Source organism: Lactuca serriola, chromosome 8 (genome assembly GCF_051521515.1).
Source record: "Lactuca serriola cultivar US96UC23 chromosome 8, Lser_US96UC23_V15, whole genome shotgun sequence".
NCBI classification, from domain to species: domain Eukaryota; kingdom Viridiplantae; phylum Streptophyta; class Magnoliopsida; order Asterales; family Asteraceae; genus Lactuca; species Lactuca serriola.
The window spans coordinates 92,303,792-92,375,880 of NC_136415.1; positions in this window are offsets into that span (position 1 = coordinate 92,303,792).

The following is a 72,089-nucleotide window of genomic DNA, read 5'->3' on the forward strand; positions in this document are numbered from 1 at the left end:
CGAAGCAGCAGCAGCAGTAGTAGACAGACAGTTCCCGCGCAGATCAGCAGCTACTTCGAGGTGAGTTACCTTCCAGTAGCGGTGGGTCTACGGCCACAATGTCGGCCCACCAGTAGGAGTTGTATGTTAGATGAGTGTCTTAGTGATATCATCTAGGTTTGCTACTACCTGATATGTTGTATGCTAGCATGATATATGATAGTAGTAGAGATCGGTTGTCAGGACCGAAGGGTAGGTCAGGCACCCCAGATTTGTCTGACAGTACGTGATTATATGTTTATATGTTGGCTTGATGTGATATATGAGATAGCAGTATCAGGAGGGGAATAGTCCCCAAGTTCGGTTGTTAGGACCGATGGGTAGGTCAGCACCCAAGAATGGATTGACATGGGTAGGTCAGCACCCCATAATGGCTTGACACGGGTAGGACGACACCCCAGAATGGCCGCACGGGTATGTCGGCACCCAAGAATGGTCGTACCGGGTGAGTCGGGCACCCCAGAATTACCTGGCAGTATGTATGTCATGTGATTGTTTGGTATGTGGTACGTTGGGGGAACTCACTAAGCTTTGTGCTTACGGTTTATAGTTTTGATTTCAGGTACCTCTTCGGCGAAGGGGAAGGAGTTGACGCGGTAGCGGCACATCATACACACATCTTGTTTTCCGCACTATGATATTGTTCTGGGATTTGTACTCTGTCACTATGGTTGATTTCATATTTTGGCTTTCAGACACATAACATGTTTTAAGAAATGATAGGATCGAATGTTATTTATTTTCAAATGTTTTGTAAAGTGTGTAATTTAAAATGAAATTTTTGGCCCGTATTTTGGGCTGTTACAAGTTGGTATCAGAGCCCTGGTTTGAGGGATTCAGTAACAACGTAAAATCCCAATTAAAATTTTTATTTTTAAAACCACAAAATGTATATCACATCATAATTTCAAATCCGAAACAATAGTGTTTTCAAAACAAATTCCCAAGATCTCTCAAAAGTGAACTCCATCGGTGTGAGTGTGTACGAGTCAAGCCGTCGCCTTCCCACGGTCCTCGCTGGTACCTGAGACATCAAACACAACAACTGTAAGCATCATGCTTAGTGAGTTCCCCAATATACCACATACCACAAATACGCCTCTCGAGGCTAACCCGACCCTCCTGTCAAGATGTCTCAACGGGACCCTCCAGCCCCGCAGCTAGTTGGACCCTCCGGTCCGGTCATAGCTCATTGGGCCCTCTGGCCCGGTCTGAATCGTTGGACCCTCCGGTCCGGTCTATATAGTCATATAGCATACAAATAACACATAATATAAAATCTCAACTATAACACATAATCTCATACATAGCACATAAGACCCTCTGGTCAACTCAGAATACCAGTCAAGGTACGTATAGTGAGAAGACTCACCTCGTGAAAAGTCTAAGATCTCGCGTACTCGCTATCTCCCAAAATCCAATAACGACTCTACCTCGCCTAATCATAAAAATATCATATTAATACTCAAAGACTTTCATAACAACACTTTTACCCCTTAACACCAATCCTCAGAGGGTAAAAGACCATTTTACCCCTCTTTGACCCAAAGTCCTCATGTTGACCAAAACCCTAAGAAGTCAACAAAAGTCAATCCTACGAGTATGCGGGGCGTACATCACCAACCCATGGATCAAGGTCTCCACCCAGTACGCTGCGCGTACTGGAAGTTACGCCCAGCGTAACCATCAGACTTTAGCATTCCTCATTTCTGGTCTTAATCGGTTAATCCATTACTCTAACTTCTAGATCCGGCTCTGTTTATGCGTCTATACCCATAAAGTCGAGACCTTTAAGCCTTGGCATGGCTGTAAAGGCTCCAACACTTCATAACATCACTCTATTCCAACTCAAGGGCCTAGATCTCATGCATGGTGTAATGTTCACGACCAAGATTGCATTTTTATGAGTCTACAACTCAAAATAGACAAGAAATACGAAGGATCTAAGCTTATGGAGACAATTTGCTCAAAAGTCTCCACCTTTGGGACTGAAACCCTAGAAAATGGTACATGAAGCATATTACAAGAACTATAGGAAAAAATCCGAGCTTTTTACCTTGAAATGAAGCCTCAACCTTTGCTAAGCTCAGATCTACACTTGAATACCACTTCTAGCCTTCCCCAATGAGCTCCTCTTCTCCTTTGCTACCTTGAAATGGCACCACCAAGCTTAGAATACTCACAAATGGCCTAAGAACGGTTGCACACTCTCTTTAGGGTTTCTCTATGAGGGATGGTGGCTGAGAAGTCGAGCCACACATTCCTTTTATAGCCCTCCAAAAGAATTAGGGTTTTAGGTCTGGACCGGTTACGCCCCGCGTAACCTTGGGTACGCCCAGCGTACCTGAGGGTGAACTGAAACAACCCAAAAATACGACCCAAAAATTTCATTTTTAATATAACCAAAATCATAAAACGGAGTATTATCATATTAAAACCATGCGTAGCAAATCTCAAAACCATACTAAAATACAAATGAGAAGGCGGTGTCATGACTGTCTCAAAACATATCTAAGATAACTGATCAACTCCCAGGATAAAAACTGTAGCTGTGGTGTGTGCGATGCCATCATCCCGAGCTCTTCCCTTTGCTTGCGGAAGTACCTGAAACCAAAACTGAAACTGTAAGCACGAAGCTTAGTGAGCTCCCCCAAACTACCACATACCACACAAACATATAAAGCACATACTGGGCCTTGCCCACTGCATCGGACCGAAGTTCGGCTAACCGGGGCCTTGCCCCCTACATCGGACCGAAGTCAGAAGCTGACTGGAACATCGGACCGAAGTCCGAAGCTGACTGGGACCTTCGTCCCCTACATCGAACCGAGTCCGAAGCTGACTAGGACATCGGACCGAAGTCCGAAGCTGACTGAGACATCGGACCGAAGTCCGAAGCTGACTGGGACCTACGTCCCCTACATCGGACCGGAGTCCGAAGCTGACTGGACCTCTGTCCCCTACATCAGACCGAAGTCCGAAGCTGACTGAACATAGCATAAACATATCAACTGGCATAAATACATATCCTGTCTGAACCACGAAGGCATCAAACATACTAACTACTACATCGGATCGAGGTCCGAAGCTGACTGCTAGCTAAACGGGCCGGCATTATGGCCTTAGACCCGTTACTACTGGAAGGAAACTCACCTCGTGAACTGGCTGCTGTGTGAATGGCTCTGGAAGCTAACTGCTGTTGCTCCGGTATCTCCCCGGCTACAAGTCCATAAACACACTCAATCAAATACTAAACACTGCGCTGGGGTAAAATGACTCTTTTACCCTTGGTCAAAGTCAACTCTCCCGGTCAAAGCCAACCCACAGTTGACCTGACTCGCCGAGTTGGGCCGCCAACTCGCCGAGTCTCTAGTCTCATTTCACAACCCCACTCGTGGCTACTCGTCGAGTATGGCATCTACTCGACGAGTACTCTCTCGATCCAAGAACTCAGACAATCTGCATCCGACTCACCGAGTCATATGAACAACTCGACGAGCTGTTCCTGAGCTTAAGAAGATTGCCTTGGACTCGCCGAGTTGTATGAACAACTCGTCGAGTCCCTCCATTACTGAGTCTGCTCTCCAACTCACTGAGTCCACTCTACTACTCACAGCTTCCACTCGACAACACTCAAAAAGGGGAAAAACGGGACTCGCGACCTAACTCGCCGAGTCGTTCTTCCGACTCGCCGAGTCACCTCCATGCAACTACTCTAAACTCGATTCTGCTTGAATCCAACGCATACAAATGATAGATCTGAGTCCAATAAGCTGATCCACCATGTAAAGTTTCCAAATTTACGTGTACATACACATGAAAAAGGAGATAAAGGCTAAAAAGGCACTTAGAAGAGTAGATCTAGGGTTCTTATGGAAGGTATCTCCAAAAAGGCAACAGATCCGGGCTCTACAACTCCTAAATGAACAGATCTAGGGATATCTCGTCCCATAAAGGCATCCATACAACTATAGGGCTTAGAAAATGCATCAAACTAGCCTTAGAAGAGTTCTAATGAAGATTTAAAGCATAAAACAGAAGGAATCTGAGAAATACCTCAATGAATTCTGATTTTGCCCTTAGATCTTTGCTCCACACCTCTTCTCCTTGCTCCTTTCTTCTTCTTCTTCTTCAAGCCTTCAAAATCCACACAAAAGCACTTAAAACCAACAAGGGATGGATTAGGGTTTTCTCATAGCTCTCTGAGGGTAAAGGAGGCGAGTTTGGGGTCACAAAGCATTTCTTAAATAGTGAGCAACCCGGGGATTTAGGGTTTCTTCCAGACAGGCAGACTCGCCGAGTCCCGAATATGGACTCGCCGAGTCGCCAACTAACACGTGCATGAAAACTCGACCCTACTCGCCGAGTCCCTCAATAAAACTTCTAAATAAAAACCACGAAAGCATCATACCAAAGACGGGGCGTTACATGAACGCGTCCAAATGAAGCGCACGAGTACGCGCAGCGTACACCTTGTACGCCCAGCGTACTCGCTAATCATGCAACCCTAAAAGAGAACATAATAAGGATGAAGGGATAAATAGAAGGGTACCTGGTTTCCGGGCTGTTACAATTCTCCCCCACTAGAACCAGACTTCGTCCCCGAAGTCTCATACCGAAAACAACTCCGGATACTGATCCCGCATCTCAGCCTCGGGCTCCCATGTCAGCTCGGACCCCTTCTGATGTTGCCACTGCACTTGTACCAAGGGTACTTCCTTGTTCCTCAGAACCTTAACCCTTCGATCCCTGATTGCCACTGGCCTCTCCACATAATTCAGGCCTGCATCCACCTGAATATCATCCAAAGGCACCACGGCCGACTCGTCGGCGATGCATTTCCTCAACTGAGAAACATGAAAGGTGTCGTGGATCTGTCCCAATTCAGCAGGTAGATCCAACCGGTAGGCTACCCTGCCTACCCTAGCAATTACCCTGAAGGGTCCAATGTATCGGGGTCCCAACTTGCCCCTCTTCCTGAATCGTATCACTCCTTTCCAAGGAGAGACCTTTAGGAGTACAAGGTCACCAACCTGAAACTCGAGTTCGGACCGACGCCTGTCCGCATAACTTTTCTGGCGACTCTGAGCAGTCAACAACCTCTGCCTGACCTGCTGGATCTGCTCAGTCGTCTGAAGCACTATCTCCGTACTACCCATCACGCGTTGCCCTACCTCACCCCAGAAAATAGGGGTACGACATCTCCTCCCATACAACAGCTCAAAAGGTGGCATACCGATGCTCGAATGATGGCTGTTGTTGTACGAAAACTCTGCCAAGGGTAGATAGGTGTCCAAACTCCCTCCAAAATCCAAAACACATGCTCGGAGCATGTCCTCAAGCGTCTGAATCGTCCGCTCGCTCTGTCCGTCCGTCTGCGGGTGGTATGCGGTACTGAAATGTAGCCTCGTACCTAACTCCTCGTGGAACTTCTTCCAAAATCTGGAAGTAAATCGCACATCTCGAGCTGAAACAATCGACAACGGAACCCCATGCCGCGATACCACCTCCCTCACATACAACTCTGCCAACCTCTCAGCAGAAGAGCTCTCACTGATAGCAAGAAAATGAGCGCTCTTTGTCAACCTGTCCACAATCACCCAAATTGCATCGACTCCTCTCACAGTCCTTGGCAATTTGGTGATAAAATCCATGGTAACCTGTTCCCACTTCCATTCGGGAATCTCCAACGGTTGCAGCTTACCATGCGGACGCTGGTGCTCGGCCTTAACTTGCGACAAGTTAGGCACCTCTCGACGAACCAAACAACATCTCTCTTCATACAGGGCCACCAATACTCCTTCTTTAGGTCCAAATACATCTTGGTAGCCCCGGGATGGATCGAGAACTTCGATCGATGAGCCTCCTCCATCAAAATGGTACGCGTCCCGCCCACAAACGGTACCCAAATCCGACCCTGAAATGTCATAAGCCCCCGACTATCGGTAACGAACTCCGACACCTGCCCAACAACCCGCTCCCGCTTTCGGTTCTCTGGTCTCGCAGCCTCAGCCTGGGCCCCTTGGATGGAGTCCAATACCGGAGTCATCACCGTCAACCTCATACAAATGTCTCGGATCGGGGCGCTCTCCGTCCTGCGACTCAAAGCGTCGGCTACGACATTAGCCTTGCCTGGGTGGTACAGGATCTCATAATCATAATCCTTCACCACATCCAACCATCTCCTCTGGCGCATATTCAGGTTTGGCTGATCCATCAAGTACTTTAAGCTCTTGTGGTCAGTGTATATCGTACACCGAACCCCATACAAATAGTAACACCAGATCTTGAGGGCAAACACTACAACCCCCAACTCCAAATCGTGGGTGGGATATCTCGTCTCATGAGGCTTCAACTGCCTCGATGCATACGCGATCACATGCCCTCTCTGCATCAACACCGCTCCCAACCCCGATATCGATGCGTCACAGTACATCACAAAATCCTCCATCCCTTCCGGTAGTGCGAGCACAGGGGCTTCGCACAACCTCTGGCGAAGGGTCTCAAATGAGGTCTGCTGCTCTGGACCCCATGAGAAAGTAACACCCTTCCGGGTCAACTTGGTAAGTGGCACGACGATCTTGGAGAAATCTTTGATAAATCTCCGATAGTAGCCTGCCAACCCTAAGAAGCTCCTAATCTCCGTAGGTGACCTCGACACCTCCCAACTCATCACAACCTCGATCTTGGTCGGGTCAACCAAAATCCCATCCTGGTTAACGAGATACCCTAAGAACTGGACCTCCCATAACCAAAAATCGCACTTGGAGAATTTGGTGAAAAGCCTCTCCGCTCTCAGAACTCCGAGGAGCTCCCTCAAGTGCTCCTCATGCTGCTCTCTGGTCCTGGAATACACCAGAATGTCATCAATGAATACAATGACTGATCGATCCAACATCGGCCTACACACCCTGTTCATGAGATCCATGAATGCCGCTGGTGCATTGGTGAGCCCGAATGGCATCACCACGAACTCGTAATGCCCGTAACGAGTCCTAAACGCCGTCTTCGGGATATCCTCATCCCGAACTCTCATCTGGTGATATCCCGATCTCAAGTCAATCTTGGAGAACCAAGATGCCCCCTGCAGCTGATCGAATAGATCGTCGATCCTCGGTAACGGATAAAGGTTCTTGACCGTCAACTTGTTCAAATCCCGGTAATCAATGCACATCCGGTGTGAACCATCCTTTTTCTTGACAAAAAGGATCGGCGCTCCCCAGGGAGAGCTACTGGGACGGATGAACCCTTTCCCCAACAGCTCTTGCAGCTGTGAGGATAATTCCTGCATCTCTGGTGGTGCTAGCCGATACGGCGCCATAGCGATAGGCGCAGCCCCGGGAACCAAATCGATACGAAACTCCACCTGCCTCTTGGGAGGAACACCCGGCAACTCCTCGGGAAACACGTCCGGGAACTCACACACTACCGGCACCTCATCCACTGAACTTGGCCTCCCAGCGGCCTCTCGCACATCTGTCACGTAGGCTACGAACCCCTTGCAGCCATGCTGCAAACTCCGCCTCACTCTAGCGGCCGAACAGAAAACCGAACCACCACGAGTCCCTTCGCCATAAACCGTCAGCGCTCCCCCACTAGGATCTCGGATCGTCACCAACTGACGCTCGCAATCTATGACAGCCCCAAAACGACTCAACCAATCCATTCCCACTATGACATAAACATCCCCCATAGCGATCGGAATCAAATCAATCGGGAACTCCACCCCGAATATCTCCAGCATGCATCCACGTATCACCTTGGTAGCACATACCTCACGCTCATCTGCTATGGAAACCCGCAGAGGTCGACTCAACGCCTCCCTCGGAATGCTAATGTGTCGACTAAAAGCCAAAGATATAAAAGACCGACTCGCACCCGAGTCGAATAAAACCAACGCAGGTACAGAACTCACAAGAAAAGTACCTACGCATAACATATAGCAATTACAATAGCATAAACTCAACATAAAATAGATAAAGATTACATACCCGCCACGACGTCAGGTGCTGCGCGGACCTCCTCTGTAGTTAGCTGGAAGGCCCTCCCCTAGCCTTCAGTGCTTCAACCTTCACTGGCCGGGTCTCAGTAGCTCAAACCACAGGTGCAGATCCCTGCGCTGATCTCTTAAGCTGGGGGCACTCAGCCTTCCGATGGCCGGTCTGGTTGCAATGGAAGCAAACCAAGAACCCCTTCGGACAGTCCCTCGCAAAATGTCCTTCCTTCCCGTATTTGTAGCATACCCCCGTCTTGCACGGCCCGTCATGGCTCTTGCCGCACTTCCCACAAGTGCGGCCCCTCGAACTGCCTGTCCTCAATCAGCGGGCTTTGCCCGCTTGGCGGCCAGCTGCGACTGTGCCGGTCGCCGATCACCCCTCTGCAACTCAGTCTCCTCCCTCGCCTGTGTCTCAAGCTCGATCTCCCTCTTCCTGGAATTTGCCTGGAGCTCGGCAAATGTCTGGTAAGTCGAGTTCGCCACGAACTCGCGGATGTCCCTCCTCAAAATACTCAGATAACGGCTCATGCGAGCCTGCTCAGTGGATACCAACTCCGGGCAAAACAGCGTCCGCTCATGAAACATCCTCGTAATCATTGTCACCGACTCTGTCCCCTGCTTAAGGGTCAGAAACTCCTGAGCTAAACGTTCCCTCTCCACCTGGGGAACGTACTCATCACGACACATCACAATAAACCTCTCCCAGGTCACTGCAGTCAGCTCAGCTGTAGAATAGCTCGCGGTCACGAATTTCCACCAGTCCTTCGCCCCCAAGCGAAGTTGGTTGAGTGCGAATCGCACCCTCAAGTGCTCCGGACACGAGAACGTATAAAAACATCCCTCCATGTCTGAGATCCACCTCATAGCGACGATCAGATCCTGCGTACCATCGAACTCCGGTGGTTTCGTGTTGCTGAACTCTCGGTACATCAACGAATCACCACCCTGGGGTATCGCAGCAGCAACAGCTACGGTGACTGCGGAAACAGCAACATCAGTCAAAGCAGCGTAACGCTCGTCAAATGTCTCGATCAGTGTGGTCTTAATAGACCCAAACATCTCCGGAATCTCGGTTCTGATGGCAGCGGCCACCTCCTCATGGATGATCCGATGGATCTCCTCATCGCTCGCCCCACTACTCTCGGGGTTATGGCGTGTCCCGACCATGATCAACCTCTGAAATACAACATAAGAAATATCAGGGATACTCTCGAGTATACTCACACTCGATAACTCAAACATCCTCTCTCCTGGTATCCCCAAGGATTCTTACTTGGACTGCGCACCAATCCGGTGTTTTCAATAGTACGGGCCCAATACTATTGTCCACATCGAATGAATATACCATCCAAGTCCTCCTCCTAGGATCCCAAGTCATAAATACTCTACTCTCGCTATGCATTAGCTACCCTCAGTAGACCTATCATGAGCTCCTCACTGCTACCTACTCACTCTCAAAGTATCTCATAGCAGCAGTAATCTCCTAGGCTAAGGTATCACAAATCAGTCCACTCTAGTCCTTACAGGAATACCTAGCCTCTCTATCATGCATAAAATAATATCTCATAACTCATAACATATAATGTAAGGGTATTTTAGGGATTCACCATTCGGGCGCTGGCTGACCGTACACACCATCCACTTTTCTCGTTTCCAAAACTTCTTTTTTTTCTTTTTAGAAAATTTGCAGTTTTTGTTGTAAAATTTCTCAAATCCTCGGTTTGAGTTCAAATATGCCTGAAGGTGCATCCGAATCCCTCAAACCAAGGCTCTGATACCAACTTGTAACAACGTAAAATCCCAATTAAATTTTTTATTTTTAAAACCACAAAATGTATATCACATCATAATTTCAAATCCGAAACAACAGTGTTTTCAAAACAAATTCCCAAGATCTCTCAAAAGTGAACTCCATCGGTGTGAGTGTGTACGAGTCAAGCCGTCGCCTTCCCACGGTCCTCGCTGGTACCTGAGACATCAAACACAACAACTGTAAGCATCATGCTTAGTGAGTTCCCCAATATACCACATACCACAAATACGCCTCTCGAGGCTAACCCGACCCTCCTGTCAAGATGTCTCAACGGGACCCTCCAGCCCCGCAGCTAGTTGGACCCTCCGGTCCGGTCATAACTCATTGGGCCCTCTGGCCTGGTCTGAATCGTTGGACCCTCCGGTCCGGTCTATATAGTCATACAGCATACAAATAACACATAATATAAAATCTCAACTATAACACATAATCTCATACATAGCACATAAGACCCTCTGGTCAACTCAGAATACCACTCAAGGTACGTATAGTGAGAAGACTCACCTTGTGAAAAGTCTAAGATCTCGCGTACTCGCTATCTCCCAAAATCCAATAACGACTCTACCTCGCCTAATCATAAAAATATCATATTAATACTCAAAGACTTTCATAACAACACTTTTACCCCTTAACACCAATCCTCAGAGGGTAAAAGACCATTTTACCCCTCCTTGACCCAAAGTCCTCATGTTGACCAAAACCCTAAGAAGTCAACAAAAGTCAATCCTACGAGTACGCGGGGCGTACATCGCCAACCCATGGATCGGGGTCTCCACCCAGTACGCTGCGCGTACTGGAAGTTACGCCCAGCGTAACCATCAGAATTTAGCATTCCTCATTTCTGGTCTTAATCGGTTAAGCCATTACTCTAACTTCTAGATCCGGCTCTATTTATGCGTCTATACCCATAAAGTCGAGACCTTTAAGCCTTGGCATGGCTGTAAAGGCTCCAACACTTCATAACATCACTCTATTCCAACTCAAGGGCCTAGATCTCATGCATGGTGTAATGTTCACGACCAAGATTGCATTTTTATGAGTCTACAACTCAAAATAGACAAGAAATACGAAGGATCTAAGCTTATGGAGACAATTTGCTCAAAAGTCTCCACCTTTGGGACTAAAACCCTAGAAAATGGTACATGAAGCATATTACAAGAACTATAGGACAAGATCCGAGCTTTTTACCTTGAAATGAAGCCTCAACCTTTGCTAAGCTCAGATCTACACTTGAATACCACTTCTAGCCTTCCCCAATGAGCTCCTCTTCTCCTTTGCTACCTTGAAATGGCACCACCAAGCTTAGAATACTTACAAATGGCCTAAGAACGGTTGCACACTCTCTTTAGGGTTTCTCTCTGAGGGATGGTGGCTGAGAAGTCGAGCCACACATTCCTTTTATAGCCCTCCAAAAGAATTAGGGTTTTTAGGTCTGGACCGGTTACGCCCCGCGTAACCTTGGGTACGCCCAGCGTACCTGAGGGTGAACGCGTCCAAATGAAGCGCACGAGTACGCGCAGCGTACACCTTGTACGCCCAGTGTACTCGCTAATCATGCAACCCTAAAAGAGAACATAATAAGGATGAAGGGATAAATAGAAGGGTACCTGGTTTCCGGGCTGTTACAGATTCGGACACACCTTCGGGGGTGTCTGAACTCAAATCGAGGGATTAAAAGGTTTTTAAAAAGGGAAAATGTTTTCTACAAGTTAAGTTAAGAGTTTTGAAGGAGAACGAAGTGTGTGATGTGCGCGACCGGCCGAGCTCAAGTAAGTATTCCCCAAAGTAACCATACAATGTTATATTATGGTTATTAGATTCAGTAGCACAACATGCTAGAATAGGACTAAGGACCTAGGAATGATGCCTTATGTGCCTGCTTTATGTGCTTCATCTTATGAGAATTGCATGCTAGTATTGAGTAGACAGTAGTAGGATAGCCTAATTAGGTTATGCCTGGTAGTATGAGCTTAACATTATATGCTAGTTCAGCTTCTCATTTTGAGGACATATTTGCTTGAGTAGTTTTTCCCCTGTTCGAATGTTGCTTGCTTTGCGCTACGTGGGACTCTGCGTGATGGAAGTTAGCCATTAGGTGAATACGTCACATTACATGTGATCAGGGTTGAATAATCTCAGAGTACCGGATTTGGCCCTATTGCGCAACTCTTGTTTGAGTCTAACCATTATAGGGATGGGAATGTTACTCGAAGGATTATCCGAGCCTCATCACATGTGGTAGTATTCAGGTGATGGCTAACTGGCATTACAAGGAGGCCTTAAGCGGCTGAGGACCAGTTTGGGTGGAGTCGGAGATTTTCCCCACGGCAAGCCTAGAATGGGAATAACAGAGGGTCAGTAGTGGAAAAGGGACCTGGTGGAGTCAAGGTTGTCCTTGAGGAAAGTACGGATAGATGTGGAAAGTAGTATGGGCCCGTACTACTGAAAGCAGAGGATCCGTACCCGAATTAAGGAAGGCTGAGGCAAGACCAGGGAACTTGTAATAGATGTGATCCCTTAGAGATATCAGTATCACTAATGGTTGCCTGTGTGTATTGCAGAATGATGGTACTACGTCAGAGGCCAGCAGGTGGCAGTTCTGGAGAGGGATCGGGTTCGGGATCAGGTTCCGAACCAGTAGATGAGAGGCTACGCGAGTTCATTGCATCAGAGATCACCATAGGCATCCTTGAGTTGACCCCCATCATTTTCGGGTCGATCAAGGAATGGATAGTCGAGCTGATGGAGGACCGCCTTAGAGCGTTCAGGAGCGACATGGCATCTAGCCAGTCAGGGTCTCGCACACTGTCCTTTAAGGACTTCAGGGGCAGTGATGCGCCGGATTTTTACGGGGCGAAGGACCCCATAGCTTCCAGGCGATGGATTGTAGACATTGAGTCTGCACAGTTGACTAGCTTCTGCCTTGAAGGGTCGAAGGTGAGGTATGAAGCAGGGTGTTTACGAGACCGAGCTAGAGATTGGTGGGAGTCCGTCGTGACTCGTTAGGAGCCTCGACTGTTGAGGCTATGACCTGGTCGGACTTTGTGACCAGGTTCAAGGCAGAGTTTGCACCGACTGTTGAGCTTCAACAGCTGGCTAGGGAGTTCCTAGATATGAGGCAGACGACGGAGACTGTGGCGGAAATCACCGCCAAGTTCCCGGAGAGGGCGTTGTTGGTGCCCCAGTACGCGGGTGATGAGGATATGAGGAGGACCCGCTATCATGACATGCTACGAGCTGATATTCAGGAGCATGTTAGTTTTTTAGCTTGCCCTACCCTGGACTCTATGATTTCCAGGGCAAGGGAGAGGGAGATAGATCTGGAGCACATCCCGAAGAGGAAGGTAGAGGAGGGGCAGGTTACGGGAGGGGCTTTGCGGAAGAAGCTCAAGAGATCAGATCGTAGGCCGAAAGGCCAGTCGGGACCGGGCTGCTGTAGGAAATGCGGCAGGCTACATGAGGGGGCATGCAGATTGGGATCTTCTGGTTGCTATAAGTGCGGTAAGGCGGGGCACTTTACCAGGGATTGTACTGCCCCTACCTCGGTTATTCAGACGTCTGAGTTGCTATGTTTCCACTGCAACCAGAGGGGCCACAAGAAGGCCAACTGCCCCCAGTTAACAACAACATCAGCGCTAGTGAAGGCGCCAGCTCCAGCGACCTTGCAGATCACTGATGGCCGGCAGGGCAAGGCAGAGGCTCCAGTAGTGAAGAGTGGGGCATTTCAGCTGACTACCGAGGAGGCACGCGCCGCACCCGATGTGGTGACGGTTATGATTCTTTCCTTCTATTTTATTTTTATGATGTTATGATATTGATATGTTCTCTGTGTATATGTGTTAGGCTCGTTCCATGTGAATGGTATCCCAGTTCAGTTGTTGTTTGACTCGGGTGCCACCCGATCGTTTGTTTCTCTTGCGTTTAGCAAGAGGTTTACCGAGTCTTCGGGCATGTTGGATTGCCCTTTGGAGGTAGAGATTGCCGACGATCGATCGGTGCGAGCATCATCAGTGTTCAGAGATTGTGTCCTAAGGTTGTTTGAGGAGCGCTACATGGTGGATTTGGTTCCCATTCCGTTGCGTGGGAACAAGGTGATTATACACTTTTAACCCCGCCTTCAATAACACTTACAAATTAAGTCCGGATTTTACACTTTTAACCCCCAATATTTAAAATTACGACAATTAGCTCCTCGAACACAAAACCTTGCTATATAATTATGGATTTGAGGGCCACAATTCACATTAATTTTATCTATTTACTTATTTCCTAAATGGGGTGTTACAATTTTTGTGCCACGACGTGGCATAAGGATGCCCATGACATGGCAATTATTTAATGTATCACGTGTTTAATTGGATCGCCATGGTGTGGCCATGGAGGACCACGATGTGGTAGCTGTTCTGGCCTAATCCCATGATTCTTTTAAGGTTCCCTTCATATTTAAACCCCTCTAAGTCATTTTTAGGGTTCCTTATCAGCCTCCATCACCCTTAAGTTTTAGAAACACTAACCCTAATTCCTTATTGTGAGTTGTGAGTCCATTTTGGTGATTTTGGTTGTTTGTGAAGAAAGAAGAGGCATTGGAAAGGATTGTGGTGCTTCTTGGCTGAAGTGAAGATCTGTTTTGTGCATCTCTAGACCTTTGTAAGTGTCCAAGTTCCTTGCTTTATTGCTTAAAGTGGTTAGATCTTAAATATTGTCCCATGTTCTTCATGTTTGAGCAAGTTTAGTAGGAAGGAACTCATAAAGTTGACAACTTTATGACTCTCCTGAGTCCTAAGAGCATAATATGTTGTAGATATAGTCTTTGCTTGTCATTTTCTTGATTTTTGGTTTTTAGAGCTTATTTTGAACTAAAATGGATTCTAGACATGTATTGGATTTACATGTCTATAAAGCTTCCACCTTTATGATAGATTTGGTATTATAAACCCTTTTGGAGTGCTTGGGTTAAGGAAAATTTCAGATTAAGAGTTTAATGGTTAAGACATTATGGATTTTGGCTTTATTTAGACCTAGGGTTTGATATCTTGATCTCCTTGGGTGTCTTAATGGATAAAGTTGGAAACTTTATCCATTTAGACCATAAATTGGACCAGACATGAGCTTTGGAGCTCTTGGAATCGAAGGAAACAACTTAACCCATTAAGTTATTGGATTCTCAGTGCCCACGACATGGCCATAGGTCGCCATAGTGTGGCGACTAGGAATTCCCATCTGGTTGATCGTATGAGGTCCACGACTTGGCTAAGGAAGGCCACGAGATGGCGGTTGACTAAAGTCAACATTAGCCGTTGACTTTAACCGTTAACTTTTGGGATGGGTTGAATTTTGGTCAAATTTCTAATTTTAAAATGTATACTTAGGGTTTGATTGGTGTGGATTGATAAGAGGTGATTAACACCCATCTTGTGGCGGTGAGAGCTGTTAGTTATGGTTGACGCGACATTGATTTGGGTTTTAGTTGGCTTTATGATTCAGGTGAGTCTCTTCACTATACTTGGGGGTCGAAGGCACCAATGCCGACCCCCTGAATGATGTTATGTAGAAAGACTAGGTAGTGGCACCTGACAATTGAATGAAAGACCTGGATATGCTTCCCGACAATTTGTATGCAAGACCATGGTATGGACCATGGCAGTTACATTTAGTATGCTATTTGTAATTGTGATACTTGCATGGAAGACTAGTAAGTGGCTCTTGACATTGTTGGATTAGGTGTCTAAGCCCATAACTGTAATTGTTATATACTTGAATTGATAGAAGCACAATCCTTTTGGGTTGCCTTCACTCTTGCAACTTGATAGGATGACTTTTGGAGAGATTTATTATTTGTAATAATAAATTGATATAAATGATTTATTAATATATATTATGAGAATGATATATTAATTAGAAATCATGTTATTTAATTAATATTTAATAATGAATTAATTTGAAATTAATTTTGGGATTAAAGGAATTAATTAAAAAGTACATGGGCTGTTTTGCAATTAATTGATAGTCGTGAAAATATGGCTCTTGGACTCCTTAGATAGGAACGGACGAAAATTATAGGGAGACCCTATAAGTTTTCATCCAAGGCTTCTAGATGAGGAGTCCATGGGCTGCTTAGGCCTTAAGCCGGAAATTAGGATTTCCACCTGTAAACCCTAGCTTTGGGACTAAGCAACTTCGAGTATAAAAGGAGCCTAACCGTTTGGATTTTCGGCCACTTTCTTCTAACCATAGCATAGCCGAAACTTTGGTGTTATCTCCTCCTCTCTTCTCTCATTCTATAGCAAAGAGTGTTTTTAAGCCATTAGAGGTGTCACATTTGAGGCACTTGTTATCAAGAGTCCAAGATCTACAAGGATTAACTGTTATTACTATATAATAATAGAGGTATGTATCTAAACCCTAGTATTAGGTTAATTTTGAATATTATAGATGCATATTAGGGTTTCTCTTTTGTATTCAAGTTTGCATGTTCAACTAGTGAAAACCTATATCTAAAGCATTAGGGTTGCATAGACACATATGATTTGTAGTTATGCTCAAAACCCATCAGGCACTTGTCTGCAAGACCAGGGTTTTGGCCCCGACTTAGAAAGGAAAGACCATGATACGACTCATGGCATAAAGGCAATTATAAGACTATGGATGACATATATCAATCTTTATTATATGTATGATATATGGTATTTTGGGGAACTCACTAAGCTTTGTGCTTATGGTTTTATGGTAATGGTTTCAGGTACTTCTGGTTCTAAAGGGAAAGGTCCGACGTGACTACATTGTGTCACACTCCCAAACCAAGGATGGCGGAAACGTCCGGGGGTGGCGGACTTCATGTATAGTATCATAACAACGAGTATAATAGTGATCAAAGCAATACAACCAATCATAAATATAATCGGAAAAGAATTACATGGTTTCAAGTGTTACATATTTCAATGATTGATTTCAACATGATATGAAAATAGTTGTTCAACGTCGTAGCGTACCATCCTCAAAAGCTTGTGATTTCCTAGTTTCGTTGATTCCCTGAGAATACAAGTAGTTTTGAAAAAGTGTCAACAATTAAGTTGGTGTGTTCATAAGCTTTTTGAATAAAGAGTTTGGAAACCGATCTTTATAATGAGTTGTGTGTTACCAAGAAAAATCCAATATTTTCCTTACAAGAGTGATGTGTAGTCTTAAATACCAAGACCGAAATGTACAAGTAATATCCATACTTATTGATGTAAAAAGTGATTTTAAATCGACATAAAACCCTTTTTGATTTGAGAAAATCCCCGTAAACTTTATGTGTTGTTAACTCCCTATGTGAGTCGCTATAACCATACTATAACTAATGAACCTGCCACGACGTTTCTCAGGTGTCGAAAAAGATAATGACACTTGTCACCCAGACTTGCCAGTCTAGCTGTTGCATGTAGCTCAAGTGTGGGTTTGTCAGACCAAATATAGATCTATACACAACTATTATGTTCTCCCTACAAGAGACTCTGGTTATAACTACCAGGAATTTTAACCCGTACTCTAGGAGTACTGAGAAGAATGTCTCACAATTTAAGTTAACAAGTTTACGTGTAGTGTGCGTGAGTGTAAAACCTTTTTCTGTGGGAATAAAAGCTTCCGAAATGTGTTTGTTGTGTTAATGGAAACATAAACTATACCTATTATAGTTTATCAAATAGTGGTAGTGGTAGTTGAACATAAACTTTACTTATTATAGTTTATCAAAACATTTAAATGTAATTGTTATAACTTTGTTTGTTATAGTTAACTACTATATTTGTAAAGGTAAAAACCCTTTTGTTTACTGATATAAACCTTTTACTAAGGTGAAATAACATGTAATATAACAACATGTATTTACATAAAAGTACACACCTTGCTCAGCAAGTTACAAGGTGTAAATGAATTTGTTAACTTTTTTTCTAGTTTTAGCTTTCCTGTTCCTGGTCTTAGGAAAAATATAGAAAAATGATGAAAAGTCGAAATCTGAATCCATAAATTCTAAGAGTTTAGAAAATGTGTCTAGTTTATTCATAAATTTTATTATGATTTTTACTGAGTTCTAACTTGTGTGAAAATGTTCATATTCACAGACTGGTCCAAAATCGTAGCTACAATGATAGACAGTTTTGTAAAATTCACCATAAATTGTAGAAAAATCGTATGGAGATGTGAAAGTAGTAATTTTAAAGGTATAAACCTGAACTATTTGCATCTAATACAGTTTTGAAAACTATAATGTTTAAGTTGACCAAAACAGTCCGTGAATGGAGTTAAATTTTTCGGATGAAAGCTGTTGGATGAGTTTAGTTGTGTTCTTGGTGTTTTAACTTGTATTCCCCCCTTAAAACATAAGAAAAATGTGAAAATATAGGGGTATGAACTCACCTTGTGTGATTTAAGTAGATGGATGATGAAGAAAAGAAGTTTTCAACTCAAGAACACTTGGGAGATGCTTGAAGATTCGAAGATCTAACAATAATTATGGTGATATTTGTGTAAGGAACTCATGATTTGAGTGAAGAAGTGTAAGGAAATCAAGTGTGGGAATAGATTTACTTACCAAGGTGTGTGAAGAGCTCAAGATCAACCTTGAATCTCAAATTCTTGGTGAGAGGGAGTGAGAGAGAATGTGTTTGTTCTCCTTGAGAAAGAGTGAATAAAGTGGGAGGAGATATAAGGATTTCTCCAGCTTTTGTTCAAGATTATGGTTGAAAAAGAGTGTAAAAAGGACAATGATTGACTAGGTATGGGTGAATAGTAACTGGGGGTTGTACTATGAAGGTATGGGGAGGTTGCTTGTGTCCTTGTCCAAAGGATAAGTCAACACTCCAGCTAAAGATCTCACCAAATAGATTTTATTCTTAGGTAACGATTTTCCTCAAAATGTGATTAAAATATGAATAGTTAGGGTCTCATATGCTAAAATACGAGTTTGAGTGAAAATTCCGTATTAAAATCACGAAAAACGGGCTTAAAACCCTAAAAATATTGAAAACCGGGTAAAAGTTGCGAATATCCGAAGTCTGGGCCGAAGGTTCGGTCCTTGATGCTTAGAACCGAATGTAGATGGGAACCGAGAGGAGGGTTCGGTCTTGAGCAGCTTCGCATGCGAGCCTAGGGAGGGAAGCGAGATGGAGCGAAGGTAGTCACCCGAAGGTAACATCTCGGACCGAAGGGTGAGTTCGGGTTCGGTCCTATGCGAGGTTCAGTCCTCCTCGTCTTCGGCTTTGGTCCTTCAGTAGTTCGGTCCAGGAGGCTTCTTGGGGTTTCGCTTCTTAGGGTTTTGCCTCTAAGAGGGTTCAACTCCTTAAGAGGGTTTCGGCTCCTTAAGGCTGTTTTTCGCGTAGGCTTCCGTTTTCGAGCTGTTTTCGTCTAATTCGAGGGTCGGGATGCCCCAAGTGATTATAAAAAGTTGAGAGAGATTTTGAGAGATATTTGGGAGAGATTTCACATAATTGGAGAGATTTATCATTCTTAGAGAGATTTCACCTACTTAGAGAGATTTAGGAGAGATTTCACATACTTGGAGAGATTTCTGAGTCTTAGAGAGATTTGTGAGAGATTTCACATACTTAGAGAGATTTGGGAGAGATTTCACATACTTAGAGAGATTTGGGATAGATTTCACATACTTAGAGAGATTTGGGAGAGATTTCACATACTTAGAGAGATTTGGAGAGGCTTTATTTGCGACTTTTGTGAGTGTTTTAACTTCGAAATGCAAGGTTTGTAAACCCCGTTTTGCCTTGTTAGAAGCTTTATACGCCCTCGAAGGGTATGTATTAATGTTTTTATCGAGTAGTTCCATCTCTTACCCTAATTTGGGTGTTGGTTTTCTAAACACGTGAAACTTCTAAGCGATGCTTTGTATTAAGATGGTGCGTTGTACAATAGTAAACATAAGGTAAACCCTAATATACAAGGGTCAATTGAGTTGACCGGTTTGACTTGTTGACTTTATTTGACTTTGACTTGACTAGAAATTGACGGTTGTCACACATTGCATCCCCCAAAGTTTCCGCATTGACTACTTATGATTTTTACTCTGATGTTTACATGATGTAATCACTTTGATTGGTTTTGGTACAACTTATTTGTATGTCTTATTGTTTTAAAAATGAAAATATTACTCTAAATTTTTTGGATGTTTCAAGTTGAAGTAATCGTGATATATCCAATCCAGCTAGTCTAGAATCGATAATCTTCTGGTTCTCTTAATCGATGGAATCGGGGATTGCTATTTTGATTGTTCTTTCCATCACCATGACCATCAGATCTATAAACCTTCATAGTAAGGTACGATTACCAAATGAATTACTTCACTTGAAGAAAATGAGGGAATAAATGTGCTTTGCAGCTATAAAACTAATACATTTAATCTCAACAAGATTTCTGTGGATACAAATTTAATTAAAGTGTTTGCTAAAGTTGTAGATAAGGAACATGTGTTGCTATTTGTTGCTACGACTTCAAGAATTGAAAGCTCGGATGCCATTGATGTTGCTTCGTTCCTTATTACTTCATAATCTCCACATAAATTGTGGTAAAACCCAACCATTCTACCGGTTAAATTCGATATAGGGCTCCACCCCGCATCACCAGTCTACACTAGAGACACAAGGGGAATAGAAATTGAATGTGAGGGGGGAAGTTTGGTTCAGCGCCAAAGCTAATGATAAAGGGTTTGGCGGCGTGCAAGGGGTCTTATACTGAATTCTAAATCCTCCTCTATTTTGAACCAAAATCCTTCCCATCTTCTTCTCTATTCCAATCTATCACGAGTAAGATTTGTAATCGATTGAATTTATAATGATTCCAGAGTCCTGACAAGTGTTTATTTTTACAATTTAGCCAAGGGACGCGAGGGGAAGGGGTGAAAACACAAACCTTTATGAAAGAGGATGGTGGAGGGCGACAATAAGAGGGTTTTTTTTTTCAATTTCGGGAGGAGCTAGGGCAATTGATGAGGGCATTGAAAGAGGTTGTTTGACTTTTTTTTGGAGAGAGATAGATAAGGAGACATGTGGGTTTATTTTTTCTTAAATATTTGAAAAATATAAGAAAATACATAAGAAGGGTAAAATAGTCTTTTTAGTTTAGAGATGAACCACAAGCAAACTTGCTGAAAAGGACCACCAATCCAAAAAGCTGGGGTTTGGACCAAAACCTAGAAAAATGCATATAAAATGGACAATTTTTACGGTTTTGTCTTTTTAAAAATAAGGATTGAATACGTAATTTAACAATTGTACCATGGGCGGATCGTGTAATTTACTATTTAGAAAAAACTGCAAAAAATGGCCCCTATGGTATGCATTTTTTCTAAGGTTTGGTCTAAACCTCGACTTTTTTTTTGGATTGGTGGTTCTTTTTAGCAAGTTTGTATGTGGAAAAGGTCCCTTCCCAAATTGAAAAGACTAAAATACCTTAATATATATATATATATATATATATATATATCATTTTTCTTTCTTTTTTAACTATTTTATAATTAATAAATAAATACATAAAATGGCCCTCTCTCTCTCTCTCTCTTTATTGAATACATATGCTTCCAATGACAAACCTAGCTTCTCACCTCTCTCTCATATTTTTCCCCTATGGTGTCATTTCCCATACTGAAGATATCCCAATTCATCGATCGATTCGCTATTTTCCTTCGCTGCTTAAAGATTGTTGGTAGACCAAATCCATCATTGTCACCCTATCAATGCTCGCTGACCTCCTTGCAAAAACCCCATGAAACCTGCAGCTCATTGCTTCATCACACACTCCCTGATCTTGTCTTCGTTCTGTATCACCACTAGAGACCCCTTCCGGTGAAGCACACTATTGAAACCGGTGATACATCAACCTATTGTGAAGCCATCTTATTCGAAATCTCGTAAATTGGAGTGTTCATTTGGGGGTGAATGGTTGAGAACTTCCAAACTCCCCTTTTAACTTACCTTAATCAGAAAATTGCCATTTATGGATGAGGACCTCTAAACTCCCTCTTAAGATATAAGAATAAGACGACCATCTTAAATCCATCCCAAACTTTGGTGCTTCCCATTCTTCTCAACTTGGTGAAAATAAGGGTTTCACATATTTTTGTAAATCTCTATGACATCGACTCTTTTTCTTTTCAATGAGGTGTAAATCGAGGCTTGACCTATCTTTAAAAAGTGCACCGACTACTGTAAAATACCACTGCTCGTAAAAGTTTTCATGTAGAAGAGTAAGTTTTCCGGTGGTTGCACTGTGAAATTCCCCAAAGACGATTCTAGAAACCCTTTTTTCCTGTCGGTTTTGTTTCTAGAAAAGGGTTTCACTAAACCTAGTTCCTGGTCTCTTGCTAAACTCAAAGTATCTCAATGTTGTAACAAAGCAAAGAAATAAGAAGAAGAAAAGAAAATGAAAAAGAAACACAAAAGAAGAAAAAAATCAAGAGGAAGAAAAGGGATGGGTGGGGTTGGTTAGTGCTTTTATTGCTTTATTTTTTTATTTTTTAAATACAAAATTATTAGAGAGAGAAAGGTAGGCCCTATATTTTTAATGAATAAAACTTTTAAATTAAATAGAAAAAATGAAAAAAAAATATATCAGAAGGACATTTTAGTCTTTTTTAGTTTTCCAAGGGACCAAAATCACAATCAAACATGATCAAAAGGACCACCAATCCAAAAAAATTGAAGTTTTGGAACAAACCTCAGAAAAAATGCATATAAGGATTATTTTTGCAGTTTTGTCTACTATTTATTTAAGGACACAATACAAAAAAAAAAGCAATCATTTATCTACTAGCATACTAAAAAAACCCTTATATTTTGTTTAAATACAAAAAAACCCTTGTATTTTCAATCACCTTTTAGTTTTAGCCAAAATATCTATTTTTTAAAGAAGGGACCGGTTGTTTCATGATATTGCATTTGTTGTGTTTGTTTTTAGGTTTGATATGGAAAAAATAAGCGATTCACTTATTTTTACTTGAGTATTGGTCGTTGAGTAAATGATCTATTTCTCACATTTTACTTTAAGACCTTAAGACAAGAGCAACACCACTTTTTATTTATTTATTTATTTTAATCATTGTTAACCTAAAAATGAAAAAGATAAATGTAATGTTACAAAACAGTCAATAATTTTTTCAAAGAGTGGATATTTTGGTTAGTGTAAAAGGTAACTGAAAATATAAATGTTTTTTCTTTATAAAAACAAAATGTAAAGGTTTTAATGAATATGTAAATAAATGATTGTGTTTTTCTATATTTCCCTTTTGTTAATAAACAAACAAACATGAGCAAGTTTTTTTGTTAAACAAATAAATATAAACAATGGTTTTATTTGGAATATATTATGTTTGTTAGTTGATGTTTATGTACACTCATTTTGTACCCATTAATTTATGTTTGTTTATTTACTTTTATTTATATTCCTTCGTTTATATTCATTTAACATTTTAATGAACAAAATATATATATTTTTTAAAATAAACAATAAATTGTGTATATGTGTTCATTTGTTTGTTTAATTAAACTCAAACAATGAACAAACTATTTTCTTATTAGTTTGGTTCGTTTGCATCCCATATACATTCGATATTCTCACATCTAAACCATGAATTATAATCATACTTTGGTTCACTTCTTTAACAATTGGTTCCCTTTCCGTCAATAGATGGAGAAGGAACTTCGAGTGTTGGTTCCTTTTTATCATCTTAATCATAATTAATTGGTTTTTAGTACATCTTAATCATCAACAACATGGACCTAATTCCAAAAATTATGGGAGTCTTTTTCTTAGACCAAAACATGTATTTTCTTTGAACTATTCTTGGGTCGAAGTTATAATTGGACCTATCTAGGCCCAATTTACACCAGGTTATTGATTTTAGTCCGAACCTCGGGCCTAACCATGACCGATTTTTCCAAAGCCCCCCGAGATAGCCTATCGGAACGAAACCGAAGAAAGATTCAGGGACTAAAGTTGCAAATTAAGAAAACATATAGGGACCAAATTTGCACTTCACTCCATCCATTTCCTTTGTCGCCACCTTCATAAATCATCCTCTCAACTCTCAACTCTCAGACTCTCAGCCATACGAACTCCGCCGAACGCAAATGAACGACGCCCGCAAAATTTCCCTAAAAGATAAGATCAAACAATCCCTCTGCTTCTCATGTTGTTTCACCGGCCACCGCGTTGAAACCCTACGCTCCGAATCAACCTCATCCACTTCCAACGGCGACAACAACAACAAGCAGCGTCCACTGTATCTCATCGGTGCATCATCGCAATGGATTAAATCCCGTTCCCCCGTTGATCTACCAGAGATTAAAGACAAGTGCCGGAACATATTCGGTCGGATTGGATGCAGTAACGCCAGACAAAATCACCGTCGCCGTCGCTCCTCTACTGATTTCAGGTACGATCCTCTCAGTTACGCGCTCAATTTCGAAGAGGATTCGTATGCGAACCTTGAGGATGATGCTCCCCTTAAGGATTTCTCGATGAGGTTGCCGTTGTCGCCTCCGCAGTCCTCTTCCGCTCCGTCGCTTACTACGGCGGATCATCAGCCGACGCTTCACGTAGCCGCCATCTCGTGATTCTACCACTTCGTTTTAGTAAACTATAGATTTATACATCGGGAATTGTATATGAAATCGGATTTCTAGGGTTTCAGCTTTCAAGTGTCGTTTCTGCTATGAACTTCAGTTACATTTGAATTTTTATATTATTATATCATTTTTTTATATTATTAAATCATTTTCTTTTTCATTAATTATACAAATTTAGAACGAAATTCAAAACAAAATTTCGATATCAAAAGCTTATTCTGAATGATGCTATAAACTGCATCATGCAGATGTTAATTTGGATTTAATCAAATATAAACTAATAAGAAAATATATATAAATGTGTTTTGTTATTTGAAATTGTAAGCATCAAATAACTAAATGTTTGTCAAAATTTAATTACATTGCGAACTAGCAAATGAATTAAATTATATAAAAAAAAACATATATGATTTGATTTATGTCCAAAAACAAAAAAAATAATAATAAGCAACAAGTTATTTAGAATATTCAAAAAATAACCATAAATTGATTTTTTTTTATCAAAAGATAAACTACTACTAATTTTATTCAACAGATAATAAAATACCAACATTCATATAGTGATTAAACAAGCAAATTAAAATATTAATATTACAATTTATAAATGATCAACCAATTGTTCAAAAACACCGACAACCATTCATCACCCATCACTGTTCTTCTTGTTCATTAATTTGTTTTCTTCAGTATAAGATTCAATTGTCCATTTCATCTGTTTCTTACTCTTTCTTAACCCAAATCTTTAACATGGTTGAAGGAGACGAAAAATAAAATCAACATAAATTGTTGGTGGGAGATATCATCCTTGTACAACAAAAACATTGATGGAAGACAAAGAACAACATGTCCATGCAAGTTCACCCAGAACATCTACATCAAGTAGAAGACAAAAGGGATTTCGTCTTATTAGGTTTGATATTAAACCAAGTCCACTCAAGTTGGTGAAGAAGACAATGAACATCTCCACTCACGTTAACATTCGAATTTTTGATCTGAAATAATAATTTACGATTTTGGTGGTTGTGAAAGGTTATGGGTGGTAGTTGTCATGACCTGTGATGGATGGATGGTGGTAAAATGTGTTTAAAATGGTGTTTTTTGTATAATATAAATAGTTTGTTATTCGTTTATAAACTGGGAGATGACCCGCTTATAATAATACTAATATATTTTTTCCTTTTGTGGAACCAATAATAATTACATGTTATTACATATTATCACATCTAAATTGTCCACCTTATCATCCTAAACACAATTTGGTGTTATAACACTAAGGTTGGAAATGGACAACACCAAATAACATGTGATAACAAATACTATTTTCTATTTCTTTTTTTATTTTTTTGGATGTTTTTAATTTCTATTATTCTAATTTGTTTTATTTTTTTATTTACTTCATATATTTCTAATTCGTTTTATTTTTTTAATATATGTCATATATTTATAAAAAAACATATAAATTAATAAAACATAATTTCATTAACTAGAAAATTAAAAATACCATACAAACTTAAAAAAACATTTCAAACAAAAAAAAAACCATTGAAAAAAAAAACACACGACAGTCATAATAATTTAAAATAAAAACACCGACAAACTATTCTTCGCCCAAGTATTTTCTCTCTATCTGTGCCTTCATCTTCCGTATCACTTCAGCTCATTTCGGTGGTAAATTTTTTTCGTTTGTCGTAAGAATTGCCAAATCCTTCGAAGGAGGGGTATTCGAGTTTTAATCCATAGAGGGTAATTTTTTTGAATGAAATAGAGACAGATATAGATAAATAGAGATAGAGAGGTAAAATGATATATATATATATATATATATATATATATATATATATATATATATATATATATATATATTGTTGATATATATAAAGTAAATCGAAGAAGTAATTTTTTTTTTCAATTCCACCGTATACAACGCTATTATTACTGTTTTTCAACGGGAAAAAAATTGAAACGGTCGAAATTTACACGTTATGCCTCTTTATCGTGGTAACATCGAATGGCATGACGCGCCTTAACACGACCCTAGGACGGTGTTCCGCTCCATAGCGCCATTAAAGGCGTACACCACATAAGATAACATGGTAGCCGCGTTGCCCACACTCGTTCGTCTGACCCTCATTGCCTCTTATTTTAATTTTGCTATTCTTGTTTCTAATTTTGAATTTTATGCATTTTATTTGCAAACCAATGGTTTCCCACATTAATTTATTTTATTTTTACTTTCATTTTTTATTTTTTTGTTTTAGTTTAATTCTGATTTTATTATATGTTATTGAAATAAAGTATATATAATAATAATACTTAATATTTGAAGCAAAAATTAGATAAAAATCATATACCTGTGATACTATCATCATATGGATGTATTATTATTAGAATCGGTTAAAAATCTTTATTTGATTTATTAAGAGTCATAACATAAGCTAAAAAGAAATTAATTTTTTTTATTAATGATGTAATTTAAACAACTATTAGAACCACAAATAAATTAGCAGTCATAACTGTGATTTGAAATAATAGTTTTGCGATACATTAGTTTGAATATTTTTGTAACATGGATTGTTTTGAATTTTTTTTCTTGGACAACATCTTACGTAAGTAGGGTGAATACATCATTACTATCACTATTACATCATGAGAGTTGTTGTTCAAATTGCAACTCCTGACTGCTATTTTATTTGTGGTTGTGCATTTGCAACCACAAACTCATCCTTTTCGACTTTACTAAGGATGATTGTGCTACTTGTTTAGATTACATCATTAATACAAAAAAAGTATATTTTTAGCTTATGGTATGATACTAAATAAATCAAAAAAAGATATTTAACCGATTCTGATAATGATACGTCCATATGATGTTGGTATGACACGAATGTGTTGTTTGTTTTTTCTAAAAAACCATTATGACCACTTATTGATGTGTCGCGCAGTACACACGTAACACTTGGCCATTTGCAGCTGTTTGTTTTTCAGAAGACTTCTAACTTAAAAACTGTTGTGTCTGTGCTGCGTAGCGCAGCACTATACCACCTGCTTCAAACCTCTTCACACCTTACTTTAACTTATTGCAGTAGTCTGTAGACGTTAAAAAACAAACAAATTTTTTATTATATGTTGCAGCCGTTTGGTCCACCTATTATGCTACAGGGGGTTGTAGAGGTGGTCCGCAGATTTCAGACATTTTCGCTTCGAAAAAACAAACACCTAAATAAATCAAATAAAGATATTTAGTTTTTGCTTCAAATATTAATTATTATTATTATTATTATTATTATACACTTTATGTTAATAACATATAATAAAATCAGAATTAAACTTAAACAAAAAATAAGAGTAAAATGAAAAAAAAACCAATTAAGATCACAACATCATGTGAGGAAGTCATAGGTTTCTAAATAAAATGTATAAAAACCAAAATTAAAAAATGGCAAAATCAAAATAAGGGGCGATGAGGGTTATTGTTTGTAAAAGGGCATTACAGGATAAATGCAATTTTACTAAGTGGATGATATAAAAATTTTGAGTAGAATTATCAGCCCCTTATAAATTATCCATCAACTCAAATGTCAAACAAGCTATAGTTGGTATTTGTTGAAGGGTAGTGATTTGTCTACAATATTTTTTAGCCATGCATAACAATTTATGCTTTATACGATTTTACTGTATAACTATATAAAACATAATTTGTTGTGTATGACTAAAAAATGTTGTGTACGGATCATCACCCTTTGTTGAACTGTGAACTAATAAATATCTTTTATAACGTTTTTCAAATTAAGATGTTATTGAGATTTTCTAACATGTGTCCTAAGGTATATATAAGAATTATTAATTATGAAGAATATTACTATAATTAAATATGAAATACATAAATTATATGAAATATTTCTTAATATAAAATATAAAATGCATTAATCATGGAAAATATTCTATATAATTAATGTATTTCACATTTAATTATGATAATAGTTCCATAACTAATTCTATTTATATCTCTTAATGCATATATTAGAAAATCCCTTGAAGAATTTACGAGTCCGTTGCGCAATTTCAACAATAATCTTCAATAATTCTAGCCGATTTCATTTTTTTTTTATAAAAAATGAGCAAAAAAGGTCAATGATAATATAAAAAGGTAAATAAGTAATTTAGTATTTTCTTTGAATAATCTTTGTCATGGTTTCTTTGATTTTTTTTAATAATTAGACAATTATAAGAAAATTTTAATATTTACTTACTTTTGTTCATACTTATTTTCTTATTCATATAAAATTATGACATGTGAAACTCATTATTTTTTTGTTTAATCTCCTCTCCTAATTTAAATATTTGTCTTAATCTAGTGAATAAATGTCACACCCCTGGCTGAGTATACAACACAGGTATGTTATTCACAAGTAAATTGAATATACAACACATGTATGTTATTCATCAGAGGGGGATCAAAACTCAAATGTTGTTTATCTCAGGGGGAGAGTTTCAAATCACAAGAAAGTTCTTATTCTTAGGCACGGTTGTAAAAATCGCTCGGCGGTAGCTCGACGGTCGACTGACGATAAGCGATTAATCGGACTAGGCGAGGATTAATTGGAGATTAATCGGGAACCCTTAATTATTAATAAAATTATTTAAAAAATTAATATTCCCTAAGAAACTAAGTATTTGAAAATTTAAAATTTTAAAAATTTTAAAAATTTAGTTTAATATTTTAAAATTTGAAAGCATAAAAATTTGAAAATTTAAAATTTTGCTGTAATATTTGAAAATTAAAGTTTTTTTAATTTTTTAAAAAATTCCCGCCTATGACCGCCGAGACCGCCAAGGCCAACTTTGACCAATTTCCGTCAAGCACACTAATCGTAATCGGTTTAAGGCCGCCAAACGATTAATCGGCCGCCAAAGCCGATTTCTGCAACACTGCTCTTAAGGGAAGAAAAAGATGAAGAATTTAAAGTTTCAATCTTTCTCTTATGGGAGCACAAGCTGAAGAATTTATTGAAGATTAGTTTTGATATCATCAGATAGGGAAGATTGTAAGGACAACTTATGATCTGATGAGTCAAACTCTACACACTGACCACCAGCACCAGCGCCAGCATCAGCATAAGCGCCAACGCCAACTTTAGCACTATCAACGTCAGCGTGAACTTTATGATCTTAGTGATCTTTGTATATTAGGCAGTTATCTATAAATATAGAATAAATAGCAAGTCTGATATTTTGGTGATAAGGTCCGTCTTTGTGACATTCGTTCTCTTGGGAAAACATTCTGTCTTAGTGAAAGTATCTTTGTGATCATCTTGTTCTTCTGTTCTTTGTTTGTTCTTCACTGTTTATACTTGAGTGTATAAAATCGATACAAACCTTCATATATATATATATATATATATATATATATATATATATATATATATATATATATATATATATATATATATATATATATATATAAAATGAAAAGTATTTAGATATAAAAACCAATTATTATGAATTAGGCCGAATAATAATAATAAATAGTTTCATAACCAATAACCAAACACCTCGTATATTTGGAAAAGTAAGACACTAGTGGTTGAATATATAAAAAAGGTATAAATTAAATTATGAATACTTTGATTAATTAGACAAAACCATAAAAAATGTCTCTCTTATTGTGAGTAGAAGTTTTGACTTATCATTTATATCTTGAACTTGAACTAACATTCCACGCAAGTCCAAGATCTTGTATTTATTTAGTATCTTGGACTAAATCATATTTTTTGTGATATCTCATGCAGGGGCTTAATGCTTAATGAAAAACAAATAAGACCAAGTCAACTACACGTGGTTAATGTGTCATGAACATTGAAGACTCTCGAGAAAGTCGGTTCAAGCAAAGATCAAGGAGAGTCCCAAGAATGTCAGAGTTTTGGTTATTCATGTTATGTATAAAAGACCAACTGAACGATGCACACACAAACATAAACACTTTTCACTTCTTTTTCTCTAATTCTTTTGATGCTTGAGCATAATTGTATTCTTTCTAAGATCAGCTAGCACCACTGGTGAATTTATCACTTCCCTAGGTTTTATATCAGAGATCCAAAAGGATTAATGGTTTTCCTCGTACATCATTGTGTTCTTGCTTGATTTTACTCATTTATGATGATTATATCGATCACAACATTTTTTGCCTACTTATTCGATTGTTTATCTGCTTTCACATCAACTTATCAAGATATTTTGTGGTATCTTGATATCTTTTCGAGTATCTTACTACTTTCTTACACAAAATCATTTTTTTAAACAATTTTAACACCATTTTTGTCCCAAATATTCCAAATACACTTCTTTACACTTCAAAACGCATTAACTTCATTAAACTATTTTCTAAATAATATTTTTTCTTCCCGGGCTCTTGAGCACGACCAAGAAATTTGTCATATTTCAAGATCTTTAGCACTCTTGCTTTTTAACATCTTATTTCTAACATGAAACCATACTTACTAATTTGGTTACATAATTAGCTTGTTAATTTTTGACCAAAACAACTTGGTGCCATCCGTGGGAGAAATGGTGTTATTGTATTTTTCTCTTTAAAGTTACTTGGAAATCTTTTTCAGATTTTCAATCACTTATACAGTTTTGCACCAAAAATGTCTTCTTTATCAAATCCACTTCTAGCACTACTCCATCCATCTCAGCTAGTCAGGGCCTTCTCCCACAATATTGAGATCCCTAGAAGGACAATCCCAACTGTTAGTACATGAAAGTGTTCCTTAGACAATTCGAGATAGGAAGCCATTCCGATATGGTTATGATTCTGAGTTTTCATAGCGATTATGATATGGAGAAGTGATTCCAAAATCACTTCTCAATTGAGATGGGAATGATGTTTCCAAGACAGTTTCTTATTTGAGATCATTCCTCATTCCGAGATGGAATGCTATTTCAAATGTAAAGTGAAGATTCAAAGATGGAGACTCAAAGACGACTCGTTTCGAGATGCCTTGGATTTGAAACTTAGTCAACTTTCCCTGACAATAAGAAAGTTCCTTTTGTTTTACTCCATTTTAGTATTACGTAGAATCAGAGAAAATCCAGTTTATCAGGATTTTGTTTACTGATGCAAGTTCTCTTTATTCTATGTATTTGTACTATATTTACTTTTCCCATAAAAGGAGTCTCAACCTTGTACTGAAATAGTGATCTTACACACCTCTTTTGTGCATCAAGAGAATCCTTCACGTCACTCTCAAATTTCTACCAGTCATCTCTCTTAAATTCTTCTTGTTCTCGATTTATTTACTTTGTTCATACTTTACTTTATTTAATCTTCTTGAATACTTTGTTAAAGTTATTTCTGTATAATCTTGACTTGTTTGATTAGACTTCGTTGATGTTAATTACTAAGAAGCATTCATATTAAAGATTAATTCAAGATTTATGTTTGCAAACCTTGTCCGCACATTTAAAAGATTTTTTAAGTACTCACAATTGGTATCATAGCCTAAGTGGTTGTCCTTCGAATCCATAAGATCAGGTTATCATTGATTTAAGATTACCTTGGTATCTTAATCATTTTTGTGTTTAGGATAAAAGTTCTTCTATATACCACTTCAGCTCTAATATCTTGATATCAGTGGATGCCTTTTCAAAGAATGTATTCAATGCAAATCGCAAATAGCATGTGTTTCCCTTCACGTGCCCATTGCTAGTTGCTGAAGAGTATGATTATTAGAAAGTTAGAATGGAGAGATTTTTGGTTGGAAAAGATAATGGTGAAGAGATATGGAGGTATGTGAACGAAGGTCCTCATGTTCCTATAAGACAAGTTGTTAGAGATGCTGTTTCTATTATCATGGGTCAAAAAGAAACACGTCACGCACCTGTCATCGAGAATGGCATCGATAATCTCAAAGCAGATCAAATTGCTTTCTCTGAAATGGTGTTTGGTGTTCCAATGTCTCTCTTTGAACACATTAAGTTATGCAAGTATACGAAAGAGATATGGGAGACACTTCAATACTTGTTTGAAGGTTCATAGAATATGAAGGACAAGTAATTGACATCCATTATGAACGACTTTGACACTTTCGCAACCACTCTTGGTGGATCTGTCGCATTTACATCAAATCGATACAAAATCATTGTGAATAACATGACTGCTCATGGTGTTATTTTCACTCCGCTTGAGTACAACCTGAATTTCATCAACATTCTAGGAAAAGGATGGGGGCAAATCAAATTGTGTCTTCAGAGTAATGGATCTATGAAAAATTCGAAGCTCTATCAGTTGTTCGACAAATTGCAAGGACACAAATCCAATTTTTCTTAAACATTAAGAGAACTCTTTGGAGGTCCTCTCACACTTGTTAGTTCAGTCAACCAACTTGTTCCAAACCCAGTCGTTTCAGATCCCTTTGGAGCTACTCTCTCCATTCAGTTTGTTCAATTTTAATCCAGAAGCCGCTGCTTCCGAACTTCATTTCCAACAAGAGTTTGAACTTCTCTCAATGCAATAGAAACGACCATGGAATGTAAATAAAAAACCACACCATAACCTCTATCAAACTCCTCACTAAAGTAACCCTCAAACTTATCCTAATCCAAATGAAAACCCACCAACCTATAGACCCAACATTTCAAATCGCTCCACGAAACTTCAAGACGTTTCGAAATAAAACAAACCTGAGATTGCATGTCACAAATGTGGTCTTGCTAACCTCTATGAAAAGGACTGCTTGGCTGATGAACCTCCAAAACCAAAGGTGAAAGATGTTGCTTATTATGCTTGACGTGCTCAAGATCAAGCAGAGAGTGAAAAGGCTTTTGTCACCACTGTTTCGCGAAATGTTGATAAGTATTGGTCATCGGTTGATGAGGATGAAGAGAATATGGGTAGAAACTTGTGTCTAGTGGCTAGACATATGATTGAGTGTGATGAAGGTTACTGGTCCTCAGGTTTAAAAGATGATGATGAAGATGCTGAACCACATTACTGCTACATGGCATCCAACAATCCACCTGGGCGAAGCATCATCCTACAGGTAAGATCTATGATCACCGATAATAACTTCGATTTATTTGTATGTGAACTTTATCTTAATCAAATACAATCAGATGTGACAATTATTTATAAAGCATATGAGTCTTCCGTAGAAGTTAGTGTGAAGTTGGATAGTGAGTTGACCCGACTTAGACTATGATTTGAAGACCGCAAGCTTAAGATTGAATCGTTAGAACGAGAACTTGTAATGACCAAAGATGAATGTATTATTTTGAATGAAAAATGTGAAATTTAGATTAGTGAAATAAATCTTTTGGTTTGTGATAACAAACATCTTAATTTTAAAATCAATAGTTTGCGTAAATCTATTGATGTTCTTGAAGCTAATGAAAAAATGACTCACAACGTTCGTCATACCTGGTCCAAAGCACCTGGTCTAGGAAGCGAACTTCCGAAACTAATTGCTCGTTCCTTGAAGGAACTTCAAAATTTAACGTTTATGGGAGACATTCTGAATCCCACTTATTCGGATAACCCCGTCTCACCATTATCGTCCCTTCATGAGACCTTAGACAAATATAAATCTTTGATTCCTAACATAAAACCAATGGCTATTACATGTCCAGATTCCTCGTAATTTCCGCCTCTAATATTCGTAGACCTGAATCAATCTTCCGAACTTCCACATAGCATAGGTGGTACTAGAGTCTACATTTTGAACTTTGGTCCTCCAAACAATAGTATTATTGAGGAAATCCTTCCTGAGAGATGTGGACATGACTCAGACCAAACTAACTCATTTTGGGCATCCTTTGATAGTGACGTAGATGAATAAATTCGGTGTGATGACGACTCGTCGTCTGATTCTATTGTGTCAAACTCAAAAGTTGTTTCTAAGAGAACTTTAGTTCTTATCAAGCCTTGTTTCACAAGTCCATCTTTAGGACAATCTTCTAAGTTAACATCTGACTCCAAGAAGAAACCATGGTTGAACAATAAGGACATTGTTCATCCAAAGACATATGCTAGGAAATCTCTTGCGAAAGAAAATAGGGCTAGACAAAACTCTAGGTTCTTTGAGAAATCCGATACGAAAGTGCCTAAAAATTTGCCAATCCAGCCGCTAGGAATAACAACACATTCATGTCTGTTAAGATTCTCAAGAGACGATATATTTATGTGAGCGTGGAGACTCATTCTGTAAAACCTATAATAATGTGAGTACTCAAATGAAAAATAATTCAATTCGGAAAATGTCTTCTGCATTGTTCATTGCTACCTCTGATGGCACAATTTTCAAACCAAAACAAGTTTCAAAGGTTTAAAAATCCAATGTGCCAGTGAAGGAAATGAACAATGGAAAAGATACTCGCAATGTCATTGATAAGAAACCTTCCAAAGGTTCAAATCTGAAATTTGAATGGATTGTCAAAGGAGAAATTGTTGTTCTGAAGCATGAACCTCAAGACTTGGTTCACTCTGAACCATATCGGAATTTGGTTCATTCTAAACCGCCTCAGAATATCGTTCCTCCGAAACAAGAAGTTGCCAAAAAACCAAGTGTTGAATATGATTTTTAGATCAATGAAAAGACAGTGTCATTTTGTATCTTTCCCAAAGAGTCTTTGAAAGAGCACTTTAAGACACCACCTGTTTAGTGACCTAAAACAAAGTCCAAAGCCCATGCCAAAGTCTACCATAATCCGGAGCCTAAAAACTCCACCATTAACTATTTTTTAAGCTTTTTGTGCTTCAGAACAAGATACAATATGGTATATTGATAGTGATTGTTCCATGGACATGAGTGGTCAGAAAGACTTTCTACGTGATTTAAAGCTTGCTCCAAATGGTGGTTATGTTACATATGGAAACAATTCAAACTCCCAAATTCAAGGTTATGGTGTCTTAACCAATGAAATTTTCTCTATCTCTAATGTGGCCTACATTGCTGATCTCAAGCATAATTTGATTAGTGTGGCCCAACTCACTGATATGAATCAGAGGGTTTAGTTTTGTAAGAAGCATAGCTATGCTATGAAAGAAGATAGAAAAGAATGCCTCATCAAGTCATATCGAAACAAGAATATGTTTCCTCTAGATATTAACATGATCATTAGGAAGCCTCAGTTGTGTCTCTTTTCAAAACTTGTTCCTGACGTAAGTTGGTTGTGGCATCAGAGGCTTGCTCATCTAAGCTTCAGATACATGAATGATCTGGTTTCTGGTGAAATGGTCCATGGTTTACCACTCCTCAAGTTTGAAAATGATCATATATGCGCTGCATGCGAGTGTGGGAAGCAATCCAAGAATGGTCATCCCATTCTCATTGAGAAGTAAATTTCAGAAACACTTGAGTTTCTTCACATTGATCTTTACGGGCCGTCCGCTACTGGAAGTTTGCATCACAAAAAGTACATTCTTGTGATTGTTGACGACTACCCAAGATCTCTTGGGTTTTCTTTCTAAATTGAAATTGGAAACCACTTCCGAAGTCATCAATTTCATTAAGGGAATTAAGGTTCTCACCAAGCTGCCCATTCGAAGAATTCGTAGTTACAATGGTTATAGATTTACTAATGCCATGATTGAATAGTTTCTTACTAACAAAGGCATTAGACACAACTTTTAAGCTCCTTACACCCACAAAAAAATGGAGATTTTGAAAGAAGAAATTGTACCCTGGTTGAAGCCGCCCGGTCAATGCTGAATTTCGTAAACCTTCCTCTTTTATCTTTGGGCTGAAGCAATTGCAACAACTTGCTTCACTCAAAATCGAAGTATCATCAACCGTCATCTCAAAAAGACTCCATATGAAGCTATGAATGGTCGCAATCCGAGTATCTCATTCTTACACATCTTTGGATGCAAATTTTTTATCAAAAATAGTCGTGATCAACTTACCAAGTTTCAACCGAAGTCCGATGAAGCTATCTTCCTAGGATACTCAGCCAAATTAAAAGATTATCGGGTTCTTAATCGTCATACCATGTAATTGAAGAAATCTTTGATATCACTTTTGATGATAACTTTGTTTGCAACTCAAAACCAACTCACGTTACGATGTACATCATGGAGTTCGATGCTCCACCTCCTAGTTCTTCCAATCCTTAAGTTATCTATGAAGTCAATTTTGGAAGCTTGTTTGGACGAATAGAAACTGCTCTTGATTTAGAATCTCGATCAAGATCGTCTTTGACTTCTACACATGTTTCTCAAAACCTCTTTGGTCCGACCCCGACCCACATTTCCTCCATTTTGCTTCCGATGTATTCCCATCTCGGGTGGAAGGAGAGAATACTCTTAATACATAAAGTGACCCTCGACAACTGAGGTGTGTAAGCAATACTGCAGAGTTGATAATTCAATGGAACCAGAGAGGAGATAAGGTGTACCGAAGAGCATTGTATGTTGTTGAGCTATACAAAAGAGGAAAAGTCTACTTGAGTATAAAGATCTTTTGTGACAACCCAAAACTTTCCATTCTGTACAACCATCCGCTTCCATAGAAGTCAAAACTGTATCTGCTAACTTTCAAACTTTTGGGATAAGTTTGAGTATTTAAGGATTTACACTTGAAGGTGATATCAGGAGAGAGGATGCACTAGGGTTTTGTGCAACTCTGTTATTCCAAACCTTCATGATATTAGAGTTCAATGCCTGAATAAAATATTTTCTGCCAAAAACCCCAGGAGTATATAGATGATTCTGATCCATATTTATTCATTTGTTACATTTCCAACTAGAGAAAACCCGAATTCTCTCTCAAGAATCTTCACCTGATCACCCCCAATTGTAAGTACTTCAACCTAGAGTGTATTTAAGTGTGTTATACACCTTGATAACATGAAAATCTACCAAAAACACCAAGGAAATGGTGTTCACGGCCCAAGATCTTCTTGGACCGTGAACACTAATTTTGAGGGCCAAAGTGTGCCCAATGTCCCTCCAAGCCTTGGAACTAAACCTAGAGACTACCTATGACTTGTTTAGACCTCAAAATCATTAAGAAACAAGGGCTAGAAGTGAGTTCACGGAGAAGGATGTTCCAGGGCCATGAACTCCATTTTACGGTGCCAAAATGCCCTAAATGCCTTCCTTAAGCCAAGAGACTAGCATAACATTTTACTTTGATGTGTTTAGGACTCAAAGCAACCAAAATACCAACAACCATAGGTGTTTACGGCCGCAAACACTTGTCAAAGTGGTCCATGGTCCGTAAACTCAAGATAGAGGTGTTTTGATGCCACAAACACTTCCTAAGGCTTAGACTTGAATTTAGGATGCTTCCTTATGACCTTTAGGACCCTCATGAACATAAATGGCCATGAGTTTATGGCCGTAAACTCCCTTGGGACATAAAACCATGGTAGTAAACTCATGTGACTGCCTTTATACCTTCCTACTTTGAATCACATGTGATTCAAACACTTGGTCAAGGTGTTTCCTAGTCCCGGAAGGTGTTTCCTTTCATATAGTTGTTTTAAACACTATTCATGTCAATATGTGTCCTTATATGTCATTTAGGACTTATTGTGTCTCGGGACTTCATTCGTGGAACTTCTCATCCTTACACGCATACCCGTTTGAATCACCCACATCAGGTGAGTTCATACCCCGTAATGAATCTTTTAACTATTTTAACCGTTTTAAGGGGGGGGGGGGGGGATACAGGTTGAACACAATGATAATTGTGTAAATGTTTATTGTTAAACATCTTGAAAAATGTTACGTATGTTATTTATAAGTTGTCAACAAATTTCAAAACTTGTTTAAAGTTATGTTACTTTATAGTTATACAAAACTCCGTTATTAAAGTTAAAGGATAACTTAGTAGAGAAATGAGTCATTTCAGTAACAGTTCAAGTAGAGCATTAGTAAACTATTATAGGAATAGTTTAGGAGAATGCTATTCATTACTTCTAGTACAATGAAGCACTCAAGAAATCAATAACATAACAGAACAAACAGTGAAGAGAATCAAACAATACCAGAACAGAACATAAAAAACAAGTTAGGTTGCTATAGCATGAGAACACACAGTCAGGATCTAATTATACCAATGAATCACTAACACATTAGTGATAGTTATATTGGGTATACATGATCATATAGCTTTAATGTGAATTACACGGCTTGTAAGAAATTACTGAGGTTGCGTTTGGTTCCCTTAATCTCTTTACATTGAGAGTGTGTAGTAGGGGTTCTAGCTTTCACATTATGATCGTAATAAAACATATATGTTTTTATGTTATTAGTACATCCGCATGTCATTATAAACAACATTGGTGTACTTACTTCTCCCATCACTTTCATAAAGTGTCGGTAACATTTGAAAGTTGACCTATTTTCTAGTTGAGATAGTTATAAACTAGGGAGAATATACTTCTACATTTGACAAAGGAACAGTCGGGTTTAACTCAGAACAGAAGATGCCTTGGTAGAAGGCTATGATTAAAGGTTAGGATCATGATGCTAACTTTATGATTCCTGAATGTATACACTATAGAATACATATATGCTAATAGATTCCGACAGCTAATAGGATGTGTGCCTTTGCTTCATTTCCTATTCTCGTTTGATTGTGGTCTTGAATCGAGTTGCCCCAATATATTATCTTCCCAAATATATATATATATATATATATATATATATATATATATATATATATATATATATGATTAGTATACATTACGTCATCATAAGGGTACCAAGTATGGATCATGTTATAGGACACAAAGTCGAAGCACAGTTTTTCTAGTACAAAACGTACTTGTCAAAGTCAGTACTTTAGTTATACAAAACTAGTGATTTTCCTAGATAAAGGCTTAATCCATTTTATTAAGCCAGTACAGTTTTAGAGACTTTAGGTGAGTTAACTCTATAACACCTTAGTTTATACACCATGTTTATATATAAAGCTAATATCCAATAGATAGGTAAATGTGTGTTTTCCACCCGACGTCTTGTTCCCGTTGGATTGTGGGCTTAGGGCAGATTCACCCAGTTAACTTTCTATCCGATATCAGATTATATATAGCAGTATAAACAAAGCTGTTATAAAAGTAGTCACCGTAGTCATTATTTTTCTATAAGAAAAATAGGTTTTCTTACAAGAACTCATCATTAGATATAAAGGAACCATTACAAATAACTCCATGAGTAACAAGTGAATACACCAAGGTTATATATGACAACGATCTAACAACCAATGGAATGTGTGCTATCCGCCTTACTTGCTGTTCCCCGTTGGGTTGTGAGTTTAGGGCAGATGCGCACAATCGATTGTTTATTTACTCTAAGTATATATAACTTGGACCCACTTAGTACGCATAGAAAGGCTTGTAGTGTCATTTTACTTAACTTCCATTAAAGTAGGAAATATATGATTTTCTAAAGGAACATGTGAACATTTCAAAACAGAACTTACAGCTTACATCACTTTTACATATACATCTTTAACAACCCTTTTCAGCTTACTCACATCACTAAAATCTTATGAACTCACCAGCTTAATTGCTGATAAAATCTTTCAAATAACTTGTATTCTCAGGAGACTATTAGACAGGTGCTCGTGCTGGGAATTCAGAAGATGGAGCATTATAGCTTCAAGTCTTGTTTTGTTATTTGTTTATGACTTCTATGTTTTGTGAACACACACATTGTAAACGGTTTATTTCTAAATGAAATGGTTGTTCATTACTTGCTTACCATATACATATCTCGTGATACTTGACATGACGTCCTCCACCCCCGAACGTTTCCGCCGTTCCGGTTTTGGGGTGTGACAGATTGGTATCAGAGCATTGTTTATAGTGAACTAAGTATATCAACCGATAAAAGATATATGTCTATAAATACAATGGGGCTTAAGTGCTCTGGATAATGATATATTTTAGAGTATAACTACAAGTTGCAAAAATATACCTACTTGCTCATACATGTACATAATAGAACTAGGGTCACGAGGAGAACAAAACTAAAAGTATCTAAAGGTTGGGCACTGTCGTCAACCCGAATAGTTATGTAATCATAGCTAGGATCAATATAGCATGATCAACTATATTCATTCGAGATGTGACCGACATGTGTTTGGGAATGATGTGGTGTTGCAACAAAGTTAAAACTTACCAAAACACCAGTTAAGAGAACACCAGAACAAGTACAGTTAGAGTTAGAGTACTATGGGAGTATTCTATGATACGATCGCGCGATAACAAGTTTAGAACATACCAGGTACATTACGTTAGAATACTATAGGAGTATTTTAGTCCAGTTAAATAACTTATGTGATAACTTAAAAGACCCTTGCGGATTAGGTCTATAATCTTACAGGGTATATTCATAAAGTTTTATATATAATCAAGATCTCATAGACATAGAATCTGTGACCGACGCTTCGCTATCCATTCCTCTTAAGGAAGTAGTGTTGAGGTGGGATCAATTATTCGAAAGTCTATTTGATCTTTAATTATATACAATACAAGCTGGTGTACCTTGTACAATTATAGGAGGATTCCGTAAGGATCACCCCATAAAGTTACCTTAAAGCTCATAGGTTCTTTAGTCACTTTCATTCTCGCACGACAAGCCCAGATAAACGTAACCACTTCCTCGTAGTAGACAACAGAAGAGTTCAGAAGGAACAAGAACAAGTTCATAGGAAGATTGCAAGGAAAGATCAGCCGGGGTAACCAAAATGTCTTACGCGTCACACTAATAAATATTAACTAGGTTAATTTACCGAGCGAGTGGAAACACTTATCACATTACATGTGTTAGAATTATTTTCTTACATGCAGCTGGTAACAGTTATTCAGGAAACAGATATTCATTTGAGGATAGTTATTTCAAATTCATAGAGTTTATTTGGTATAGACTCATTTATGAATTGTTCCTAGAACCCTGTGGAAGTCAGGACCCGATACATCCAGAACTAGGATAACCTTGTCTTTTTAGCTTTCGGCTTGTGTGCATTGCTATAGACTTATTCCGTCTCATATTTTTTTTCTTTTTGCAAAGATGTCTCCTCGTAGATCACCCAGACACACTACTCCGATAACTCCAATACCTTCTCCGCAAATCGATGCAGCAACTCTGAACGCTGCAGTGGCCGCGGCTGTGGCAACAGCCATGGCACAATATCACCCCATCAGTACAAGTGGAGGTGAAACGCCTACTGATTTTACTCCAGGTGAAGTCCATGTGCGCCAGGGAGGGTTATCCTACAAGGACTTCACCAGATGCCAACCATTTTCCTTTAAAGGAACTGAAGGATTCATTGCCCTCCTGCAATGGTTCGAGAAAACAGAGTCGGTTTTCGAGATATGTTTATGCCCGGAAGGAAGCAAAGTGAAGTTTGCTGCCTGCACCTGCGATGGCAAGGCCCTAACATGCTGGAACAACCATGTTAAGTCACTAAACCTATCAGTGGCAAACTCAATAGGTTGGGAAAACCTAAAAGATTTAATGCGGGAAGAATATTGCCCGTTAGGCGAGATTCAAAAACTGGAACAAGAGCTGTGGGATCTCACTATGGTCGGCTCGGACATAGTAACCTACACGGACCGGTTCATCGAGCTAGCAACTCTATGTCCCAAGATGATTACCTCGGAGAGCAAGAAGATAGAAAGGTACATTTGGGGTCTGACTGCTCCGACCCAGGGAAATGTGTTGTCTTTTAACCCAGCCACATTCGATAGTGCCAAACGCTTGGCTCAGCGACTCATCGATCATGGAGTCCGCCACAGCGTAAAAGTCCCTATTCCCGAGTCATCGAGGGAAGAGGACAATAATCAGAAGTCGGGGAACAAGAGGATGAAGAAACAAACAACACAAGACACCCCGCAAGAGCAACAAGCGAGTACTATGTACGCCACTACGACACCTACTACTTCAGCACCTGCCAGTCGTTATGCTGGAAACCTTCCGAAGTGTGGAAAATGCAACTTTCACCACACTGGAGTGTGTCGGGAAATGTAGTGTCTAAACTACCACAGAAAGGGACACACAGTCCGTTACTGCAGGGCACCGGCTCAACCGATCTCCCAAGTCCCCAGAGCGGAAGAAAACCAAGACTGCTATGGCTGTGGTGAGTCGGGACACCGTTAGAGGGACTGCCCAATAATGAAGAACTCAGGAGCGGATGGACGTATTCTGATGATCACCGCAGGAGAATCTACCCCAGAGTCGTCGTCGAGTAGTGGTACATTTTCAAAATAGCAATTTCATTTAAAAAGTTAATTTATATTCATATAAGATTAAAATTTGGGGATGACACTTAAAAGTAACCATAACAACTCACATGTTGAAATAGGTCGTAATATTCAAGAGAACTAAAGGATCCCTTAGAGAAGTTATTATGGCTCACCGTATACCTCAGGGTTGTGCGCAACTAAGATATTGCAAACTTAGAGTGAGTGACTCCACTTAGGTCCCCTTTCCTTAATTGGTTGAGGATTTGAGGCAGAGATGCTCAGTCGACTGCCTGGCTCATCTTAAGTATTCACAACTTGTATATGACGGGTGATGGTAGTGGTACCATGGGGGATCAGGGTATAAAAGTATCCCTTCAGTATGTAAAACACTTTTATTTGTATGTATGCGCACATAGCGGTACGATACATAGGAGTGTTAATTTCAAAATAGAAAACAGGAAACTCGAGAACAGTTACAACGAGTACATTGTTGAACATACTAGGAGTATAGTACCGATCATACCAGGGATACATCGTCGTTATCAGACGTTTCTTTCATTTGACCAAAACTTTGTTCAGTATAGAGTCTGTTGTTTTCTTTCGTCATGAGTTGGCGTGGTCCTCACCATACTGAGTTCATATGTTTCTATCGCCTCGATCGGCAAGTTCTCGAAACTTTCATCATTCGTATCGAAAGTCCGACCTGAATCAAAAATTTTATCTTTCGCATTCTAAATCCCTGAAGTACTCGTGCGAAGAGTACTTTGTCCTCCGAAGCCTTATCGTCAGACGTCCGCAGACCATCACGAAATACCACTCGTCTAGCAGACCAAGTTCGAGCACAGAGGCTATGGATGAATACAGCCCGCCTATTATTTTGGAATGTATACGCAAGGGTGGTATATGAGTAAGATTACGCAAATCTAGCATGTGTTTTTCCGCCCTATCTCCTGTTTCCCGTTGGGTTGTGGACCTGGAGCAGAGTCGCACATCCGAAAGTCCTACTAATCTTAATCATATATGGCTTGTATACACGAGGTAATGATAGATGGACCAAGTATGAATCCTATCAAGAACACTAGGGCAAAGTTTCCAGGTCTACGAGTGAGTATTCTGCAAATCAGAAGAGCACAACCCCAGTAGTAATGCTAAGAAAGATAATTTCGAGACGAGATTCACTCTAACGGAGGGATGATGTGACAACCCAAAACTTTCCATTATGTACAACCATCCACTTCCATAGAAGTCAAAACTGTATCTGCTAACTTTCAAACTTTTGGGATAAGTTTGAGTATTTTAGGATTTACACTTGAAGGTGATATCAGGAGAGAGGATGCACTAGGGTTTTGTGCAACTCTGTTATTCCAAAGCTTCATGATATTAGAGTTAAATACCTGAATAAAATATTTTCTGCCAAAAACCCCAGGAGTATATATATGATTCTGATCCATATTTATTCATTTGTTACATTTCCAACTAGAGAAAACCCGAATTCTCTCTCAAGGATCTTCACCCGATCACCCCCAATTGTAAGTACTTCAACCTAGAGTGTATTTAAGTGTGTTATACACCTTGACAACATGAAAATCAACCAAAAACACCAAGGAAATGGTGTTCACGGCCCAAGATCTTCTTGGACCATGAACACTAATTTTGAGGGCCAAAGTGTGCCCAATGTCCCTCCAAGCCTTGGAACTGAACCTAGAGACTACCTATGACTTGTTTAGAATTCAAAATCATTAAGAAACAAGGGCTAGAAGTGAGTTCACGGACAAGGATGTTCTAGGGCCGTGAACTCCATTTTATGGTGCCAAAATGCCCTAAATGCCTTCCTTAAGCCAAGAGACTAGCATAACATTTTACTTTGATGTGTTTAGGACTCAAAGCAACCAAAATACCAACACCCATAGGTGTTTACGGCCGCAAACACTTGTCAAAGTGGTCCATGGGCCGTAAACTCAAGATAGAGGTGTTTTGATGCCACAAACACTTCCTAAGGCTTAGACTTGAATTTAGGATGCTTCCTTATGCCCTTTAGGACCCTCATGAACATAAATGGCCATGAGTTTACAGTTGTAAACTCATTTGGGCCGTGAACTCCTCAAAAACTCCAAGGAAGGTGGTCTTCTTCATCATAGGATAGAGCTAAGGTCCTTTAATCATTCCCTAGCCTTTAAACTTGCATTCACATATGAGTAGCCATGAGTTTACGGCCGTAAACTCCCTTGGGCCATAAAAGGATGGTAGTAAACTCATGTGAGTGCCTTTATACCTTCCTATTTTGAATCACATGTGATTCCAACACTTGGTCAAGGTGTTTCCTAGTCCCGGAAGGTGTTTCCTTTCATATAGTTGTTTTAAACGCTATATTCATGTCAATATGTGTCCTTATATGTCATTTAGGACTTATTGTGTCTCGGGACTTCATTCGTGGAACTTCTCATCCTTACACGCATACCCGTTTGAATCACCCACATCAGGTGAGTTCATACCCCGTAATGAATCTTTTAACTATTTTAACCGTTTTAAGGGGGGGGGATACACGTTGAACACAATGATAATTGTGTAAATGTTTATTGTTAAACATCTTGCAAAATGTTACTTATGTTATTTATTAGATTTCAACACATTTCAAAACTTGTTTAAAGTTATCTTACTTTATAGTTATACAAAACTCTGTTATTTAAGTTAAAGCATAACTTAGTAGAGAAATGAGTCATTTCAGTAACAGTTCAAGTAGAGCATTAGTAAACTATTATAGGAATAGTTTAGGAGAATGCTATTCATTACTTCTAGTACAATGAAGCACTCAAGAAATCAATAACAGAACAGAACAAACAGTGAAGAGAATCAAACAATACCAGAATAGAACATAACAAACAAGTTAGGTTGCTATAGCATGAGAACACACAGTCAGGATCTAATTATACCAATGAATCACTAATACATTAGTGATAGTTATATTGGGTATACATGATCATATAACTTTAATGTGAATTACACGGCTTGTAAGAAATTACTGAGGTCGCGTTTGGTTCCCTTAATCTCTTTACATTGAGAGCGTGTAGCAGGGGTTCTAGCTTTCACATTATTGCCGTAATAAAACATATATGTTTTTAGGTTATTAGTACATCCGCAGGTCATTATAAATGACATTGGTGTACTTACTTCTCCCATTACTTTCATAAAGCGTCGGTAACACTTGAAAGTTGACCTATTTTCTAGTCGAGATAGTTATAAACTAGGGAGAATATACTTCTACATTTGACAAAGGAACAGTCGGGTTTAACTTAGAACAGAAGATGCTTTGGTAGAAGGCTATGATTAAAGGTTAGGATCATGATGCTAACTTTATGATTCCTTAATGTATACACTATAGAATACATATATGCTAATAGATTCCGACAGCTAATAGGATGTGTGCCTTCGCTTCATTTCCTATTCTCGTTTGATTGTGGTCTTGAATCGAGTTGCCCCAATATATTATCTTCCCAAATATATATATATATATATATATATATATATATATATATATATATATATGATTAGTATACATTACGTCATCATAAGGGTACCAAGTATGGATCATGTTATAGGACACAAAGTCGAAGCACAGTTTTTCTAGTACAAAACGTACTTGTCAAAGTCAGTACTTTAGTTATACAAAACTAGTGATTTTCCTAGATAAAGGCTTAATCCATTTTATTAAGCCAGTACAGTTTTAGAGACTTTAGGTGAGTTAACTCTATAACACCTTAGTTTATACACCATGTTTATATATAAAGCTAATATCCAATAGATAGGTAAATGTGTGTTTTCCGCCCGACGTCTTGTTCCCGTTGGATTGTGGGCTTAGGGCAGATTCACCCAGTTAACTTTCTATCCGATATCAGATTATATATAGCAGTATAAACAAAGCTGTTATAAAAGTAGTCACCGTAGTCATTATTTTTCTATAAGAAAAATAGGTTTTCTTACAAGAACTCATCATTAGATATAAAGGAACCATTACAAATAACTCCATGAGTAACAAGTGAATACACCAAGGTTATATATGACAACGATCTAACAACCAATGGAATGTGTGCTATCCGCCTTACTTGCTGTTCCCCGTTGGGTTGTGAGTTTAGGGCAGATGCGCACAATCGATTGTTTATTTACTCTAAGTATATATAACTTGGACCCACTTAGTACGCATAGAAAGGCTTGTAGTGTCATTTTACTTAACTTCCATTAAAGTAGGAAATATAGGATTTTCTAAAGGAACATGTGAACATTTCAAAACAGAACTTACAGCTTACATCACTTTTACATATACATCTTTAACAACCCTTTTCAGCTTACTCACATCACTAAAATCTTATGAACTCACCAGCTTAATTGCTGATAAAATCTTTCAAATAACTTGTATTCTCAGGAGACTATTAGACAGGTGCTCATGCTGGGAATTCAGAAGATGGAGCATTATAGCTTCAAGTCTTGTTTTGTTATTTGTTTATGACTTCTATGTTTTGTGAACACACACATTGTAAACGGTTTATTTCTAAATGAAATGGTTGTTCATTACTTGCTTACCATATACATATCTCGTGATACTTGACATGACGTCCTCCACCCCCGAACGTTTCCGCCGTTCCGGTTTTGGGGTGTGACATCTTCTGTCTTATCAATGATAAAAACAATGAGCAACTTTATACTGACATTTCTTGGTAGACTAAACAAATCAGTCATGGGCAATAGGGCCGCCCAAGCTACTCTTATTTTATAAATTCATGTGTACTGTTTTGTCCTATAAATAGATGATCTTGTTGATTAATCTAAGGCAGGTTTTCCACTTCCGATATCTTTTCTCTGTCTAATCGTTATATTAATACTAAAGTCTCATTATCAAGATTATCTTTCATATTTTGTTTTTCATCACTTTCTAACCTAGTTTTGAATGCAAGCCTTGTTACGATTCAACTAAAGTGTTATTTACTTGCTTACACTTTATGTAAACTTGTTGTTATATATCTTCCTTATCATTCCACAATCTAATTATTGTTGAGCTTCTTTAAAAGATCCATTGATTCCACACTTATCTTAATATTATTTAAAGATTAAAACCTCTTTTTTACTCAACAATTGGTATCAGATCCATGGTGGTTGCTTTTTAATTTTTCTTTAAAAACAAAACTCGTTTTCAAAAGAAGAACTCTGATTCAAAAGCCTTATATAACACTTAGCTCATTATTTTTAAGGAAATATGGCAGAAACTTACTCTTTAAATATATCCAGTAGTGTTGGAGGTTCTAATAGAGCTCCAATACTTGTTTCAAGTGAATATCATCACTGGTCTCAATGTATGGAATGATATTTATAAATACTAGATAAAGAAGTCTAGAGATCCATTGAAAAAGGACCACATTTACTTGTCCTTACTCCCATTATTGTCGATGACGCTCAAGTAAGACTTGGAGGCGGTCAAGTAGTCATGGACATACCTACCAATGACTACATAAGCAAGATGGAGAAAGATGAAATTGCTTTCTTTGAAATCTCTTGTGGAGTCCCACCTGACAGTTTTGATCTTATCATCAATTGTAAATTGGCAAAAGAAATATGGGATGTTCTTAAAAATCTTTATGAAGGTACAAAGCAAGCTCAAGACAAAATGCTGATAACTTTTCTAAACGAGTTCAACAACTATAAATCTCTTCCTGGTGAAAGTCTTAATGACTCGTTCAAAAGATTCAACCTCATCGTCACCAAACTCTCGAATGCAGGAATCACTCGTAGTGATCATGAAACAAATCTGCAATTTCTAAATGGCTTGGGAAAACAATGGACAATGGCAAAGATGACAGTTCAAGGTGATTGCAAAATCAAAAATCTTTCGTCATACAAACTCTATGGTGAACTACACGCTCAATAGTCTATGGTGATGAAGGACTGCATGGATCTAGGCGGATCACTCACCTTAGTCGCCCGTTCACCGCAAACTACCAACCCATCTCATCAGTATCATCATACCGGACAAACACAATATCAAACTTCATATGACGACACATTGCATTCATATGAACCTGAAATGCAACATGAAGATGAAGAAGCTTTTCAACATGCATTAGCCCTTGTTAGCCAACAATTCAATCGACTCCCTCCTCTCAATGATCGTAAAAACTAACATTTTTAAAGACCTTCGTTTAGTTGCAACTACCGTCCTCAAAACAACTCCCCTCAACACTATCCTCAGTCTTCCATATATCATAGAAATCCATCCTATTAGCCTTAGTCTCAAAACACACCATTAATGATCTCACACTCCTCTAAAGATTCAAAAGAAGAAAAATCTTCTGATACCGCAGAAGATATAGAAGAGAAAAAGGAAGGAGTTCTCATATGTCACAAATGCCACAAAGAAAATCATTTTGCTAGAGATTGCAAAACCAATGTCTTAAAGGACAAAGCATTATACCTTAGAATGGCTCAAGAAGCTGAAGAGATGCAGAAAAACTATTGCTTCATGGAAAAGGAAGGAACCATCTGCATCGTTGAACAGGTAAAACTTATGACTCAGTCAAATAATTACATCATGCATGACTGTGAACCATATATTGTACAAATTACTCAAACGTGTGCTGACATTCATTCAGACTACAACAAGGCCTTAGATGAAAAGAACATAGCAACCCAAGAGCTGTATCACTTTAGAGCAAGACTAGAAGACAAATAGCTTAAGGTCATCATGTTAGAAGCAGACTTGAACCTAGAAAATGATGCTAGATTGCTCAGTGAAACTTAGTTAGACGTTGTTTTTAATCAATGTGATCTAGCCCGAAATGAACTTGTATGCTTAAATAGAAAAGATCTTTAATGAAAGTGAATCAATTGAAAATTTAGTCAATAACGGGACCGTAGACAACACCTATAACTGGGGATGGTCAAATGGTTACAATACCGGAGTGAAATCTCCACCTCGGTTTGACGCTGAACATCCCTATGTCCCACCTGATAGGAACTTTCACTTCCTAATCAATAACAAGACCTATCCCGAAGACATTCAATTTCATTTTGGAAAACTTCGCATCCTAAACAACAACTGCGTTGTTGAAATTTTTTCTTAGAATCCTTAGAACTTTATGAAAATATACAATCCATACCAGTCATTGGATCTGTATATCATGGCACATGATCTGACTTGGGCGGAGAGATTATAATGCATGAACTAAAAGAGTCCTCAAAGGCAAATATCGCAGGAAATGTGAGTACTGCATACTCTGCGGTATCTCACTTAACACTAGTCTCACCACAGACCTTTGGTAAATCCATCACAAAGATACAAACTCTTCCCCAAGGAGTAAGAACATGCAAATTCGAGACTGGACAATGCCCAAAATGTCAAGAAATCTATAGTTCCAATGATTCCTCTCCTAGACCCATAAAAAAGTCCAGACTCTCTAAAAGCCAAAGACCTAAACCAGACAAATCTTTTCAAAATAACTCTGTGCATCAACTTTTTAACAAAACCAGATCCAATTTTACGCAGAAGTTAAATAAGGAACAAAAAATCACAAGTCGCAAAAGGACTGAAAATCCCAAGTATGTCCTGTACAAAAAGCCTGACCTAAAACTCAAGACAGTAATGGTTGATGGCACTCCTGTTATCAATCTAAAAAACACAGAAAAGGCCGAAATAAAACTGAATCTGGCCAAACATATGGTTTATGTTCCTAAACTAAAACCCAAGCAAAAATTTGGATAAATGAAAAGAAATTAACAGTTACTACTTATCCACCTGTTAAGAAGCCTGTCATGAAACCCAAAAAGAAGAACCTCGCTTCAAAAAGGATATGGATTAAGAAGTAAATAAAAAAGAACACATCATCAAAAGTCACAACTAAACCACACACTGCATTTATTCACATTTATTATAGTGTTGCGGGCCCAAAAAAAATTTGGGTGCCCAAATTAACTAACTGATAATGCATGAAATATGCAAGGAGGATCATGAAATTGAATGGTTGATAGATAGCGCCTGCTCCTTGCACATGACAGGAAGGTTGAAATACCTTCGTGACTTTAAGGTAGTCATAAATGGTGGTCAGATAACTTTTGTAAATGATGAAAATGGAACCATTCGAGGATATGGTGTCCTAAAAAATGGAGACATCTCAATTCAAAGAGTTGCCTACGTCGAAGGATTAAAACACAATCTCATAAGTGTTGGGAAACTCTGCAGAGTTGATCATCGTGTTGAATTCGATGACAAATACAACTGCATAATGACGAAAGATAGATCAAGGTGTCTAATCAAATTAAAGACTTTTGAAACAATGTTACCATTATACATATCTCTATTCATCGGTAAACCACAACTATGTTTTCTATCAAAAGTCATCTCCGAGGTCAGTTGGCTATGACACAAGAAGTGTGCTCACCTCAACTTTCGATACATCAAAAACTTGCTTACCAGAGAGATTGTGTGAGGATTGCCTTTTTTCTAATTTGACAATGACACTTTATGCTCTGCTTGTGAATGTAGAAAGCAAACCAAGGGAAGTCATTCTTTGATACTTGATTCTTCCTTCACTGAACCTTTGGAGTTGCTTCATATCGACCTCTGTGGTCCCTTGATGGTGGCAAGCCTACATCATAATAAGTACATTATGATGATAGTCGATGATTACACTTGCTTCAGATGGGTGTTTTTCTTAAGACTAAAATCAGAAACACCGCATTCCTTGATCAAGTTCATCAAGGAAATTGAATTACAAATCAAGCTTCCCATTCGAAGAATCCGAAGTGACAACGGAACTGAATTTGCAAATCGATTGCTCAATGACTTCCTAGTGTCAAAAGGCATTAATCACAACTTCTCATCTCCTTACACACCGTAGCAGAATGGTGTGGTAGAAAGAAGAAATAGAACTCTAGTAGAAGCTGTTGGGTCAATGCTCAACTTTTCAAATCTGCCTCTCTACTTTTGGGCAGAAGCAGTCTCAACAACATGCTTTGTACAAAACCGAAGCATCATTAACAAACGACTTAACAAGACTCCATATGAAGGTTTGAACAATCGTAAACCAAATGTTCATTTCTTTCACATTTTTTGTTGTAGGTGTTTTGTAGTCAACAACAAAGAACAACTGAGCAAATTTGCACCCAAATCGGAAGAAGGAATAATTTTGGGATATTCAACAAACAAAGTAGTATACATAGTTCTAATTCAAAGAACAAGAATCATAGAAGAAATCTTTGGCGTGAAATTTGATGATTTCTATGTCTGAAAGACCACTCCTCTCAATGAAACAAAGTTTATCATGGAGAATGACATACCAATTGAATCCGGACCTCTCAACATCGTAGAAGTCAACTATGAAACACTCTTTGATCCTCCAGAAACTACAATACTTTCCAAAGTCTTAATCTCTCCTTATGCATAATTACAACATAACGAAGACTCTAGTCCTTCAGTATCTAAACACTCTTCAAACATGACTTCCAGTCATAGATGAAGCAATACCAGTTGTCAACAACAATAATTCAAGGAGTTCTGAAGAATCTAAAGACTCAGAAGAAGATGTTGAAGAGATAATGGCTGATAAAGTTCCCATAGTTCCCTTCACTAACAATGCTTCAATCCGTGTGAACTATCAACATCGCAGGGGAACTGTCACCTTCAACAGAGCAATCATCCAAGATCAATCTGCAAGATGTTCTCAGACTGAAGAGGAACAAGTACAATACATTCAAAGAGAAACTCCTCCCAAAGTTGAATACATTCCATCAAATGTAAATGCTAATTATCACTCACGTCTACACATCTGGACAATAAATTAACCCCCCCCCCCCCCCCCCCCCGAACAGATCATATGGAGTCCTTCTGTAGGTATACGCACTCGCTCTTATGACGATTTAACTAAACATTGTTATTATGAAGCTTTCATGTCTTCTACCGAATCTAGAACCATCAAAGATTCTCTTCTGGACCACGACTGGATTGTTGCAATGCAAGAAGATCTGGCCGAATTCAAAAGAAAAAAGGTTTGGAATCTAGTCCCCAAACTAAAAGGGCATATTGTAGTTGGAACTCGTTGGGTATTTCACAACAAATTGGATGACTCAGGTGTGGTTATCAGAAAAAAGCACGACTTGTAGAAAAGGGTTATAGCCAATTGGAAGGAATTGACTATGACGAAGCATATGCTCCAGTTGCAAGGCTAGAGGCCACAAGCATCTTCCTGGCGTATACGGCACATAAAAATGTCAACGTACATCAAATGGATGTAGAAAGTTGTCACACCTCCAAACCAAGGATGGCAGAAACGTCCGGGGGTGGAGGACTTCATGTAGAGTATCACAATAACGAGTATAATAGTGCTCAAAGTAAATACAACCATCCTAAATATAATTGAAAAAGTTACACCAAAGTATATGTTTACATGATTCGAATCAATTACATTATGATACAAAATGAATTGTTTGACGATTTATCGTCCCATCCTCAAAACGTTGTTGATTTCCTGTTTTCACTGAATTTCTGAGAATACAAGTAGTTTTGAAAAGTGTCAACACAAAGGTTGGTGAGTTCATAAGCTTTTGACAGTAAGAGTTTGAAAATCGATCTTTGTAAAGAGATGTATGTTACCAAGAAAAATCAAATATTTTCCTTATAAAAGTTATGTGGTCCTAAATACCAGGACCAAAATGAACAAGTATTTGTCATACTTAAAGATATAAATGTAGTTTTAAATTGGCGTAAAACCCTTTCTGATTTGAGAAAAATCCCATAATGAATGATGTGTAGTCTTAAATACCAAGACTGAAAATATACCATAATATCTGTAATTATTGATATAAAAAGTGATTTTAAATCGGCATAAAACCCCTTTTGATTTATGAAAATCCCAGTAAACTTTATGTTGTTAAATCTCTATGTGAGCCGCTATAATCATACTAATGACTGAATGAACCTGCCACGACGTTTCTCAGGCGTCGCGAAACTGAAATGACACTTGTCACCACAGACCTGTCAGTCTAGCTGTTGCATGCAGCTCAGGTGTGGGGTGTCTAACCCAATATAGATCTATCCACAACTATCAAGTTCTCCCTCTAGGAGACTCTGATTATAACTACCAAGAATTTAGATTCCGCACTTGGACGTACGGAAAGAGATTGTCTCACAATTTAGGTTAACAAGTTTACGTGTGGTGTGCATGAGTGTAAAACCTTTTTCTGTGGGAATAAAACCTTCCAAAAGGTGTTTGTTGTGTTAATGGAAACATAAACCATACCTATTATAGTTTATCCAAAACATTTGTAATGTATAAGAACTCTTTTATGAAAATGCATTTGTGTTATGAATCCATAAACTATGCTTATTATAGCTTAATATACATGTTCTAAATGAATGAATAATCTTATCATGAATGACTAGCTTTCAGTTTATGATGATAAACTACCAGGGAAACACATTCAATATTTAGAACTTATTGTTATACACTTTGCTCAACATAATACAAAGTGTTATGAAAGTTATATGCTATTAACTAAATTTAACCTTTCTGCGATGTTTTATAAAAGTCATAGAAAAATCATACGAAGTCGAAAACTAAATCCGTAAATTCTGAGAGTTCCTAAAATGAGTCTAGTTTACTCATAAGTTTTATCATGATTTTTGGAAGCCTTTAACTTGTATTAAAATGCTCATATTCACAGACTGGTCCGGATTTGTGTTTGAAAAAAGATAGGCTGTTTTGTAAAAATCACCATAAATCGTAGAAAAATCGTATGGAGATGTGCAAGTAGTCATTTTAAAGGTAAGAACTTGGAATATTTGCACCTAATACAGTTTTGAAAACTAAAATGTTTATGTTGTCCAAAGCAGTCCGTGAATGGAGTCCAACTTTTCTGATGAAAGCTGTTAGGAAAGTTTAGTTATGTTCTTGGTGTTTTAACTTGTATTCCCCCCCCTAAAAACTTAAGAAAACATGAAAATGTAGGGGTATGAACTCACCTTGAGTGATTTCAGAAGATGGATGATGGAGAAAAGAAGTGTTCAACTCAAGAACACTTTGGGAGATTGCTTGAAGATTCGAAGATCCAAGACCAACAAGATGGAGTTTGTGTATGATATCTATGATTTGAGTAGGAGGAAGTGAAAAAATCAGAAGGAGGATGAATTATAATTACCAAGAGAAGAATAAAGCTTGAAGATCAGCCTTGGAGTCATGAAAATAGAGAGAAAAAGTTTGAGAGAAAAGTGGTGTTTGATTTTTGGTGATATGAGAGCAAGTGAAAGAAAATTAGGAGAGAGGTTGAGTGACCAACTCTAGAAACGTGGGGATGACTTGTGAGAGAGGTAAAAAGTACAAGTAAGTGACAAGGTATGGTGGGGAGGAGTGTGGGTTAGGCATGGAGTTGGTATGGGGTTGCTTGTGTCATAGAATAAAGGAAAGTCAACAGTCCACCTCTTGTACTTCACCCACTCTTCTTGGATAAGGTTTATCCCCAAAAACGTGGATAATTAATAAATATGGGGCCTTATATGTTAAAATAAAGTTTTGGGGTGAAAATCCCGCGTTAAAATAATTAAAAACGAAGCTAAAATGAAGTCGTAGTAAAAAACTGGGATGAAAGGCTCTTCCTGCGAGGCTTCTCGTAAGGGGGCCGAAGGTTCAGTCCCTTCTGGTGCTGGGTCCGAAGCGAACTGAGGCGAGACAGTTGAAGCGAAGGGCTGGTTTGGTCCTGAGAGGGGTTCGGTCCCTAAGAGGACTTTCGGGTTCGGTTTAGCAGCCTTCGGGTTCGGCTGAGGAGGGTTCGGTCCCTAAGAGGACTTTCGGCCCTAAGAGGGGTTTCGGCTCCTTAAGGGGGGTTTCGGGTCCTTAAGCCCTTTTTGTCCGTTTTTGCCCCGTTTTAAGCGGTTTTTGACCCGGTTAAGGGTCGGGATGGCCCGAAAGACTACAAAAAGTTACGGAAACTTTTGAGAGAGATTTGGGAGAGATTTCACATTCTTGGAGAGATTTCTCATACAAAGAGAGTTTTGGGAGAGATTTCATATTCTTGGAGAGATTTCTCATACAAAGAGAGTTTTGGGAGAGATTTCACATACTTAGAGAGATTTGGGAGAGATTTCATATTCTTGGAGAGATTTCTCATACAAAGAGAGTTTTGGGAGAGATTTCACATACTTAGAGAGATTTAGGAGAGATTCTCGATTAATGTGAGATCGAGTGAAAACGATCGAGAGAGGTTTCGTGTGTGACAAATGTGAGTGTCTGGCTTCGCAATGCAAGGTCCGTAAACGCTCTTAAGCCTTGTTTAAGGATCTTACACACTCCCGAGGAGTATGCAACATTGTTTTATCGGTTTAGCTCGTCACTTACCGCAGTTTTAGGTTAAGGAGATCTAGATGTACGTAGTTTTCGATTTATGATCTCTCATTAGAATAGCGAGTTGTTTAGAGATTACATATCGTAAACTCTTGTACCCAAGGGAAAATTGAGTCGAACGGTTTGACTCGTTGACTTGACCGAAAATTGACGGTTGTCACATCATCCCCCCGTTAGAGGGAATTCCGTCCCGAAATTTGAATTTAGGCAAGGAGTAGGCCTGAACAATCGAGCCAAGAAGTGGGGATACTTCCCTATCGACTGATTCTCGCGCTGCCAAGTGACTCCAGGTCCTTGGTTAGTATTCCAGCGAACTTTCACTAATGGGAAGCGGCGTTGCTGCGTTCGCTTGACCTCTCGGTCCATGGTCACTACGGTTCTTTTACGAAGGTGAGGCTCTTGTGGAACTCGATCTCGTCAAGGGGGATTACAAGAATCTCGTCGGATAGATACTTCTGCAAGTTCGGGACGTGTCGGGTAGAATGTACTTTACCAAGATCGCAGGAGTAGATTGAAGTAGCGAGTTACAGGGCTGATTCTGACAAGAATCTCGAAAGGCATAATTATCTGGGGTTTTGGCTTTCCACGCTTTCCGAAACGTACTAAGCCTTCCCACAGTGAGGCTTCCAGAGGAATTTGGTCTCTTATTCTGGAGTTCTAAAGGTTTCTCCTTCTTGCTTCTCTTCCCAGTAAAGGGTTGCTCCCTTTCGGGTCAAAGTCGTAAGGGGGTTCCGTAATTTTACAAGAAGTTCTAAAGGAACTAAGACGGTAGGTCAGCGAGCCCCAGAATTTTGGCGTATTCCTGCTGACGCCTTTGGTGCTGACTGTTTCTCAATAGTTTTGATCAATTGAAAGGGTCCTTAATAATTTCCACATTGATAATGACGTGTCTTAGAAATTGGACTCCTCAATTCCAAAACTCGTATCTAGAGAACTTCGGGTAAGGCTTCTCTGATCGAATTGTTCCCACGATTGGTTGTAGCTGATCTTTTTGGTTCTTCTTCTTACTACTAGGATAGATAAGCAAGTCATTTTCAAGGACAATGACCAACTGACCCCAATAAGAATGGCGTACCCTATTCATTAAGTTCATGAAGACTGCGAGCGGGTTGGTTCTATCTGAGGGGTATCACTACAAACTTGTAGCGTCCGCATGAAACTTGGAGGATTGTCCTCAGACATCCTTCTCCAATACTCACGACTGGTGATATTCGGATCTCAGGTCTAATTCCTGAAGGGTACCTCGTTCCTTGCGGTTGGTCGGCCTATTCGTCTATGCGAGGCAGATAGTAAAAGTTTCTACTGGAGATATTGTCGGGGCCTCTGAGGTCGATGGACCTACGAGCAATTTGCCTTTCTATTTGAAGAATAAGACTAGAGCTCTCCAGGGTGAGAAGCTTGGTTCTTCAATTTCATTGTTGAGTAGTTCGACAGGTTTGACCTGACAGTTCTTGTAGCTCGGTAGGAAGCATGTGGGTTTGGTTTTCGCGACTAGGCCTTTTCGGATGGTAGGACATTCACTCGTCCTCCTGGGCAACCTTGGCCCGAAGTTCATGGCAGGACTTGTACCTGGTCCATCTATCATTAACTTGCGCATATAGGTCGTATGTGCTTAAGATTGGCAAGACAGTTAGATGAGTGACTCTGCCCCAAGTCCACAACCAGAAATGGAACAGGAAATAGGGTGGAAGCACACATCCAATGTCCGTAGAATCTTAATGATACATTATCCTCGCGTATACACATGGTAGTGGTAGACTAACCGTATCCGTCCCAAGCTTTTGTGCTTGAACCTTGTCTGCTACATGCGTGATATTCCCGAATGTCTCCTGTAAATACTTGCGATAAGGTTTCGGGAAGTATAACACTCCTCTGGTGTGTGTTTTGGAGTTTCACAGCGAGGGATGACCCTGAGGTCCGAGCTGGACGCGTTTATGGGAGACAAAGGTTTTGATATTCGGAGGGTTAGGTGAAGGGTCCTTTTGTAGACGTTAAATCGAGAAGATGAGGACTATACAAATCGAAACTGAATGGTGACAACCGAATCTTTTTAGATAACATGAGTTAAGTTGTATTCATAAGAAGAGATCACTAGAGTGATAGGGTATCTTGTGTTTCTTTTCAGGGTGTTCCGTTTTGTTTGATGTTATTATTACTGTAGATGATTCATACCACAGTGTCTAGCACTGGTAGCGGGTGTGTTTCGATAGCCAGTAATGATACTTGATATCATGATCCCTGACAGGTCTCCCTACGATCGAGCGGTATATGAATGCCGTATGTAAGTTGATGTTGGTGAAATCGTCGAGTGGGTGGCCCCACTCAATCCCTACTACTAACCATGGAATAGGATTCAGGATGGAATTATTTGTTTCAAGACTTCAATATTTTGATTATAATCAACCCCGATGTATGTACAAAGTTACCACATCTTACAGGTAATGATCCTAAGGTCATATATGAATGTCTTTGGTTTGATTTGAATGAGAGAGAGTATTTTAACTACTTTTAGAAAGGCGGTGACTTTAGCAAGCATACCAAATTCATTACAAACATATGGTACTTAAACGTTTTTGTCGTTGGAAACATTACAAAAGTCCTAATATGGTTCCATGCTGCTCCTGCTGGTGTGTTCATCACACTCCTCCTGCTCCCCCGCCATTCTTCTCGGTTGGACACTCTCTCTTAAAGTGTCCCGTTTCACCGCATAAGTAGCATACTGGGTCTACCTTGGTGCTGGTGATTGAAGGGAGATGCTGGGTCGGGGCCTTACAGAAACGGAAGGTATGTCCTTTCCTGTTGCAGTTGCTACAGTGTAAAATTCGGCAAGCTCCTGTGTGATGGTAGTTATACTTGTTACACTTTGGGAGTGATCCCTTATATGGTCTGGCCGGCGTTTGGGTGGCAGACCCTGTGGCTAGTGTCGAGGCATGCTTCGTGACTGTTGTTGTAATTATAGGGGTGGCCATGGGTTGTTGTCTTTTAGTGGATCTTTGGGATTGTTTGCGCCCCTTTTTGTTCCAAAACTTTCGCTTCTTGTTCACAGGTATGTGGCCTCAGGTATTTTCGCTGGTAGACACCCATTGGTGTCCCTGATTGTTACCACAATCTGTATTGTCAGTACCGCTTCCATCTCTGCTGGCGTTGTTAGTAGTGAATTGCGCCATGACGGCTGTCACGGCTACCGTGACTGCAGCCTGAAAAGTAGCAGATTCTATTTGCAGAGTTGGTGCCTTGCTAGTTGGTTGGTTGCCTCTTGGTGAAGACATAGCTCTGTTTCACGATGAACAACGACTTCGTTAGTGGAAATGATTATCTTAAGTGGATCCTTATGATCTATTTTTATGCATATAAATTTTTGCACATTACTGTAGTATTCCTAGTGTTTCCGCTAATGTTCCTAAGATGGGTTTATGGCAGTGAGTAGGAGTAGGTTTCATACGAGCGTAAAGCTTTACTCATCTTAGAATCATATTTGTCTGAGCACACTTGGCTGAGGAGTTTTGATGGGACCCGGTGCATTAGTGCTGGTATGATCGCACCCCATGGGATTGTGAAGAAGGAATTTCACAACAAATTGTTTAAAGGTGAGACGATAATGAGTTTTTAGAGTGGCTATACGTCGCGAGTTTTCTAACTAAGTTTATCTTATATCGATTTGTAACGTATTTCGGTTGTTAAGGGTGTTTTGAAAACAGTTCATAATGAGAGTCTTTATATGGTAAACCCATGAATTTTAGTAGTTCAGTATCCAAGTGAAACCTTGTAACTTGACCCACGCTAGGTCATTATTATGACCAATTGATGTATGCTTAGTGGTATGATTAAGACTTAATAAACCTTCGAGTCTGTTAGGTATGTCCTAAGCCCATCTTGTTAATATGACTCTAGTAATTCTGGTTTTGGCGAAATTTTTTGACCTAGATGTAGGTTTACCTCACATCCGTGCATGGAAAAGTTTTGATAGCAACTGGATCTCTCGTTTAGTATGACCGCTTAAATTACAGTTTCGTGCTTACACCTAGAATAGAGTAGCACCAATGCATACTCACGAACCTAATTTATAAGGTCTTGTGAGCAGTATGAACTCTACTTACGACGATCTATCCCTTGCGATGCCTGAGGCAAGGTCAATGCACCTTGCAGCCCTGCCAGTCGATGCTTGGCTGCGATCCTCCTTTCTTTGGATGCTGTGTGTCTACCCTGTTACTCTCTTTCCTCTTCACGAGCGGCGATAAGGTTCTAAAAGAGAGTTGGTCTCGGGAATAGTAGTCTCTTTCCAAGTCTCGGGTACATGAGACAGTAGGGTCTGTAGTAGTGCGCAATTTTCGAACTCGGGTTGTAGTCTACCTGTTTTAATCCCCGATGTTCGCGATCTGCCGGGTCTTCTCCGAGAGGGCTCTGTCAGTCGGTCCCCCGTGGTTGAGTTCATAGAACCCTCGTTGGTCTCCACATGGTGGTTGTTGTCATTGTTGTCGACATTCAACCCTCGATCACGATTGCCCAACGGGGCACATGTTCGATGTAGTCGAAACGGTTCGCGGAAACCCTTGCTATGCATGGAGGATTGATTACCTCCGGTTCCGCTTCTGATTCTCCTCATAACCATTCACCATTTCTTGGGTTCGGGTTAGGAAAGTAGGGGTCGTCCGGTAAGTAGGATCTTGCTATGTTGTAATTGCGAGAATAGGAGTGGAAGAGATAATTACTAGGCGTCTAACTCTATAATTAATTACTTATAGGGTGATCCTTATTAGTTACTTCTATAATGACATAGTGCATACTAATTACATATAACAAGATATGATAGACCTTCGAATAAGCGACCCTAACTTTAAATCCCCAATCCAACGAGAACAGGAAGTAAAACAAAGATCCTCAAATTCTAAGTCTATGACATCCTGGATACCTATAATTTTAATGTATCCACTAAGTAGTTATTGGCCTATTGATAAAAATCTATTTAGTTCTCAGATAAGCACTTATAATAATACAAAATACTCCCATAGTATTTTAAACCCATGTTTTGTTCTAATGTTCTCGTTGTGGTAGTGTTGGTAAGTTTTTAGACTTGTTGCCATATCACAACCATTCTTGGGCAAGTGGTAATCACTCCTCAGACCAGCATATTTGATCAGGCTATGCCACTCCCAAGACTGACCATACATCCCCGAGCTTACCTGTGATATCCAACAATCATTACTTTTGTTTTGTTCTAGAATGATGCTGACCTTAGTATGTATGCATCATGTATACTTTTAATAGGAAATTATTTATTTCTAAAAGTATAATTGTTTTGAAAACTTTAAATAAGAGACTTTAGTCCCAATGCATTTATAGTTTGTATATCTTATGTGGTTCGATATACTTAGTTCACTATAAACAATGCTCTGATATCAATCTGTCACACCCCAAACCAAGGACGGCAGAAACGTCCGGGGGTGGAGGACTTCATGTAGAGTATCACAACAACGAGTATAATAGTGCTCAAAGTAAATACAACCATCCTAAATATAATTGAAAACGTTACACCAAAGGATATGTTTACATGATTCGAATCAATTACATTATGATACAAAATGAACTGTTTGACGATTTATCGTCCCATCCTCAAAACGTTGTTGATTTCCTGTTTTCACTGAATTCCTGAGAATACAAGTAGTTTTGAAAAGCGTCAACACAAAGGTTGGTGAGTTCATAAGCTTTTGACAGCAAGAGTTTGAAAATCGATCTTTGTAAAGAGATGTATGTTACTAAGAAAAATCCAATATTTTCCTTATAAAAGTTATGTGGTCCTAAATACCAGGACCGAAATGAACAAGTATTTGTCATACTTAAAGATATAGATGTGGTTTTAAATTGGCGTAAAACCCTTTCTGATTTGAGAAAAACCCCGTAATGAATGATGTGTAGTTTTAAATACCAAGACTGAAAATATACCATAATATCTGTAATTATTGATATAAAAAGTGATTTTAAATCGGCATAAAACCCCTTTTGATTTATGAAAATCCCAGTAAAATTTATGTTGTTAAATCCCTATGTGAGCCGCTAGAATCATACTAATGACTGAATGAACCTGCCACGACGTTTCTCAGGCGTCGCGAAACTGAAATGACACTTGTCACCATAGACCTGCCGGTCTAGCTGTTGCATGCAGCTCAGGTGTGGGGTGTCTAACCCAATATAGATCTATACACAATTATCACGTTCTCCCTCTAGGAGACTCTGATTATAACTACCAGGAATTTAGATTCCGCACTCGGACGTACGGAAAGAGATTGTCTCACAATTTAGGTTAACAAGTTTACGTGTGGTGTGCATGAGTGTAAAACCTTTTTCTGTGGGAATAAAACCTTCCGAAATGTGTTTGTTGTGTTAATGGAAACATAAACCATACCTATTATAGTTTATCCAAAACGTTTGTAGTGTATAAGAACTCTTTTATGAAAACGCATTTGTGTTGTGAATCCATAAACTATGCTTATTATAGCTTAATATACATGTTCTAAATGAATGAATAATCTTATCATGAATGACTAGGTTTCAGTTTATGATGATAAACTAACAGGGAAACACATTCAATATTTAGAACTTATTGTTATACACTTTGCTCAACATAATACAAAGTGTTATGAAAGTTATATGCTGTTAACTAAATTTAACCTTTCTGCGATGTTTTATAAAAGTCATAGAAAAATTATACGAAGTCGAAAACTGAATCCGTAAATTCTGAGAGTTCCTAAAATGAGTCTAGTTTACTCATAATTTTTATCATGATTTTTTAAAGCGTTTAACTTTTATTAAAATGCTCATATTCACAGACTGGTCCGGATTTGTGTTTGAAAAGATAGGCGGTTTTGTAAAAATCACCATAAATTGTAGAAAACTCGTATGGAGATGTGCAAGTAGTCATTTTAAAGTTATGAACTTGAACTATTTGCAGCTAATACATTTTTGAAAACTAAAATGTTTAAGTTGTCCAAAACAATCCGTGAATGGAGTCCAACTTTTCTGATGAAAGCTGTTAGAAAAGTTTAGTTATGTTCTTGGTGTTTTAACTTGTATTCCCCCCCTAAAAACTTAAGAAAACATGAAAATGTAGGGGTATGAACTCACCTTGAGTGATTTCAGAAGATGGATGATGGAGAAAAGAAGTGTTCAACTCAAGAACACTTTGGGAGATTGCTTGAAGATTCGAAGATCTAACCCCAATAAGATGGAGTTTGTGTAAGATATCTATGATTTGAGTAGGAGGAAGTGAAAAAATCACAAGGAGCATGAATTATAATTACCAAGAGAAGAATAAAGCTTGAAGATCAGCCTTGGCGTCTTGAAAATAGAGAGAAAAAGTTTGAGAGAAAAGTTGTGTTTGATTTTTGGTGATATGAGAGCAAGTGAAAGAAAATGAGGAGAGAGGTTGAGTGACCAGCTCTAGAAACGTGGGGATGACTTGTGAGAGAGGTAAAAAGTACAAGTAAGTGACAAGGTATGGTGGGGAGGAGTGTGGGTTAGGCATGGAGTTGGTATGGGGGTTGCTTGTATCATAGAATAAAAGAAAGTCAACACTCCACCTCTTGTACTTCACCCACTCTTCTTGGATAAGGTTTATCCCCAAAAACGTGGATAATTAATAAATATGGGGCCTTATATGTTAAAATAAAGTTTTGGGTGAAAATCCCGCGTTAAAATAATTAAAAACGAAGCTAAAATGAAGTCGTAGTCAAAAACCGGGAAGAAAGGCTCTTCCTGCGAGGCTTCTCGTAAGGGGGCCGAAGGTTCGGTCCCTTCTGGTGCTAGGTCCGAAGCGAACTAAGGCGAGACAGTTGAAGCGAAGGGCAGGTTCGGTCCGGAAGCAACAGAAACGAAATAGAACGAAGGGCAATATGGAGCGGAATGGACCAAGGCTCGGGTTCGAGTCTTGTGCGAGGTTCGGGCCCGAGAGCAGCCTTCGGGTTCGGTTTAGCAGCCTTCGGGTTCGGCTGAGGAGGGTTCGGACCCTAAGAGGACTTTCGGCCCTAAGAGGGGTTTCGGGTCCTTAAGCCCTTTTTGTCCGTTTTTGCCCCGTTTTAAGCGGTTTTTGACCCGGTTAAGGGTCGGGATGGCCCGAAAGACTACAAAAAGTTACGGGAACTTTTGAGAGAGATTTGGGAGAGATTTCACATTCTTGTAGAGATTTCTCATACAAAGAGAGTTTTGGGAGATATTTCACATACTTAGAGAGATTTGGGAGAGATTTCATATTCTTGGAGAGATTTCTCATACAAAGAGAGTTTTGGGAGAGATTTCACATACTTAGAGAGATTTGGGAGAGATTCTCGATTAAAGTGAGATAGAGTGAAAACGATCGAGAGAGGTTTCGTGTGTGACAAATGTGAGTGTCTGGCTTCGCAATGCAAGGTCCGTAAACCCTGTTAAGCCTTGTTTAAGGATCTTACACACTCCCGATGAGTATGCAACATTGTTTTATCGGTTTGGCTCATCACTTACCGCAGTTTTAGGTTAAAGAGATCTAGATATACGTACTTTTCGATTTATGATCTCTCATTAGAATAGCGAGTTGTTTAGAGATTACATATCGTAAACTCTAGTAGCCACGGGAAAATTGAGTCGCACGGTTTGACTTGTTCACTTTAGTTGACTTTGACTTGAACTAAATTGACGGTTGTCATATCATCCCTCCGTTAGAGGGAATTTCGTCTCGAAATTTGAATTTAGGCAAGGAGTAGGCCTGAACAATCGAGCCAAGAAGTGGGGATACTTCCCTATCGACTGATTCTCGCGCTGCCAAGTGACTCCAGGTCCTTGGTTAGTATTCCAGCGAACTTTCACTAATAGGAAGCGGTGTTGCTGCGTTGGCTTGACCTCTTGGTCCATGGTCACTACGGTTCTTTCACGAAGGTGAGGCTCTTGTGGAACTCGATCTCGTCGAGGGGGATTACAAGAGTCTCGTCGGATAGATACTTCTACTAGTTCGGGACGTGTCGGGTAGAATGTACTTTACCAAGCTCGCAGGAGTAGATTGAAGTAGCGAGTTACAGGGCTGATTCTGACAAGAATCTCGAAAGGCATAATTATCTGGGGTTTTGGCTTTTCACGCTTTCCGAAGCGTACTAAGCCTTCCCAGAGTGAGGCTTATAGAGGAATTTGGTCTCCTATTCTGGAGTTCTAAAGGTTTCTCCCTCTTGCTTCTCTTCCTAGTCAAGGGTTGCTCCCTTCCGGGTCAAAGTCATAAGGGGGTTCCGTAATTTTACGAGAAGTTCTAAAGGAACTAAGACGGTAGGTCAGCAAGACCCATAATTTTGGCGTATTCCTGCTGATGCCTTTGGTGCTGACTGTTTCTCAATAGTTTTGATCAATTGAAAGGGTCCTTAAAAATTTCCACATTGATAATGATGTGTCTTAGAAATTGGACTCCTCAATTCCAAAACTCGTATCTAGAGAACTTCGGGTAAGGCTTCTCTGATCGAATTGTTCCCATGATTGGTTGTAGCTGCTCTTTTTGGTTTTTCTTCTTACTACTAGGATAGATAAGCAAGTCATTTTCAAGGACAATGACGAACTGACCCCAGTAAGAATGGCGTACCCTATTCATTAAGTTCATGAAGACTGCGAGCGGGCTGGTCCTATCCGAGGGGTATCACTACAAACTTGTAGCGTCCGCATGAAACTTGGAGGATTGTCCTCGGACATCCTTCTCCAATACTCACGACTGGTGATATTCGGATCTCAGGTCTAATTCCTGAAGGGTACCTCGTTCCTTGCGGTTGGTCGGCCTATTCGTCTATGCGAGGCAGATAGTAAAGGTTTCTACTGGAGATATTGTCGGGGCCTTTGAGCTCGATGGACCTACGAGCAATTTGCCTTTCTATTTGAAGAATAATACTAGAGCTCTCCAGGGTGAGAAGCTTGGTTCTTCAATTTCATTGTTGAGTAGTTCGACAGGTTTGACCTGACAGTTCTTGTAGCTCGGTAAGAAGCATGTGGGTTTGGTTTTCGCGACTAGGCCTTTTCGGATGGTAGGACATTCACTCGTCCTCCTGGGCAACCTTGGCCCGAAGTTCATGGCGGGACTTGTACCTGGTCCATCTATCATTAACTTGCGCATATAGGTTGTATGTGCTTAAGATTGGCAAGACAGTTAGATGAGTGACTCTGCTCCAAGTCCACAACCAGACATGGAATAGGAAATAGGGCCGAAGCACACATCCAATGTCCGTAGAATCTTAATTATACATTATCCTCGCGTATACACATAGTAGTGGTAGACTAACCGTATCCGTCCCAAGCTTTTGTGCTTGAACCTTGTCTGCTACATGCGTGATATTCCCGAATGTCTCCTGTAAATACTTGCGATAAGGTTTCGGGAAGTATAACACTCCTCTGGTGCGTGTTTTGGAGTTTCACAGCGAGGGATGACCCGGAGGTCCGAGCTGGACGCGTTTATGGGAGACAAAGGTTTCGATATTCGGAGGGTTAGGTGAAGGGTCCTTTTGTAGACGTTAAATCGAGAAGATGAGGACTATACTAATACCACAGTGTCTAGCACTGGTAGTGTGTGTGTTGCGATAGCCAGTAATGATACTTGATATCATGATCCCTGACAGGTCTCCCTACGATCGAGCGGTATATGAATGCCGTATGTAAGTTGATGTTGGTGAAATCGTTGAGTGGGTGGCCCTACTCAATCCCTACTACTAACCATGGAATAGGATTCAGGATGGAATTATTTGTTTCAAGACTTCAGTATTTTGATTATAATCAACCCCGATGTATGTACAAAGTTACCACATCTTACAGATAATGATCCTAAGGTCATATATGAATGTCTTTGGTTTGATTTGAATGAGAGAGAGTATTTTAACTACTTTTAGAAAGGCGGTGACTTTAGCAAGCATACCAAATTCATTACAAACATATGGTACTTAAACGTTTTTGTCGTTGGAAACATTACAAAAGTCCTAATATGGTTCCATGCTGCTCCTGCTGGTGTGTTCATCACACTCCTCCTGCTCCCCCGCCATTCTTCTCGGTTGGACACTCTCTCTTAAAGTGTCCCGTTTCACCGCATAAGTAGCATACTGGGTCTACCTTGGTGCTGGTGATTGAAGGGAGATGCTGGGTCGGGGCCTTACAGAAACGGAAGGTATGTCCTTTCCTGTTGCAGTTGCTACAGTGTAAAATTCGGCAAGCTCCTGTGTGATGGTAGTTATACTTGTTACACTTTGGGAGTGATCCCTTATATGGTCTGGCCGGTGTTTGGGTGGCAGACCCCGTGGCTAGTGTCGAGGCATGCGTCGTGACTGTTGTTGTAATTATAGGGGTGGCCATGGGTTGTTGTCTTTTAGTGGATCTTTGAGATTGTTTGCGCCCCTTTTTGTTCCAAAACTTTCGCTTCTTGTTCACAGGTATGTGGCCTCAGGTATTTTCGCTGGTAGACACCCATTGGTGTCCCTGATTGTTACCACAATTTGTATTGTCAGTACCGCTTCCATCTCTGCTGGCGTTGTTAGTAGTGAATTGCGCCATGACGGCTGTCACGACTACCGTGACTGCAGCCTGAAAAGTAGCAGAGTCTATCTGCAGAGTTGGTGCCTTGCTAGTTGGTTGGTTGCCTATTGGTGAAGACATAGCTCTGTTTCATGATGAACAACGACTTCATTAGTGGAAATGATTATCTTAAGTGCATCCTTACGATTTAAATTTATGCATATAAATTTTTGCACATTACTGTACTATTCCTAGTGTTTCCGCTAATGTTCCTGAGATGGGGTTATGGCAGTGGGTAGGAGTAGGTTTCATACGGGCGTAAAGCTTTACCCATCTTAGAATCATATTTGTCTGAACACACTTGGCTGAGGAGTTTTGATGGGACCCGGTGCATTAGTGCTGGTATGATCGCACCCCATAGGTCTGTGTAGAAGGAACTTCACAACAAATTGTTTAAAGGTGAGTCGATAATGAGTTTTTAGAGTGGCTATACGTCGCGAGTTTTCTAACTAAGTTTATCTTATATCGATTTGTAACGTATTTCGGTTGTTAAGGGTGTTCTGAATACAGTTCATAACGAGAGTCTTTATATGGTAATCCCATGAATTTTTAGTAGTTCAGTATCCAAGTGAAACCTTGTAACTTGACCCACACTAGGTCCTTATTATGACCAATTGATGTATGCTTAGTGGTATGATTAAGACTTAATAGACCTTCGAGTCTGTTAGGTATGTCCTAAGCCCATCTTGTTAATATGACTCTAGTAATTCTGGTTTCGGCAAAATTTTTTGACCTAGATGTAGGTTTACCTCACATCCGTGCATGGAAAAGTTTTGATAGCAACTGGATCTCTCGTTTAGTATGACCGCTTGAATCACAGTTTCGTGCTTACGCCTAGAATAGAGTAGCACCAACGCATACTCACGAACCTAATTTACAAGGTCTTGTGAGCGGTATGAACTCTACTTACGACGATCTATCCCTTGCGATGCCTGAGGCAAGGTCAATGCACCTTGCAGCCCTGCCAGTCGATGCTTGGCTGCGATCCTCCTTTCTTTGGATGTCGTGTGTCTACCCTGTTACTCTCTTTCCTCTTCACGAGCGGCGATAAGGTTCTAAAAGAGAGTTGGTCTCGGGAATAGTAGTCTCTTTCCAAGTCTCAGGCACATGAGACAGTAGGGTCTGTAGTAGTGCGCAATTTTCGAACTCGGGTTGTAGTCTACCTGTTTTAATCCCCGATGTTCGCGATCTGCCGGGTCTTCTCCGGGAGGGCTCTGTCAGTCGGTCCCCCGTGGTTGAGTTCATAGCACCCTCGTTGGTCTCCACATGGTGGTTGTTGTCATTGTTGTCGACATTCAACCCTCAATCACGATTGCCCAACGGGGCACAGGTTCGATGTAGTCGAAATGGTTCGCGGAAACCCTTGCTATGCATGGAGGATTGATTACCTTCGGTTCCGCTTCTGATTCTACTCATAACCATTCACCATTTCTTGGGTTCGGGTTAGGAAAGTAGGGGTCGTCCGGTAAGTAGGATCTTGCTATGTTGTAATTGCGAGGATAGGAGTGGAAGAGATAATTACTAGGCGTCTAACTCTATAATTAATTACTTATAGGGTGATCCTTATTAGTTACTTCTATAATGACATAGTGCATACTAATTACATATAACAAGATATGATAGACCTTCGAATAAGCGACCCTAACTTTAAATCCCCAATCCAACGAGAACAGGAAGTAAAACAAAGATCCTCAGATTCTAAGTCTATGACATCCTGGATACCTATAATTTTAATGTATCCACAAAGTAGTTATTGGCCTATTGATAAAAATCTATTTAGTTCTCAGATAAGCACTTATAATAATACAAAATACTCCCATAGTATTTTAAACCCATGTTTTGTTCTAATGTTCTCGTTGTGGTAGTGTTGGTAAGTTTTTAGACTTGTTGCCATATCACAACCATTCTTGGGCAAGTGGTAATCACTCCTCAGACCAGCATATTTGATCAGGCTATGCCACTCCCAAGACTGACCATACATCCCCAAGCTTACCTGTGATATCCAACAATCATTACTTTTGTTTTGTTCTAGAATGATGCTGACCTTAGTATGTATGCATCATGTATACTTTTAATAGGAAATTATTTATTTCTAAAAGTATAATTGTTTTGAAAACTTTAAATAAGAGACTTTAGTCCCAATGCATTTATAGTTTGTATATCTTATGTGGTTCGATATACTTAGTTCACTATAAACAATGCTCTAATATCAATCTGTCACACCCCCAAACCAAGGACGGCGGGAACGTCCGGGGGTGGAGGACTTCATGTAGAGTATCACAACAACGAGTATAATAGTGCTCAAAGTAAATACAACCATCCTAAATATAATTGAAAAAGTTACACCAAAGTATATGTTTACATGATTCGAATCAATTACATTATGATACAAAATGAAAAGTGTCAACACAAAGGTTGGTAAGTTCATAAGCTTTTGACAGTAAGAGTTTGAAAATCGATCTTTGTAAAGAGATGTATGTTACCAAGAAAAATCCAATATTTTCCTTATAAAAGTTATGTGGTCCTGAATACCAGGACCGAAATGAACAAGTATTTGTCATACTTAAAGATATAAATGTGGCTTTAAATTGGCGTAAAACCCTTTCTGATTTGAGAAAAACCCCGTAATGAATGATGTGTAGTTTTAAATACCAAGACTGAAAATATACCATAATATCTGTAATTATTGATATAAAAAGTGATTTTAAATCGGCATAAAACCCCTTTTGATTTATGAAAATCCCAGTAAAATTTATGTTGTTAAATCCCTATGTGAGCCGCTATAATCATACTAATGACTGAATGAACCTGCTACGACGTTTCTCAGGCGTCGCGAAACTGAAATGACACTTGTCACCATTGACCTGCCGGTCTAGCTGTTGCATGCAGCTCAGGTGTGGGGTGTCTAACCCAATATAGATCTATACACAATTATCACGTTCTCCCTCTAGGAGACTCTGATTATAACTACCAGGAATTTAGATTCCGCACTCGGACGTACGGAAAGAGATTGTCTCACGATTTAGGTTAACAAGTTTACGTGTGGTGTGCATGAGTGTAAAACCTTTTTCTGTGGGAATAAAACCTTCCGAAATGTGTTTGTTGTGTTAATGGAAACATAAACCATACCTATTATAGTTTATCCAAAACGTTTGTAGTGTATAAGAACTCTTTTATGAAAACGCATTTGTGTTATGAATCCATAAACTATGCTTATTATAGCTTAATATACGTGTTCTAAATGAATGAATAATCTTATCATGAATGACTAGGTTTCAGTTTATGATGATAAACTAACAGGGAAACACATTCAATATTTAGAACTTATTGTTATACACTTTGCTCAACATAATACAAAGTGTTATGAAAGTTATATGTTGTTAACTAAATTTAACCTTTCTGCGATGTTTTATAAAAGTCATAGAAAAATTATACGAAGTCGAAAACTAAATCCGTAAATTCTGAGAGTTCCTAAAATGCATCTAGTTTACTCATAATTTTTATCATGATTTTTGGAAGCCTTTAACTTGTATTAAAATGCTCATATTCACAGACTGGTCCGGATTTGTGTTTGAAAAGATAGACTGTTTTGTAAAAATCACCATAAATCGTAGAAAAATCTTATGGAGATGTGAAAGTAGTCATTTTAAAGGTAAGAACTTGAACTATTTGCACCTAATACAGTTTTGAAAACTAAGATGTTTAAGTTGTCCAAAACAGTCCGTGAATGGAGTCCAACTTTTCTGATGAAAGCTGTTAGAAAAGTTGAGTTATGTTCTTGGTGTTTTAACTTGTATTCCCCCCCTTAAAACTTAAGAAAACATGAAAATGTAGGGGTATGAACTCAACTTGAGTGATTTTAGAAGATGGATGATGGAGAAAAGAAGTGTTCAACTCAAGAACACTTTGGGAGATTGCTTGAAGATTCGAAGATCTAACCCCAATAAGATGGAGTTTGTGTAAGATATCTATGATTTGAGTAGGAGGAAGTGAAAAAATCACAAGGAGGATGAATTATAATTACCAAGAGAAAAATAAAGCTTGAAGATCAGCCTTGGAGTCATGAAAATAGAGAGAAAAAGTTTGAGAGAAAAGTTGTGTTTGATTTTTGGTGATATGAGAGCAAGTGAAAGAAAATGAGGAGAGAGGTTGAGTGACCAGCTCTAGAAACGTGGGGATGACTTGTGAGAGAGGTAAAAAGTACAAGTAAGTGACAAGGTATGGTGGGGAGGAGTGTGGGTTAGGCATGGAGTTGGTATGGGGGTTGCTTGTATCATAGAATAAAAGAAAGTCAACACTCCACCTCTTGTACTTCACCCACTCTTCTTGGATAAGGTTTATCCCCAAAAACGTGGATAATTAATAAATATGGGGCGTTATATGTTAAAATAAAGTTTTGGGTGAAAATCCCGCGTTAAAATAATTAAAAACGAAGCTAAAATGAAGTCGTAGTCAAAAACCGGGAAGAAAGGCTCTTCCTGCGAGGCTTCTCGTAAGGGGGGCGAAGGTTCGGT